The sequence below is a fragment of the Macadamia integrifolia genome, chromosome 10 (assembly GCF_013358625.1).
Source record: "Macadamia integrifolia cultivar HAES 741 chromosome 10, SCU_Mint_v3, whole genome shotgun sequence".
In the NCBI taxonomy this organism is placed as follows: domain Eukaryota; kingdom Viridiplantae; phylum Streptophyta; class Magnoliopsida; order Proteales; family Proteaceae; genus Macadamia; species Macadamia integrifolia.
In genome coordinates this window covers 24757393-24820687 of record NC_056566.1, presented here as the reverse complement: position 1 = coordinate 24820687, position 63295 = coordinate 24757393, and the positions used below count along the sequence as shown (strand labels likewise).

At 39.0% G+C, this 63295-nt stretch overlaps 4 protein-coding genes and 1 long non-coding RNA gene across 6 annotated transcripts; 1 reads left to right on the top strand and 4 right to left on the bottom strand.

Annotated features, from left to right (window-relative positions):
- Window positions 1–3253: 3253 nt before the first annotated feature.
- Window positions 3254–8503, bottom strand: LOC122091336. Its single transcript, XR_006143918.1, has 2 exons — window positions 8329–8503; window positions 3254–3730 (listed from the first exon to the last, which is right to left on the bottom strand). It is a non-coding gene; the product is annotated as an uncharacterized LOC122091336 (long non-coding RNA).
- A 7683-nt stretch (window positions 8504–16186) lies between these two features.
- On the top strand, window positions 16187–33573 carry LOC122091584 (histone-lysine N-methyltransferase ATXR3-like). 2 transcript variants are annotated; one of them, XM_042661595.1, is made up of 20 exons: window positions 16187–16346; window positions 16692–19074; window positions 19238–19294; window positions 20295–21464; window positions 22001–22374; window positions 22461–23030; window positions 23131–23231; window positions 23550–24603; window positions 24749–24820; window positions 25812–25922; window positions 26061–26161; window positions 29480–29579; window positions 29661–29756; window positions 30080–30247; window positions 30332–30457; window positions 30638–30691; window positions 30852–31099; window positions 31204–31312; window positions 31423–31728; window positions 33127–33573. In XM_042661595.1, exons 2-20 carry the CDS (start codon window positions 16803–16805, stop codon window positions 33301–33303), a joined length of 7266 nt encoding a protein of 2421 aa, XP_042517529.1. In that variant the 5' UTR covers window positions 16187–16346; window positions 16692–16802; the 3' UTR covers window positions 33304–33573. The 2 variants fall into 2 exon arrangements, with proteins under 2 accessions (XP_042517529.1, XP_042517528.1); XM_042661594.1 differs by having other exon boundaries at window positions 16187–16452.
- A 558-nt stretch (window positions 33574–34131) lies between these two features.
- Window positions 34132–38042, bottom strand: LOC122091585 (organic cation/carnitine transporter 4). The gene is made up of 2 exons (XM_042661596.1): window positions 37286–38042; window positions 34132–35612 (listed from the first exon to the last, which is right to left on the bottom strand). Exons 1-2 carry the CDS (start codon window positions 37704–37706, stop codon window positions 34363–34365), a joined length of 1671 nt encoding a protein of 556 aa, XP_042517530.1. The 5' UTR covers window positions 37707–38042; the 3' UTR covers window positions 34132–34362.
- Window positions 38043–48312: 10270 nt separating this feature from the next.
- Window positions 48313–52366, bottom strand: LOC122091859 (chitin-inducible gibberellin-responsive protein 1-like). The gene is made up of 2 exons (XM_042662047.1): window positions 52228–52366; window positions 48313–50441 (listed from the first exon to the last, which is right to left on the bottom strand). Exon 2 carries the CDS (start codon window positions 50287–50289, stop codon window positions 48529–48531), a length of 1761 nt encoding a protein of 586 aa, XP_042517981.1. The 5' UTR covers window positions 50290–50441; window positions 52228–52366; the 3' UTR covers window positions 48313–48528.
- A 4398-nt stretch (window positions 52367–56764) lies between these two features.
- On the bottom strand, window positions 56765–57163 carry LOC122092316 (gibberellin receptor GID1A-like). The gene has a single exon (XM_042662636.1). It carries the CDS (start codon window positions 57161–57163, stop codon window positions 56765–56767), a length of 399 nt encoding a protein of 132 aa, XP_042518570.1.
- Window positions 57164–63295: the final 6132 nt, after the last annotated feature.

The window sequence follows — 63295 nt, the reverse complement described above, 5'->3', positions numbered from 1 at the left end:
CCTTGGAAGTTATCCCCTATCTAGTCATAACCATCAGTGTGGTTATTCTCGTTCACTTCCTCAGGGTTAGGGCCTCTATCTCTAGGTTCAGTGTCAGTTGTGTTATGGCCTTACCTTCCATCAGAGTTTAGGGCACTTGTCTCGAGGACAACCAACTTATCGATGAGGGTTTGGAGATGGGCAGCTTGTATTTCTTATATAGCTTAGCTAACTTGGAGGGTAGGTTGGATGGCTTTCATGAATTCGGCCAATTGCTCAAGTTGGGTGGGGGTGTCAGGAAGGTCAGACATATTCTGGTATACTCTATCACTATGAGTGGACATAAGGAGATGGGCAGCCAAGGTACCGTTGCCACCAAAGACTCAAGGTCTACTCAGATTCTTGAATTGAGATAGGTAGTTAGCCCTCTCAATCTTGAGATCAGAAATCTCCCTCTCAAGTATGTGCTTTTGAAGGGAATAGCGTCCAATGTTATTTGGTCTCGCCAATCTAAGAAAGAAAAGGGTGTCGTCTAACCTATGGTAATGCTCTCTTAACTTAGACTGGACTATGGATAGATTGTGACGGAGACTATACCTCAAAAGGTAAGAAATGTAAACAATGGACAACAGTACCTAATTACCCTAAACTTAAACAAAACCATGCTCTGATACCAAGATGATGTAGGGAGTTCCTAGGTGACTAGGTTTCCTACAAGATTAACTGACAAGGTAGGGTAAACTCAAGGTACTTGGGTTGGACTTGGGTTGGACTGGGTAAAGGAAGCTCAGCAAACAAGATTAACATATAAAATAAAGTGAGACTAATGAATAGAGTAACAAAGAGCAACCCAAATTTTTGAAGTTGATGTCTAGTAGTAGTCCGATTATTGAAAAGAAGATCAGCAGCAGCCTAGGTGGGTGTCTTTCCAAGGAGTATGGCCTTCAGTTGTTGCGAGCAGCAGTTACAATGGTATAGCAGCAATTGAGGTAAAATAGAAGCAGTCCATTGGAGCTTATACGACTGAGATAATTCTCAGTATGTTGTGACTAATGGCTACAGCAATATATAGCAGTACCGAGTGTGACAGAGAGTGATAGAGAGGGACGAGATGAGGGAATAGCGAGAAAGAGAAGAGGGAACCGAGAGAGAAAGAGATCGAGAAAAGGGGGGGAAATAGTTAGAGGCGAGAGAGAAGGGCAACATGTTTGCTTTTTTTTTTTTCTTTCAAAATTCATTGACCTCCATCGTGGCCAATGGCCTTACATAAGTAGTGAATTAGTTACTAAAAAAAAAAATGAAGGTAAATCCTAGGGAATAATCTCAGAATAAATAAGTTTCTAAAAAAAAACAATAAGAACTAAAGTAGTTTCCTATGTAATTCAAAGTCTAACTAAACTAGATATTAGGAAATAAAAATTACTAAGGGCCCGTTTGATAACAGTTCATTTCAGTTGTTTATGTGGTTTTTTGTTTCAAAAAATGGAGAAACGGGAACAAAAGTGTTTGGTAAACCCATTTCGTTTCACCTATTTCTTGGAATAGAAATTGAAATTTATTTTGATTTATGGTTCAAGAACCGGTTTTGACAAAATGACTTTAACATGTTTCGCCATTTCTGGAAACAATGTTCACTCAAAAAACCACCCACACCCCATAAAAAATCGAGCTTCCTATTTAGAAAGAGGAACTCATCAAAAGAGGCGATCGTTGTACACCTCCTCCCACCTCCGACTACATCCACAAACCGATGACTCCGTCCGTATTTGCAAAGATTCGTCGTGATTGTGCTCTCGTGAAGGCAGAGGATGATCCGTCTTCACAAGTTGCAGAGAATCTTTGTACGTTCGCGCTCCCGTGAACATGTACCGCTGCAAGGGGAAAGGCAGATCCAAATCTTTAAAATAGGACTTCGGAAGCAACATATACCTCCGACTGTTCAAGATCGTTGCATAGTGCAACTGGATTTTCTTGGGAAGCATTTCAGTCGTAGGGTGCCCTAGGTATGTTATGGTTTTGTTAAATCCTCCCTACCCTGATAACCGTAAACGATAGCAGTTTTGGCTCTCTATTGTGGTTCCGAAGTCCCTGCCTGAATTAGGGTTTACAAATATAACCTTCCGATAGAGGTAGATGGTAGTTCATCTCTCTCTCTCTAACACAGTTCCTTACCCATTTACAGTTTGAGGAATCAATTTCGCAGATCTCTTCCACCTTCGATTGTTCAACCTAACTTCGTTGTGCAACTGTATTTAGTGGGAAGCATTTCAAGATCGTTGAATACCCTACGTTTCTTAAGGTATGTTAAATCCTCTAGTACTAGAGTGATCTGCTATCACTGGTTTTTGGAGACTCATTAGGCCTTTGTTTGCTTTAAAGATTCAAGCATGTCTCTATTTTCATAAGCTCCTTGCCTATTCTTGTCATTCTTCTAACCATTTTCTCTGAGAACATGCAGTAAAAATTTGAGAGTATATAGATAATATTCAGTTGATATGTATGAAGAAATTTTAGAGATTTAATGTTTATATTCATATAATGGGTATGAAGGATTTCAGAGTTTAGGTTGTAATATTCAGTCAATTATTGGTTATAATCTTTATATTCAGTCACCCAGCTGCTGTCTATTTCTCTTTTTTTGTTTTTTTTTTCTTCATCCCACAATTTCAAAGAATATTTGCACTGTATAATACTGAAATTGATGTTAGACATTTGCCATATTTCGAATATTTGCGCTATATAATATCTTATTGGATTACGAGTTTCTTTCAAAATTAACATATTTGGGTTAACCATGATTAAAATAAACAACAATTCATGCGAGAAATGTTTCCAGAAATAACATTTATCAAACACCATTTCTTATAGGAAACGTTTCCAGAAACAAGGTTTATCAAACACCTTCAAATCCGTTTCTGTTCCCAGAAATGAGAATTTTTGTTTCTGCCGTTTTTGTTTCAAGAAATGGCAACGGCAGAACCGTTATCAACCGGTGCCTAAGTTTACACATTAGCAGTGGGGTCCACAAGATCTGGACAAAATTTGGAAAGAGAGAGGGACTCGATCCAGCACTGGAAAGGCTGGATCGAGCCTCTCTTTCTTCCTCCTTTTTCTTCTTTTTCCTTCTTCTATTCCTCCAACCACAAAAAAGGTTGGGTCTTCTTCTTCCTTCGGCTGTATACCTTGATGTCCCCATCAAGAAAAGAACAAAAAAATTAATGAAATGCAATGCTGGACTGAGTAAGTGTTAGCACACATGGATTGAATAGATTCATAAAACAGAATAATGTAATATGGATTGAAGAAATCTTTGTTTATGTAATTTTTTCCCCAATAATAATGTACTTGAGATAAATTATATGAATGGGCCAGAGGTAGTAAACACTTAACTTGTTAATGTACTTTATCATTTATATTATGTTTTCTACAACAACCTTACCTCTGGACTAACATCCTAAACAGCCCTCTCAATAGTGGCATATATGTCTCTTCTTAAAGGAGGGTGTAGGATTTGATGGCTACACCTTGACAAGCATCACAAAGGCCTGTTCAGAACCAGGAGACTTGTATTTGGGCTTGCAGCTTCATGGTTGCATGATGGACACAAGTTTTTGTTTTTGAAACACCAGTCATCAATGCACTAATAACCATGTACTCTAAGTGTAAACAAGGAATGGTGTCTGCCACTCAGATTTTTGGGACCGCTCTTGCACCCAACGTTATCTCTTGGACCTCCATACTAGCTGGCTTCCTGCAAAATAGGCAGAATGAAGAAGCAGTTGGGTTTTATAAAAGAATGCTGAAAGTAGGCATGAATGCTCTTATAGATATGTATCAGTGCAGAATGCTCTTTTATATCAAAACACAAGAAGAAATCAACCATGTCTGTATTTTGCATCATTTGCAAGCAAATTTTGAACATTATGAACATTGATGTGAGGGTTATTGGGTAAGATTTTGATATATTTTTTAGTTTACAAATGCAACTCAGTTCTTTGATTAGCTTTGACTAGATTATCGGTTCCCTACCCTACACCCCAACTGTTTGTTTATTTGTTTCAAACAGCCGGATTTGCCATGTCCATAACCCAAACACAGATTTGGTTCCTAGGAACTCATAACACTGTTTGGGATGCCTCAAATTTCTCAACAGCCACCATTAACACCTTCAGGCAACAAACAAGAGAAAGGGTTGGAAGAACATGATAAAGAGTTTTGAGGATCATTACTGATGCTCCTCCAACAGCAAAGTTGCCTTGTCATCAAATGCCTAGAAATATGCCACCAGTTGCAGATAAAATCTCTTTCTAAGTTTTTGATTACTATGATTTTTGCTGGCTTTATATGATTCACTTCTGTTTCTCAAATAAATTTATTTCTGCCTTTTTCCTTTGCAGGTAGCAGTTTTCCCTTATAATCAAGTAACACAACTGGTACTGAGAGAATTAAGCAACTTCACACCAACACATATACAAGAAGATGGTTTCATAGCAACACACCCAACCCCACCCCCACCCCCCCCCCCCCCCAAAAAAAAAAAAGAAAAATATATAGGATGTGAGTATTGAGACTGAATCCTTATCTGTTTGAATAAGAATCCCAAGGGAAAGCTGGGTTCAAGGCTGCTGGTTTCAAGTTCACTACTGTTGCACCCAGAACAAGACTTACATTCTACAGTTCCTAATACCACAAAAGTAGAGTCAACTTTGGAACCTGAGGTTATGCCCAGCCCTTAGATGGAAGTATCAAGGAGAAGAAAAATACAAGAATGGTAACCAGAAACTGAAACTCGTTTAAACTCATTTAAGTTCCAATTATGGCTGAATTACCTCAAGCCAATACTGAAACATTTATTGAAAAAAACTGAATGAGCATTAAAAGGTCAAAACAAAACGAGCATTTTAAACACTCAGCAAGAATAGATTACTTCCTTTATGTTATTTGGATTAAAAAAAAAAAAAAAATCAATTACAACTAAGGTTAGAATCTTGATGTTATTTGGTATGGAAGGGAGGATCATACCTATGGCACTTCTGTTTTGGGTTTTCTTGGTTGCAACATTCAATGGTGATTTCCCTTACATTTAACCAGTTACTGGAGTTCATTTGTTCGTATGCACCATTATTATCCCCATTATTTTGGGATAAGGTTTGGTTAAGATGAGCAGGGTATTTCTCAATGTTCCGGACAAAAAAAAAAAGAAAGGAAAAGACATAATGGAAGCACATAAACGTGATAATGGTGCATGAGTTCATCTGCAGAGTGCACCCAACCTTGTCTGTAACCCTCAATATGATGTCTTGAACCTAGCAGAAAATCAGATTACAAACAATATTTATTGAATGCTGAAACACAGATTACAAAATGGAGAGTGCAGAAAATCAGATTACAAACTTGAACATATCTGCACTCTCCATCTTGAAGTTGCCAAAGATGCTGAAATTCCAAGATGGAGAGTGCAGAAAATCAGATTACAAACATTATTTATTTAAGAAAAATTCTAAGAATATCTCAGAAGTTTGGGCTGCAGCTAATCTTTTACTGAAGGAGTTATTTCACAGTCATGTCTTTTCTAGTTATTTCAGCCATGCTATTTCTTACCCAGCAACACTCTTCGCAGGCACTTTTACCCAGTAGCAGGCAGTCATGAAATCCAACAGAACACTTGAGTGGAAAGGCATCACAAACATGCCGAAGTAAATACACAAAAGTGTAACAGAAACTGAACTTAATGATCTCAAGTTTCACAAGAGTCATAAAGAGATTCTTAAAAAAAAAAAAAAAAAAAAAAAAAAAAAAAAAAAATCCACCAAACCTACATTCATTAAAAAAAAAAAACAAAATCCAAAGACCAATAAAGAGATTCATCTTCATGTCCCTTCATCCATATCCACACAAGAACAGAACAGAACAACACCACCAAAAAAATAAAATAAAAGATATAATAAGTTAAAACACGTTCAGTATTTTGTTCAAAGTCTTGGTGGATTCAAACCACCATAACCTGGGCATTAACCCAGGTGCTCTACCATTTGAGCTAAAGACTCCGTACCTGCACAAAAAATCATGCTAAACTCTCAAGCTGATATGGGAATATCAGTGACCTAGATAAAATTGGCAACCTTAAAGGGTAGTCATGGTACATATGTGCAATCCAAACTACCAAGAAGCATAACAGAGAATTATACTTTGTCCTACAAAAAATTGGTAATCTTTTACATGTCAAAGAAACAAAATGCAGACTTGATGTTGTTTAAAGACTCCTGATATCAGATACAAAACACTATTGATACCAATAATTGTTACCAAATACAAAGTCTTTTCTACAAAGATGACAAACAAGAACAAAATAAAAACAATACCATATAATCTCCTCTACATACTTGATAAAATTTTAAAATATGAGCATGAAAGGGGTAACAGATACTGAAAGAGTAACAGATAATGAAAGGGGTAACAGATAGAGGGGAGTGAGAATGTGTAATAGAGATAGAGAGAAAGAGAGTGTCGTGCAAGTGCTTCCAGCAGGACAGCTTTAATATAACCAAACCAGAATCACCCAACAGTTTTCAAAACCCTAACAATCTTCAAAATCAAACCATAATCACCAGTAATCACCCAAAGTAGCAAAAATATTATAGATACAAATAAAAACCCAAACCCTAACCCTAATAAGCCACAATAGTTTAGGGTTTACCTGCCAACGATTTGATTCAAAACTGAACAAAGAATGGCTTAGATTAAAAAATAACAAAGAATGGTTTAAATTAAAGCCCTAACTAGGTTCATGACCCAACAGACAGAGCTTCGGCGTGCGAGGAGTACTAAAACCTAGGAAAAATCAAAAGCCCTTGCGACTCTCTTCGTGAGCAAGGAGAGAGAAAGAGTGTTCTTGAATCAACGGTATCTCTGTTACTTCACCTCCACGAGAGAGAGAGAGAACCAGTATTTTTCCTTCGTGAGTAGAGAGGCCTTCGTGAGAGCGATTTTAAGGATTTTTCCTTCCTTCGTGAGCAGAGAGAGGTGTGAGAGACAATGAGATCCGGGAGAATGAGAGAGAATCGTGCAACCAGCAGGAGTTCTTGGGGTTGTTTAGCCTCTGTACTGTAACGATTCTGTTTTTTAAACTTGATTCTGGGTCTGACACATTTTTTTGTATTTCTGTTTTTTTGAAGTGATTCTGTGCCTTAAATGTTGTATGGTAATGTTGGAAAAAAAATCGTTTCTGTAACTAGGAAGAATAGAAATATGTATGGTTCACACTTGATAGATTCGTTTCTGTTGTGAAACAAATATTTACGTAAAATGCCACCTACACCATAGAAAATAATGAATTCAATGGAATAAAAATAGGTACACCTGACCTGGTTCTCAATTCATAGTGAATGAATTTACTGGTTCTCAATTCACAGTGAATGATTTTAGAATTCAAGCGAATCGAATGCTTAAAACTTCCCTAGTTATAACCAGAGACTTTGTGCGCCTATATTTACCAATAACATAACCTAACGAAGTGGAATTCAAAAGCTTATGTAATCAAAGTTCATGAATACAATTAAACCCCTTTGCCCCAATTGTTGAACAAGGAATTCAATTCAATGGAGTTCTAAAGTCCAGTACCGTAACGAAAAGCCACAACTACTGGAAACAGGTGGTGATTAATGAAACTCACAAATGGGCATAAAGGCCAAATACATAAGACCTATAGATTAGTATTACATGTTGGGCCAGCAAGATGGTCCAATGGCTGCTGGATACCCAGAAATTTCAGAAACTAGCACCAATCTGTTGACCCCAATAATTCCAAGCTAAAGCATTAATATCTTATAGCTTCCCTGAGACATATATTCACCATTAGAGACGTATAGCAATCAAATTCAACATCCTGAATTCATCAAGAGGGTTAAATAGGACTAGAAAGAGACAACTCGTCAATTGGGGTTTATCCATCACCAAAGCCCTGAGTTTCAGATCTTCCACCAAACCTACTCCATGATTCTTCCTCAGTAGCTCATCAAGAGAACAAAATCATGCATATCAATAAGAAACAGATCTCAAACAAGAAATTACACCCAGAAGTGAACACAAAGATAAGGAAAGAACTAAAACCCATAAGTCAGAGAGTTGAATCACCAACCCTCAATGAAACGAGATAGCATCAATCAAGCTTCTGAAAAATTAGGGTTCGGGAACATCCTGGAATTGGCGAAATAGACATAACCGTACTTCTTTGCCCTCCAGAAAGTGATGTGGTAGTATAGCTTTGAGCATTCTACCCACCCCGCCCTTATCCCTAATTTTTTCACTTTCAAGTGAAATCTAAGTCCATTAATGGGGTCTCTACCTTACCTTTGTGAGCAGTGGTGGTCGGAGAAAGCTTACACAGGGCAAGGCATGGAGTTCCAAGGATGAGCAGCGATGGCCAGAGATAATGAACTTCCCACAGTGAACAGAGGTTGGAGGATTTGCAGGGCTGAACGTTACAGTGGTCGAAGGTCTCAAATGGTTGTGTGATTCCCTTTTTAGCTTTGATTGTTATGTTTTGATGACTAACTCCATAAATACCCCTATCCACTTGAGTGATATATTCATTTATGTGCCTTTTGCTCAAAATTGATTCTGAGGTTGGAAAGCAACAAAACCTTGCGCCAAAAACAAGGGTTCTAAGGTATGAAAAGTGCCCGGTTCATTTCAGAAGAAACAGAAAAATGAACCGGCATACCATACAGCTTTCACCCTATTTCTATTCTAAAAAAATAAAAAAACATAAAAATGAGTATTTAAGAACGTTAAAGTATAGAGCCTTAGAGGGTGTTTGGTTCGGTAAATCAAATGGTGTATATATCGGAGATGAATGTTAATCTTTTGATAGACATTCTTCTAAATTTTGTTTCTTTCTAAAAAATCGTTTTGGTTGCCTTAAGCCTATTACATGTTTTCCGCGGGTTAAGATATTGACTTCTGTGGAGAACGTCTTTCCGCTTTTCCCTTTTATACTAGGTGGTAAAAAGGTTGCTCAAATCTGAGTTTAAGTGGTGAGGTAAACTTAGATTTGGAACACATCCTTTGTAATATGATCATTCATGGAAAGTATGATGCTCACTTATGAGGGTCATCCTAGTGGAACCAAACAACCCCAAAAATTAAGAATTATTATTCTAAAGAATGTTATCCTAAAGATTTACTGAACCAAACACCCCCTTAGATTCAAATAGAGAGACCTGATCCTGGTTTGGTTCACTTGAATTAGTCGGTTCATCCAACCCCAAACCAGATTTGCATTGGTTTCAACCTTAAAGCAATCTTGGCCATCCACTTTTATCCATCAACGTGTCTTCTTCTACAGGGGAAAAACAAAGAAAAACACAGATGAAGCAAAACAGAGGGTTTTTATCCTTTCATGACAACCCCATTTTGATTTGTACAAGTATTTAAAATAGATCTCTTAATTACTCCGGCTGGGCATGTGGGGTAATTTAGAGGAAAATTTGTCTTACTTTATGCGGATTATTTGATGACAAGAATATACAGGGAGGCATTAACTAGAAGTTTTGTTTATGGCCTGAAGATGTCCAAGGAGGAAGGGTGGAACGTGACACAAGTTTGGAGTGATTCGGAGTAATTACACAACTTGATTCAGGATAATAGCATTTGTTCGTGGCCTTGGAGCACAATCCCAATGTTTTGGATGTTTATAAATCATTTTCCCAACTAAATTTTTGTTTTAAGTCCTCAAACGAATGTGTGATATTAGTTAAGCACATTGCTATTTTGGCTATGCCTAGAAAATGTAGAATTCTAAATAGTGGACCTATTATTGATGTTCTCTACTATATTAATTAATGAAGTTTTTCTTTTCATGTTCTACCAGAAAAAAAAAAAAAAAAGTACATACCAATGCGTGGTGGTATATGATTGTATTAGGCTTAATCCTGCCCTATCTATCCATCACTTGAAATTACTATATTATCCTCTCATGTGGCACAATTAAGTCTCTCTATAAGGAACGTCTTCCTGCTTGGTCAGGGTGCAAACTGCAGTGAACTTTTTTACAAAATAATATTTTGATTCATCGATCTAAAAAATGTTCAAAGAAATAGATATAATAATGGGTTTGAGCAAATATGGTCTCAAATTATCTTAAATACTATGTTAGGGCAATCACATTTAACCGTCTAACAAAGTGTCAAAACCTAATCTAGATCCTCTTGTCATACACAAGATAAATATTGGAGTTTTCAACACTCTTTTTTTCTTTTTTCTTTTCTTTTATCTCTTTTTTTTTTTTTTTTTTTGGGGTGGGGGCGTGGGGTTGGAGTGAGGGTTTCCGGCAATTCTCATGCCTTAGGTTTTTGTTTTTGTTTTTTGGGTGCGACATGCCTTACACTCTTGTGTGTGAAAAAAGTAACAATTATGTAACTAAATAAATTAAACATAATTTACAATATTCTTACAAATGAAGTTTCTTAATAGAAGCTTCAAGGGACACATCAATGATGTAAAATAGTAGATCATTAGTTAGAATAATGTGGCCAAGCATTACAAATATGTTGTGTCAATGAGAAAGAAAGATGCTTTGTGATCTATAAAGGCTAGAGGAAGGTCAAAGCTTAATTGAATATCAGAAAAAAATGATTTTCTTCTTGACACCGCTTTAGGTGTTAAATAAATTGTAATTCCACTTTTTTGATATTTTATAATGAGGATAATTTTTGTCATTTATGTGTACTAGAAATGCAAGATAATGATAGATTTTGATGATGATATAATGATAAATTAATTTCAAATTATTTTGAAAAACCTTTTTTACCCGACCTCAAATAACTTTTGGAAATAAGACAAAGAATAATAATAAAAAAAATATTTTAAATAAAACTATAGATGTGTCATTTAGACAATCCAAAAAAAAAAAAAAAAATGGATAGTTTGCTTTGTTATTAAATTAGAATCATCTAAATATAAATATTGATTTTTCAATATAAATTATATAAATATTTTATTTCCCTCAAACAATCTCTAAGCACTTTTGCTCCAAGATCATATTCTTTTCCCCTCAGCTAAAAATCTCATTCAAATCCAATAATGTGATCTTTTATTATGCAGCATTCCATCTTCCTATTATTGTTATCATAATAAATAATTCAAAGCATATATATATATATATGTAAAAGAAACAAATTTTGTAGTAATAAAGATTGTTTATGCAATAACAAAGTTATTCCCTAATCCCTTGTAAACATGAGTTAACCTACAAATTTTAATTTAACGAGACTAGATAAGTTTTTAATTGTTTGGAGAACAATTCTCCACATGTCTCAATTAAATAAGTCTTCCTATGGCCCCATATATATTGTGTTCTTCTGTGTAACATCACCATTTATTCACATCATTCTTTTCAACATAACCACATTATGATATATGGCAATATAAATATTTTGTCACTTATGAACATGAGGGCAAAAAGTACTTAATGTTAGGAATTAACAATGTAGAATAATGATAGCAAAAGATTTACATAGTTCATCCTAGATGGATTGCGTAATCAGAGCTTCTACTATTCTGATGAGGAAATTACAAAACCCTTATAGATAACTCCTTATGAGATATCTCCCTATATATAGGTTTAAGATCATTACATTTTTTTTTTAGTAGAAAATCATTACAATATGAAGAAACTTAAATTCCCTAAAACTACAAAATTCCCCCTAATAATGTAACCATAGTGTGTGTGTTCTTTTTTTTTTTTTTTTTTTTTGAGAGGGGCGTGGGGTGGGTGTTCTAAAATGTAATTTCACATTAACATATATTTCGCTCCTCATTGTAATTTTTCTCCATCAATAAAAAGATATATTTGGAAATTTCCTTCATGCCCGGCCAACCCTAACTCAAATATGTTTGGCTATCTAACCGTTGAGCTTTGATCTCTCTCTTGCAAATTGAAATCATCCACCACTATCACAACCTAAGGGGTCCAATTGGGAAATGGTCTAAGTGGGAGTAATTTCCACAATGTCAAAGTCCAGCTACTACAAATAGGGATTTAGTTCATGATATCAGTGCCAATATCGATCAAAAATGAATTTGGCTCATCTACGACACAATGTGGTGTGCAACTCACATTCAATGGTTGTGAGCACCTGTGCACGTACTCCAAGATACTCCCAACCATCAAATATATGTCGCACATCGTGCCTCGTCACAAGGAGCCCAACACCCAGTGGCAATAGTATCTCGAGCAGTCCTCACATCTAACCTGATTTTCAAAGTAACTTAAAAGTAACTTCTCACTGTTTTGATCTACAACCACCATTGTCTGTGAAAAGTATATCCCTTACAGACTAAAAGAAAGGACAAGTGTAACAAATTAACCCCAATGTGAAATGGCATCAAAGATAAAGGAGAAGGTCTAGTTATTTTATATTTGGCAAAAGGTTTTATGCACAACTATATATGTACACAATCGTGCATAATTAGGCAAAAGAAGAAAACGAACCCTTTTGTAGAGGCATGAAGAGTAGAAGTAATAATGAGTATCTATATATCCCATAACACCCCCACCCCCCAAAAAAAAAAAAAAAAAAAGTATCTATCAATACTATAATGGGATATTTTGTTCTTACCCACTGTGTTAAAAATACAAGACAGAAAAGTACAACATATGTAAGCAATATTGCTGACATGGCATATGAAATTTGGCACTTGGCCAATTAAAAGGCTTCTACATGGCCGTTGTGGGAACACTTCCCACATGTCTTCCATCTTTGCCATGCAGCCCATCTTAGTATTGTGGCTCACCATATACATTGCTTTTCTCTCTCTTATGTTTTTTTTTTTTTTTTTTTTTCCCTCTTATGATCATTGCATTGTATCTAAATGGAGAATTGATAATGTTGGTGCACATGCTATTTCTAAACGAGCATTACTCTATCTCCGCTTTGGTATGTGGAAGAAGATGAACTCATAGTTATGCGGGGTTTTAATTTCTTCCAAATAAAAGATCATCGATATTGAGATAGGTCAATAGGATATTACTTTTGTTAAATTAGTCCCAAACTATCCTAAAACGACATGGATAAATCAATTAATTTTAAATTTACCTCATATTTAGATGATGATTTAGACAAAACTTCTAACATAACTATAGCAAGCATGTGGCAAATTATTCCCACGACAGTCAAGTAGGAATATTGGGTCCATTAATAGAAGCCCCGTGTATCAAATAATCAAATAAGTATGACTAACTTCTAACATTTCTTAAAATAGTGATGGCAATTGAGAATGCCAAATAGTTGCTTGTCTTGCTCCAGATATGTCAATTCTAGTATAACCAATTTCAAGTTAGGATTAGTTCTCGGTCCCTGTTTTTTAATATAGAAGGAGATAAAATATATGTCACTTACCATGCACCATTATATTGCCATCCCTAGATAACATGCTTCTCTTGTTAATGATAACACGACTTTGACCATTCTCGTGATCAAAGAAATAGTATTATTACAATTTTTGGGAGAAAGTTTTCCTTCATTACCCATGGTAAAATATGCACCAACGAATTTAAGGTCATGATTACTTCTCCTTAAATGTTGAACGTCCAAAATATAATTTATTTTTTCATGACACCCATCCAAATACAATGATAGCCGTTGCTAAAAGAATTCTTCCTTCACCATGACTTAAAAGAAAATTGGGTCTCATTACTATGGAGCCTGCTAGGCTCTTATGAGGTCTGGGGTTCGAGCTTCTTATCGTCACCTTGTCCCCCTCAATCCTCAGAAACTGCTGATTAATGAGCAATTAATCGTAGTACAATAGGGGGATTTTTTTTTTATTAGAAACCGATTATTAATCAGTCTAAGTCTTGATCTTGGCTTTGAGAATTGCTTAGATAAGTGATCCATATTGGTCCTAACTCCTTACCCAAACCAGTCCGATTGGTTTGTTTAATACCCTTTGTTGTAAATAACTTGATCGTTAAGTTGGCAATGTCTATATTTTTTCCCAAGGTTTTGTGGATTCAGATTATCTACAAATACTGGGATGCCCAACGCAATATCTAACAGTTGGGAGAACCCAAACATACATTCTAACACATGAACGTGCACCACCATGTTTTCCCTCCATCAGATGCATGCTAAGCATCCCAACGGCTGGAGAGGATCCAGTCCAAGTCCTATAGGTTGTATAGCATTGATGGACCAAATCAATAACTCTCATGTTGCCAACCGTTATGTTAAATAAATTAAGATCTGAGAGAGAGAGAGAGAGAGAGAGAGAGAGAGAGAGAGAGAGAGAGAGAGAGAGAGAGAGAGGAAACCACGGTTTCCTCCGTCCAATTCTTATTCGAGTTTCAGCCTTCCAACACTAAAAGATATGATATAAGATTCTTTTAACTCCAATACCACACGAAATACCCTTCTGAACTGAAGAAAGAAAATATGAAATATACTTAACATGGCAGAATTCTCCCATTTTTTTTTTTTTGTTAGAAACAGAATTCTCCCATGTATATGGTAGTGGATTGGAAAAATATCATCTCACATTACTTGGGCAATACTTGGGCGGCCTGATAATTGGAGAAGAGTTGGATCTGATTATGAGAGTATGCTGCAAAGGGACGAGTATACCAACGAAAAGCGGAGAAATGGTTTCGTATGTAAAAGGCCAAAAAAAAAAAAAACATTTCATACGAGGAGCAGAGAGATTGAGAGACTGTGTTAGTGTATACAGTGTCTTCCATGATTGCACTTCATTGGTGTGTTCTTTTATGCCATTTGTTCATTAACTCTAAAGGGAAGAACTATCTCAATGGTATAAGAGAAATCCCCAAAACTACACTAATCATGGAATATTGAAAAACAATTTCATCTAGTGAGCCCACATGGTCAAGTCGGAGAGAAATTTTTAATGTCAAACCAGATAGTCAGGATGTGAGAGGGTATATGAAAACATTCCCACACTATCGACATGATGATTTTTTTTTTCCTATGGGAAAGGTTTTACGAGATGTCAAGGGAAGGTAAGCTTGCACCCCTTCTCGCTCTCTCTCTCTCTCTCTTCTCATGAAATGCCCTTGATAAGGGTGTCAATTTAGAACCAAAATTGAAAATTGAAATTGATCAAAAGTAGGGCAATGAGATAATTTCAAATGGATAGGAGAGAGATTAGATAGAAAGGGTGCTGGCAAAAGCTTTGATATCCTTTTTCTATGACAATATTTGTTGAAACAGAAACGTATGTTATGAAAAGTGTTAAAAACTACACATTTTTAAAATAGGCATGCCAAAAAAGTTTTATATTAAAATGGCAAAACTTGAAGGTTACAAATTTTTTTCCCATTGGTGGTGGCCGCAAAAAGATTTTCTTTATATACATATATAGGCAAAATACTCTCTCTGAGAACATGACACTATGCGAGTTCTCCCATCTCTCTCTCTCTCTCTCTTTCTCTCTCTCTCTCTCTCTCTCTCTCTCTCTCATTCCTTTATGAAATGATATTTTCATCCCCCATTGGTAGGGTAGCCATAAGAGAGGCACTAGCACAAACTACATTGATCCATTTATGAAATGGCATTTCTATCCCCCATAAGGGGAGCCGTAGAGGATAGACACATGAGGCTAGCAAGCACTACATAACCTATCAACTTCTTTCTCCTATGTATATTGGTGAACATGAACTATGTCTAGGAGTGTAGAGTATGTTAGCACTTCCTTGAGTCTCTCTCTCTTCTCCTTCTATGAAATGATACATGCACCCCTTCTTTGTGGGAGGAGATAGATTGACTCATGAAGGTGTTAGCTTATGCCACACTCTTGGACAAAGAATTCAATCCCTTATAATTATATTAAATGTATAGCCTCTTGCACTTACTAAAAAAAAAAAAATAAATAAGACAAATTAAAATCCACATTAGGCTATATTTTAGAAGGGAGAGGCTTGGGTATGCTGTTGGTTTTCTTGTAGGTAGTGGCTCAACTGTTGAAGGGATTGGAATGCAAGGGGCATGAGAGTCATTTCTGAAGGGAGGGGGAGAATGACAGGCTGGTTTCCGCTCTAGAATGCCTTCGTGCCCTATTTCACTATGGATATACGGTCCTGTATAAGTATTTTCGTCGTATTTTCACACTCTACGGTATTTATAAAAGGGTAATCCAGTAAAGGACAGCGGGAGGGAAGAAAGATAAAAAAGGAAACCGAAGAGGGAAAAAGATTAACGAAAAACAAACAACGAAATCTTTCGTTTCGGAGAGAGAGAAGTTATAGAGAAAGGAGACGGAGAAGAAGAGAGAAGATTACAGAGACAGAAAGAGCGAGAGCCGAAAGGGAAAACAAGGTAGCAGAGAGGACGAGCTTCTTCAGCTCTTCCAAGGTATATTTCGATCCGCTCACACGGGAGTCTTCGCCCGTTCCTCGTTCTCGTAGAAGCTCCCGAAATCCCTTATCGGATCCGTTGTTTGAGTTCTTCGAGTTTCGTTGTAAGTTTTCTCGCTGTTATTGGGTTTTGATTTCTATCACTTCCTATTTTATTGTATTCGAACTTAGGGGGTGAATTTCGTTGTTCATATATATATATATATATATATATATTTCTCTCTGTTTCTTGATTCGCGGTTCCTAGCTTACGTTATTTTCTTTTCATTCTTTCCGAAACCCTACATTGCATTGATGGTATTGCTGTTCTGATTTGTTTCATTCCATGTGTTGGTGGAATTAGGTTTTCAAGTTCGTTGCGTGGACTAATACGGACGAAGAAATCGCAATATGAGCATCGATAGCCCTAGGGAAGGGGAGAATTAGGGTTCTTTTCTGTAGTCCTTGGACTTCCATGGGCGATGGCGGAGTCGCCTGCGTGCCTTCGCAGCATGTTATGGAAAGATTTCCACTTTCGGATACGTTCTGCGGGGGCAATGGTGGTTTCAATTCTAGGTCTCTCCAATATGCAGAATCACAGCTTCAGCGAAAGCATGAGAAGAAGATGGAAGTAGAGAACGAGGAATTTAGTTCAGAGAAAGGGCGGAAGTTTGAGAGAGGGAAGAAAGGGGATGTTGAGAAGGGGGAGATTGCTTCCGAAAAGCTGCCCAAGGAAGAAGTGGAGGAGGGAGAATTGGGTTCTTTGTTGGGGGCGAAAGGCCAAGTGGAGAATGGCGAATTTGTTCCCGAGAAGTCGCAGAGAAGAGAAATTGAAAATGGGGAGTTTGTCCCTGATAAGTGCAGGAAAGGTGGTGAAGTTGAGAAGGGAGAGTTCGTTCCGGAGAAGTGGCGGAAAGCAGAAGTTGAAAATGGGGAACTTTTGACGGGAAGAGCGCGGAGAGAAGTAGAGAAGGGAGAGTTCATAATAGAAAAGGGAAGGAGAGGGGAAGTGGAGAAGTCGGACTTGGGGAGAGGACGGAGAGGGGAGCTTGAGAAAGGAGAGTTTGTCCCTGATAAATGGCGGAAAAGTGAAGTGGTGAAAGAAGACTACGCTTCAGCAAAAGGACGGAAATGGGAAATGGAGAAAGACGACAATGCTATGGACAGGGGATGGAAGTACGAGCGAGACCGAACACCACCTTCTATGAAGTTCTCTGATGAGGATGCTTCCCAAAGAAGAGAATTGAGTAGGAGTGGAAGTGAACGTAGAAAGAGGTCTTCCAGTTCGAGGTGGTATCATGATCATGGTCATGACATGGACTCAAAGACCAATTTGAGAATTGTCGACGAGGAATTAGGCTCATATAAGCACGAATACAGTGATGGCAAGAATCATGGAAGAGAGCGCGCATCTGGTACATGGCGGAAACGTTATTGTACAGAATCAGAGGGTAGCAGCCGCAAATACCATGGAGAAGATTATCCAGGTTTTAAAAGCCGGAGAGTGTCTGATGATAGTAACCGGGCTGGCCATGAGAAACACTATTCACGAGGTTTGCAGGAGAGCTCTTACAGAAATTCTTCTTCATCATCATCATCAAGACTGCCAATCTCCAGCAGGTTCTCTTCTAGGCATTATGATTCTTCTTCGTCATCTAGAGTAGTGCATGACAGGCATGGTCGAAGTCCAGCCCGCCCTGAGCGGTCCCCACGTGATCGGGGCTGGCACCATGACCACCGGGACCGAAGTCCAGGCCACTCCGAGTGGTCTCCACATGATCGGCGCCGTGTCCATGATCACAAGAACAGAAGTCCTGTTCATGTGGAGCGGTCCCCACGTGACCGATCACGACACCATGACCAGAGGGATGACTGCAGGGAAGATCTCAGGGATCGGACTCCAGGTTACCAGGAGAGGTTACCCCGTGACCGGGGGAGGCCCCTAGATTACCAGGAATCCAGTCGAAAGAGCGGAGGAAGTGAAAGGCAGCACAGTTGGTATGCAAACCAGGGGAATGAAGAGAAGCTTGGCCACAGGGAATCAGCTGAAAGGGATTCTCACAAGCATTTATCAACCTCTCAAACCCCCAATAGCAGCACTGTACGTAGCAGTGGTAGTGGTTCTGCTGATAAAAATATCACTGTTCAGGGTCACAAGGACGAAGAGTCACAGAATGTAAGCTTGGATTCCAAAGAAACTCCTCTTCAGGTTAATGAAGCTCCTGAAGAGCTGTTGTCCATGGAAGAGGACATGGATATCAGTGACACACCACCTCATGTTCCGGTTATGTCAGATTCAAATGTGGGAAAATGGTTTTATCTTGATCATTCTGGTATCGAGAAAGGCCCTTCTAAATTATGTGACCTTAAGAGGCTTGTGGAGGAAGGGTTTATGCTGTCAGATCATTTGATAAAGCATTCAGAGAGTGAGCGATGGGTAACTGTTGAAAATGCTGTTTCTCCACTGGTGCCTGTGAACTTCCCATCAGTTGTTTCTGATGCCATAACTCAGTTGGTGAGTCCTCCTGAGGCTCCTGGGAATCTATTGGCAGATGTTGCTAATGCCGGGCAACCTGTTGATCAGAAGGGGGAGGAACTGCCTGCTTCTTCACTGCAGCCACTTTCCCAACTACATGGCATTTCAAGTCCTTTGGAGCCTCTAGAGTATCTCTACATTGATGAAAGGGTCAGAGCCTTGCTAAGTGGCTACACTGTTATAACCGGGAAGGAACTCGAGACTCTTGGAGGTATGTTTTCCCTCTATTCTCTACTTCATATCTCTTTGGTTTTTCTTCTTTCTCTAAATTCTGATATTTTCTTTTCGAGTGAACTTGTTTCTCTATGTACATCCTTTTTTAAGATCGGGTGTTTGAATATTTTTCTGTTTTCTGGAAATCTATGTTTATGCAGAAGCTTTACAGATGACATTTGAGCATGCAGACTGGGAAAATTGGGGTAGCTCCGAAGGTAACTCTCTATTTGCATTGAAACATTTCATTTATTTTGCTGCAACACTCATTTTATAATGAAGTTGCTGTATCATTCTCTGAATGGACATTCCATTTCATACTCACGCTCAAATAAAATTGCTGTTAGTGTTCAGTATTACTTGATATATTAGTGCGGTAATTTGTACTTTCTGAGGAATATGGTTATGTTATATGCAGGTTAGATTATGTTATATGCAGGTTATGTAGATTATATTTTTTTCTTCCATTAGTTGTTCTTGTTCCGTGGAACGCATGAAAGAGTCTGAGGGTTTGGTTGTTTTTGTTATTCGGTCTCGACTAACAGATCTCCGAGTCCATAAATTAACCAGATTTGTTGGTATAGCTCTTGAGTGTTATGTTATATATATATATATATATATATTTTTTTTTTTTCTGGGTTTTAATATTAAAATGAATTACCTTGGAAACACCATTTGTTGCGTGGTTCAGACTATATAAGGGTATGGTTAAGGAGATCCCTGTGGATCATGTCAAAGCTGATGGGGAAGAACGAAGTACAAGTTTCCTGTGGCTTCATTATAAAATATCATCTCAATAAAATGAAATTATTGCCAATCTGTGGGTTAGAGGTGTAATGCAAGTAATATGTGATAATATGATGTTAAAGTAACATTGGGATGTCTGTGGACAAGTGCTGCGGTGTCAGCTCATAAGTCATAACTCACCCAATGTGAGCTTTGTACTTGGGTTGGGCAAGCATTGGTGTGGTATTTTCTTCTCTAGATCTAATGCACTACCTATGTTTGCTAAGTTTTGCTTCCAATTCTCTTTGAGAACACTTTCTTCAATCCAGTTAAGTTTACAGTTATGCTTGGGGAAGTTTTATCTCTTTTACAAGAAACTAAATAAATAGAAACTGTACGTTTTAAGTCATGCAGTATCTAGCTTGAAAAGTCTGTGCATACTCCACTTTCCAACAATCTTAATCTCATGATGGTGAGTTAACTGCATCACAGGTTTCACGAGGTTTCAACCTTCCACAGGGTATTCCACGCAACGAAGAGATGAGAATTTTGATAGATCTCTTGATGCCATGTCAAAAGAAGCTATAGATACAAGGTCAGCTGATGCCTTTGCCAGTGCTGACTGTAATGACTGGTTTTCCAACCGATGGTCCTGCAAGGGTGGTGACTGGAAGAGGAATGATGAAGCTTCTCAGGATAGATCATCTAAGAAGAAACTTGTCCTGAATGATGGTTACGCATTGTGCCAGTTGCCAAAGTCTGGCTGTGAGGACCCTCGGTGGCACAGGAAAGATGAGTTGTACTATCCCTCCCAGAGCAGAAGGCTTGACCTACCTCCTTGGGCATTTTCCTGGCCAGAAGAGAAGAATCCAGGCCAAATCAAGCCACTTAATGCAAGGGGACTGAAGGGAACCATGCTATCTGTTGTCAGGATAAATGCTTGTGTTGTCAAAGACCATGGTTCATTTATCTCTGAGCCCCGCATGAGAATTAGAGGAAATGAGCGCCACTCATCAAGATCCCATCGGTCCGTCTCAGGAAGTACTGATGGCAAGAGCGTGTCAGCAGAGGGTGCTTCACAATCCAGAAAACATACTGAACAGAACTTACAGGGTTTGCTGAAAAGCGTAACACCCATCAACACCCCAAAAGATCATGTTTGCACAGTTGATGAATTGCAGTTGCATTTGGGTGATTGGTACTACTTTGATGGTGCTGGTCATGAACATGGGCCGCTATCATTTTCTAAGCTGCAAGCTTTGGTTGACAAAGGTACTCTTCCAAAGTCCACTAGTGTCTTCAGGAAGGACGATAACATTTGGGTTCCAGTTGTCTCTGCTGCAAATGCCTCTGATGCTGCACCAGCTACTGATTCTTCTGTAGCTCAGTCACAGGTTGCAGCACAGAGTGGGGACAACATAGCTTCTAGTTCATTTCACAGCTTACATCCTCAATTCATCGGGTATACACGTGGTAAACTGCATGAGTTGGTCATGAAATCTTATAAGAGCCGGGAATTTGCTGCTGCTGTAAATGAGGTCTTGGAGCCATGGATCAATGCTAAGCAACCAAAGAAGGAATTAGACAAACATCCTTTTACTTCAGCTGTCACGAAAAGTTATTTCTCTCAAAATTTTGCAACGTACAAGTTCCAAAAATCAGGTAGGAGGAAATCCTTGTGCGGTCATGCGAAGTTCATCCATTTCATTTTATTTTGTGAATAAGAATGCTAATTTTAGATTACGGATGAGAAGTTTCTTCTTCTGGGTTGTATCTTTGCTCACGTACCAGTGACAAGGGTCCTTCACTTGATAGCCGCACCTAGAATTTAATCAGTTGAATTTGATCATCTTTTTTTTTTTTTTGGGGGGGTGGGGGTGGGGGTGGGTGGGGGAAGGGGTTGGGGTTGGGTGGGTCATGGAATAGAGAATAGTACATAGCAAAACCCTACAGCTTGGGTGGTGTGTGATCATCACATGAGCAAAATTCCTGACCTTTAATCTTTCCCTTTAGAACACATTGTTTTGCCCTGGTTGGGGCTGTAGGACCCAAGTCAGGAGTCTTGTCATTCAGCTTCTGGCCTTTTTCTTTTTTACCTGGGTTGGGTCTCTTGATGTCATCTATTCTTTATGCGGTTCACCACCCTGCTTCATTTGTTTTACCTGTTAATTTTCTCTCTGATGATTTTTCCATAACAGAGGATGAAACATCTTTCCGTGCTGGTAAAAGAGCTCGAATGGTGGTCAATGAAAGTGGAGAAGATGATGAAGTGGAGGATCTCCTTATTGAACATGAAGATGGCTCCTTTGAGGAATTATGCGGTGACACTGTTTTTGATGAAGGAAATGGCGCTAGTGCTGAAATAGACAGGGATACCTGGGGGCTACTCAATGGCAGTATACTGGCACGAGTTTTTCATTTTCTGAGAACTGACTTGAAGTCCCTAGCATTCTCTGCGGCTACTTGTAAGCGCTGGAATGCTGCTGTCAGGTCTTACAGGGATATCTCCAGACAGATCAACTTTTCATCTGCTGGTCCAATGTGCACCGACTCCATGTTCCAGGGCATCATGGTATGCTTTCTTCCTCTTTGCTAGTACTGGTCATCAAGTTATTCATGGTTTTCTCTGTGTTAATGCACGTCTTTATTTGCCTGCAGGATGGTTATAAGAAAGAGAAGATAACATCAATCATCCTTGTTGGGTGCACCAATATTAGTGCTGGTGTCCTTGATCAAATTCTCCATTTGTTCCCTTGTATATCTTCTGTAGATATCAGGGGCTGCAGCCAATTCAGTGAATTGACAGAGAAATTTCCAAATTTGAACTGGATAAAAAGCCGTGTTTCCAGTGACGCTAGGAATCTTGAAGAGACTTGTTCAAAGATGAGGAGCCTCAGTCAGATAACAGAAAAAAGTTTTTCAGTTTCTAAAGCTTTCAAGGGCTCAAATAGTCATTTGGATGAGTCGAATGAGCCTGGAGATTCTCTAGATCATGATGTCACTATGTGTAGGAGAGACTCAGTCAGTCAATCATTCCGGCAAAGCTATTACAGTCGTACGAAGTTACGTGATGTGAAAATGCCCAGATCCCTCCTGTCAAGGGATGCTCAACTAAGGTGGTTGCTTCGCAAGAAATCTGAAAATGTGTATAAGAAAATGGAAGAATTCCTCGCTTTGAGTCTTAGGGACATCATGAAGGAGAACACTTTTGATTTCTTTGTGCCTAAGGTATGGTTACTTGCTTGGTACTTGACGTTGTAGAAATAAAAAGGCTATTCAACTATTTGAACTTCCTTAGTTCTGAGTGTCATCAATTTCGTTTGATCAGGTTGCAGAGATCGAAGATAGGATGAAGAATGGTTATTACATTGGTCATGGTTTGAACTCTGTTAAGGAGGATATCAGTCGAATGTGTCGCGATGCAATAAAGTAAGCTTACTTGCTAAATTTGTTGCTTCTTTAATTTAAAACCATTAAGAACGTCTTTCGTTCAAACTTACTACTGTGAAATTGCACAAAAAGTTACAGAAAAAAAAAAGAATTCCTTCAGTATTTCTCTATGTAAAGTAGGATATTTTTGCAATTTCCTCTACTTCTAGAAACATAAGCAGGTAAAGATGATTTTGTTGCCTCTCGTAAAACTATTGTTAACATTGTGCTTTGATCCTATTAGTTATTGTTGTCTTATTTTATAATTTATAGTTGCAGTTTCACCTTTTGTGTGTGTAATATTTTGTATCAATGCAGAGCCAGAAATCGTGGTGATGCTGGAGATATGAATCACATCATTATGTTATTCATCCGACTTGCCAGAAGTTTGGATGAGAATTCTAAGTCCTGTCATGAAAGAAATGAAATGATGAAGTTATTTAAGGATAATGCACGTGCTGGGTTTTGCTCAGTGGCCTCCAAGTATGGGAAGAAACTAAATAAAGTAGTGAACGAGAGGAAAATCATGCGTAATGGCACATCGTATGTCAATGGTGGTATAAATTATAGAGAATGTGCATCTGATCGGGAAATAAGAAGACGCTTATCCAAATTGAATAAGAGGGATTTAGATTCAGGAAGTGAGACTTCTGGTGACCCTGATCAGTGTTCTGAAGTTTCTAGTGGTGATGGGAACTGTTCTTCCTCAGATACAGAAAGTGACCTAGGGTTCCAGTCTGAAGGAGGAACTGGTGATTTAACTGGAGATAGATACTTTGGGGCAGATGAGTCTTTAGATTCTATTGCTGATGACCGTGAATGGGGTGCTCGGATGACGAAAGCAAGCCTCGTTCCTCCTGTTACTAGGAAGTATGAAGTCATTGATCGATATGTTATTGTGGCAGATGAGGAGGAAGTGCAACGAAAGATGCGGGTTTGTCTACCTGAGGACTATTCTGAGAAGCTCAAGGCACAAAAGAATATCACTGAGGAGTCAGATATGGAAATCCCTGAAGTAAAGGACTATAAACCCAGGAAACAACTTGGAAATGAGGTCCTAGAACAGGAAGTCTATGGTATAGATCCTTATACTCATAATCTTCTCCTGGACTCCATGCCAGACGATTTGGATTGGACACTTCCAGATAAGCATATGTTTGTTGAAGACGTGCTTCTGCGAGTTCTGAATAAGCAAGTCAGGTCCTTCACTGGTACTGGAAACACTCCCATGATGTATCCTTTGCAGCGTGTTGTTGAAGAGATCCTAAAGACTGCTCAGGAACGTGGTGACAAACGCATTATGAAAATATGCCAATGCATCTTGAAGTCCATGGAAGATCGTCGTGAAGACAATTATGTAGCTTATAGAAAGGTATAACTTTACTCTTGACTATTCTGCACGAGGTAAAACCGATTATTTGCTTATGTTAACCTCACTTTCGTATGAATTGGCTTGACTTTTACTGATTCTGGGTGTGTGCTGGTTTACTAATTGCCTGTTTGGATACGATTGCCAGGGGCTTGGAGTAGTTTGCAATAGCGAAGAAGGTTTTGGTGAAGATGATTTTGTTGTGGAGTTTCTGGGAGAGGTAAAGATGTCATAGCTGCTGGTTTCAGTTATGTTAACAGCTAACATTTTAAAAATTTTTCTCTCTCCCCCCCCCCCCCCCTCTATATATATATATATACGCCTTACCTGCTTGTTTAAGTAAACTATTCCAACCTCCATGTATAATCTTGAATGCGTTATAAAACATTAGGTGTCTTGCCCCAGTTTTGGTTTTCATTGTTTTAATAGACATGCTTTATGCTATTTTATGATCGTGATGTTTTCAACCACTGAATTGAATATTTGCATTGGCTGCATGTTTTATTTCTTGATCTTATCTCTTGGAAGTAGATTTTTGGGTCTGGTATACAAATGCTGGCTGTATGTGTCCACATACCTTCATCTATTTTCTGTTTCTGAAATGGGTCTTGTTTTCATTTCCCTTTTTATTCCCCACCTCCCAATGTAATATTTTTGATTCTTGGAAAGTGTGGGTGCCATTCAATGTTTGTGGATGATATACCTGGGCAGTATCATCTGTTAGAGTTTATGTATTAGGGGTATTTTGGGAACTAGCTTATTTACTTGTCTTATATTATATTTTTCCTTTCTCCCCCCCTCCCCCCTCTCTTTTAACCTCCCTAAGGAGGTGTATGTAATTCATCCTATTATTTTAGTGATTCAATATAGGTGGGAAGAGCTCTTCCTCTACCCATATGATTGCACGCATCTCTCTCTCTCTCTCTCACATCTTCTTCTTCTTTCTTCCTCTTACTTCTTCTCTCTTTCCTTGATCCTTGCTTATTTCTAACTTCATCATGGTCATTATGATTCATGTCCTTTCTAGACGAATTTCATATTCCATTTATTCTTGATGGCTTCTAAATTGTGTTGTTTGTTCTCTAGTTTTTTGAAGCAACCACTGTATTGATCTTCAGTATCTCATTACTTTTTTTCCTACCATATTATCTTTATGAGTTGGGAGTAAGGAAGAAATAATACTTGGAAACTCAACTTTTGTTATGTTTTAGGTTTATCCGGCTTGGAAATGGTTTGAGAAGCAAGATGGCATTCGATTACTGCAAAAAAACAATAATGATCCAGCTCCAGAGTTCTACAACATATATCTAGAGAGGCCAAAGGTTGTTTTTTAGTATAAATTTGAATTTCCCCTTGAGCTGATTTTGGACATGAGTTTTTTTTTTTTTTTTTGTTTGAGTCTTCAGATCATATATGTTCTTTTCTTCTTTGATGCCTCACTAAATGGATTCATTTGGCAGGGAGACCGTGATGGGTATGATTTAGTTGTTGTTGATGCCATGCACAAGGCAAACTATGCAAGTCGTATTTGTCACTCGTGCAGACCTAATTGCGAAGCAAAGTAAGTTCTACTTCTATCAATTTGTGCTATTCCGTTGTTTCTCAGCTGTGTGACAGGGTTTCTATAACCATTTGTTACTTATGTTAATGAGAGATGAGAAGTGGTTAAGAGTATTTTATCCATGTCAAACGAGGCTCTACCACCCTAGAAGAGGAAATAGCTTTGAAAGTTTTGGAACCATAGAGTACCTATATGTAAAGTGAGATAAGAGGCACTTAATCTAACTTCAATAAAATTCCTTTTAATCAAGGGTACCACAGAACTAAAACATGAATGCTTTAGCAGCTCGACAGTATAAGGAGTTTCTAGTCACCGAAGGAATATGGGTTTAGAAAACTCTCTAAATCCTGAATTGCAGGGCAGGAACCAGAACGAGGCAGGACAGATCTGGTTTGGCCAAAACTCTGGTCGGTTACTGATAGGTAGAGCAAGACTGTAAAATATGATGCAAATCTGATAGTCAGATAAAAAGATATGGTGTTGTCCTACTTCAACTAGGAAATTGAATAACCAAATAAAGAGCAGCATCTATGCAAGGGCTTTAAGGATTCAAAGCAGAATGTAATTAATGAATAGTCTTGAGGATCAATGAATATTGAGCATACAGAATTAGAAGAATCAGATCCATTGTTCAGAAAATTCAGAATTTGAAAAACACGAACCGTTCGATTTAATACACAGCTGGTGTATTGATGGCCTTCCACATGGTTGGCTGATTAGCCAAATAGGTAGAGAAGCGAAAAAGAACTGAAAAGATCAGCCTTCAACTACAAAAAGAAAAAAAGAAAAAAAGAAAAAAAGAAAAAAATCATCTTTAAAATAAGATAAATCTGTCTTGGTCTCGAAAGGGTAGGAAATAAACAAAAACATACTAGGCAACTCCCCAATTGCAAGCTGTATTTGGAGAGTCGTAAACGGACTCAATTACTTCAGATGATAAAGAAGAAAGGCTGAAAACAGGACTAGAATTTGTAAGTCCTAATCCAGCCTGAAAGTAGAAATAATTAATTTAAATAATAATAATAATAATAATAAAGCCTCCACGACTTCCATTGTCCAGGATTCTGGATTCGTGGACTGAATCTGGAACCACAGGCTTAGGAAAACTGGAGAAAACTATAGTGGCAAGCCTTGCCTTGCTTCAGGAGCTCTTCTTCTTCCTGATGCTGCAACGCTGCAACTGGTGCTTAGATACTGCATCATAGTATCTCTTGCTCTGCAAGGAACGGAGGAAAATTGATGAACATGCCAAGTAAGAAGTGAACCCAATCAATAGGATATCTATTTCTCTTCTCTTTCCTATGTTTTTGGGGGAGAGGTTGCAGCTAGTTCAAATAAAATATAAATGCTCCAGCAGCAGGATAAACATCAACAACAAACAACAAACTCAGCCTTATCCCTTCTAAATGGTAGCCCTCCAAACAGTTCTATTCAAGGTCATACTAGGGTCAAGACCTAAACTATGCATGTCTTTCCTCACTAATTCTCCTAGGGTTATTTTAGATTTGCCTTGGGCTCTTTTAATACCTTCAATCTGAATCAGACCACTCTTCCGTACTGGTGCATCCCAAGGCCTCTGTAAAACATCACCATGCCACCTCAGATGATTTTCTCGGAGCTTATCATGTATCGGGGCAACTCCCAAGTCAACTCTAATATGATCATTCCATACTTACTCCTTCCTAGTTTTGCCACACATCCATCTCAACATTCTCATCTCTGCTACACTTGATTTATCTATATGACGCTTCTTAACTACCCAAGATTCTATACATTATAGCCGGTCTTACAACAGTAAGCTTTAAAGGAATACGTTGAACACACAACACTCTGGACACCTCTCCATTTTATCCACCCCACTTTAATTCTCTATGAAACATCTTCCTTTATATCACCTTCTTTAGTTATAGTTGAACCCAGATATCGAAAATAATCACTTTGTGGTATCTCTTTCTTCTCAAATTTCACCTCTTCGTTATTCATCTTAGTGTCACTAAAGTCACATATCATATACTCCATCTTGGTCTACTTATCTTAAAACCTCTTAATTCCAAGGTTGATCTCTATAACTCCAACTAAGTTTTAATCTTTATTTTTTTGTCTCATCCACCAACACAATATCATCAGCAAAAAGCATACACCATGAAAACTTCTTTTGAATGTTTCTGGTTAAATCATCCACGATAAGTGCGAACAAGTAAGGACTTAAAGTTGATTCTTGATATTACCCAATTGTGGTTGAGAATTCACTACCTTGATTTCCCACGATTGACATTGGTCACCGCACTCATACATATCTTTAATTGTTTCCACAAACTTATTCGACACCATAGTTCTAAAATACGGAATAGAATGATCAGTATCGACATTGACCAATCCCCAATCCTGATCCTTCTGATCCCGATCCACATGTATGGTCCAAGGGTAAAATTATAGCAAAAAAACTGATTTAAAAAAAATAGGGGTAGATCTCTCCTATACGGTCCAATCCAGAGTCCAGACCGATCCGGAACGATATCAGCCTCGACTGATCCCGTGACTGTTCTTGTGTTTTAGAACCTTGCTTGACACCTTTCTTTTCTTTAGTACATGCCAGATTAACTCTATGGGAACTCTGTCATAGGCTTTTTCTAGGTCAATAAAGACCATGTGGAGATCCTTCTAGGAAACTCTAAATCTTTCCATGAGCTTCCTTAGCAGCAGGATGATATCTATTAATGCTTTTTAGAAGCTTTTGAACTCAGTTTAACTACCTGATTACCTTTAATGGATCTACTTATACCAGCCGAGGAATGAAATTAGTTGCCTGGGTTACATGAATGTTGCGGTGTAGTTCTATGGAATTGAGTTCTTGAGCAGTGCACAAAATGAAATTGCTTGTATTGTAACTTAATTAAATGATTCTTTTCAAATATCTTTTTGTCTGTATGTTCATATTTATATTTCTTAGCACATTTAAGCATAATATATGCAGTGATCTGAATATTTTAGTATTGACCCCAGCTCCAAGGCTGTACCAAACTCTCTAGCCACAGTGCTAAATAATAGTGAAAGATTTGCTGCGGTATTCATGTTGTGTTTACTCTGCTGCAGGTCACAATGATGTATCTATAGGGATTTTCTGCTCAAGCAAATTTGTGTTTGTCTTTCTATTTTTTTTTTGGATAAATCACTTGCAGATGTGCTTTTAGAATGCTCTCTTATTTTTATTCTGAGGATACATCTTGTCACTTGGATTCTGAATCTTTTTCATTCTATTAAAAACCTTGATTTCTAATTTGCTAATGTTGTACTTACCCATCTACTTTGTGGGAACAGAGTTACTGCAGTAGATGGTCGGTACCTAATTGGAGTTTACACTGTTCGACCAATTAATTATGGTGAGGAGATCACATTTGATTATAACTCTGTAACAGAGGTGTGTATCTTCTGTCTTTTGGTGTCCTATGTATTTAAAAGAGTAGTACGTAGTAATTCATTTCACTTGTTTCTGCTTCAGAGTAAGGAAGAGTATGAAGCTTCTGTTTGTCTGTGCGGCAGCCAAGTCTGCAGGGGAAGCTATTTGAATTTGACTGGTGAAGGGGCTTTTCAAAAGGTGCAAACTATAAGGGAAACTTTTTCATTATTAAATTCGTAGTAGAGGAACCAATCAAGTGTCCTCAGTTGTTAAGGGTGCGAAAGATACAAGAACAGCGACAGAAAAAGAAATTTGAAGGGGACCATTGGTGGACCCTACCATAATCAGGCTTATTTATGGTTACTGCTTTTTTTCTCTGGCCAATGTTTTACTGTTAACTTTTATTTTACTTTTTGTAGTCATATTTATTTGTACTAAAACATTTTCTATGTTTGCAGTTCCTTTTTCAATTATGTTTTTTTTTTTTTTTTCCTTTTTAACCGGAGTTCCATGTTTGTCAGATACTGAAAGAGTCCCATGGAATGCTAGATCGTCATCGGTTGATGTTAGAGGCATGTGAATTGAATTTTGTTTCTGAAGATGATTATTTGGACTTGGGAAGAGCTGGTTTAGGCGCTTGTTTGCTTTATGGGTTGCCTGATTGGCTGATTGCATATTCAGCTCGTCTGGTAGGTGTCTTTGCTGCCTTCCTTGCTCTATGTTTGAATAAACTTTCTCTGTTTGGTGTCTGAAATACTTTTATGTGGGTGAAGGTGAGATTTATAAATTTTGAGAGAACGAAACTTCCTGAGGAGATTTTGACGCATAATTTGGAGGAGAAGAGGAAATTCTTTCTAGATATTTGCTTAGATACTGAGAAGAGTGATGCCGAGGTCCAGGTAACTGTTGTTTACTCTGACTCTGTGTGTGTGTGTGTGTGTGCGTGCGCGTGTGTGTGTGCATGCACGTGCAGGTGCATTGCACACATGTTAGATGCACATAATGTATGATGACGGTCTTGTATGCATAGAATTAGGTTTATGGTTAGCTTATGAATGTTCAATTTATTACTACCGCAGGCTGAGGGTGTGTACAATCAAAGACTTCAAAATTTGGCTGTTACTCTTGACAAGGTGCTTGACTTTCTCCCCCCCCCCCCCCCCCCCCCCGAGTATAGTCTTCCTGCTCACGTTATAGTGCTATGAACTTAGACTTCCCTGGTTTCTTGGTTTCATTGCTTCAATCTATTATGTGGATGAATTTGGTTTGTTCTGCATGAAATTGATGTTTCAGGTCAGGTATGTAATGAGAAGCATATTTGGTGACTCAAAGAAAGCCCCACCACCACTAGAGAAGCTAAGTCCCGAGGAAGTAGTTTCTGTCCTCTGGAAAGGGGAGGGATCACTCGTTGAAGAATTACTTCAGTGCATGGCTCCTCATGTAGAAGAGAATTTGCTAAATGATCTCAAGTCCAAGATTGATGTGCATGACCCATCTGGTTCCGATGATCTCCGGAGTGAACTGAAAAAATCTTTATTATGGTAAACTGAGTGAAGTAGTGAACTGTTGTGTTTTGCTGCTTCTGTTATATTACAATCTTCCCTAGTTGTCATTCTCACTATTTTCTTGTTTGCACTCTTATAAGGTTGAGGGATGAGGTCCGGAATCTTCCTTGTACATATAAGTGCCGGCATGATGCTGCTGCTGACTTGATCCACATTTACGCTCATACAAAATGTTTTTTTAGAGTTCGGGTGAGTAGGAATTCTTCAGCCAAAAGTTTTCAGTATATATAATAAATAAATATGATGAGCTAGGTTATAGTTTGCCCTTCCTCTAATCAAGGAGAATTTTCCATATGCAGGAGTATAAGACTTTAACATCTCCCCCTGTTTACATTAGCCCTCTTGACTTGGGCCCCAAGTACACTGACAAATTGGGATCAGGTTTCCAGGAGTATCGCAAGACGTATGGTGAGAATTATTGTTTAGGGCAGTTGATTTATTGGCATATTCAGAATAATGCTGATCCAGATTGTCAGCTTGGGAGAGCAAGAAGGGGTTGTTTGTTTTTGCCTGACATTGCCTCCTTATATGCCAAGGCCCAGAGGCCATCAATGCGACAACGTGTTTATGGCCAGAAAACCCTCAGATTTATGGTTTCAATAATGGTGAGAGCATATGCTGAATCTTTCCTGTTCCTTTGGTTCTTGCTCACTAATTTTTCTTTTTCTTTTCCGGGAGGGTGGGGTGTTATGGCCTTTTTTTTGGGGGGGGGGGGGAATGATGAATAATAGTGAAATGTGATATATCTGCAATGGGCTGGGGCTGCTAATGATTGGTTTGGGTTGCAAACCACCCAACAAAGAACTGAGGGTGAGACTGGATCTATTTCGCCTTGGTTGGACTAGCCTGGGTAGATGATGTCCTAGCCACTAACTATATATATGATAACATTTTAAAATCCAAATGGTTACATCATGTTCAAATTAAAAATATATGTAGGACAAGAGGTTTCTGTGTGAACAATGCAGCAGAGTGTCTGCATACACTGCCACTAGTGGCCAAGATTGGATCAATGATGGATTAAGGTGTTCTGCCTCTTAACTTCTCCATTTATGGTGCTACTAACGATTCACATGCGGCAACATAGGCATGTGGTCCATGTGTTTTTTCGTTTGTATTTTTCTTTTGAAAATCATGCCTACTTGTGTTTTGGCTGTTATTTTTACACTTCTTTGCATGTATGACACTTTGCATTGGACAGAACTGTGCTTCCATATAGATAAACGTGATATGATTCTGTTGCCTTAATTGAAATGGAAGTACCTTTATGTTATACAAAACACACAGCAACCAGGGTTGTCAAAGTTATGGGAATGGTGTGGAACCAGCATGCGGCTAAACATGTAAAGATTTGTTATTGGGATAAGCATATAATGTGGCTAACCATTCATATGTGGCAACATGGACCTGTGGTCCGTGTGCTTTTTGTTTGCTTAGTTAGTGTCTTTCTTTCCAAAATCATGTCTACCCGTGTTTTGGCTGTTATTTTTGTTCTCTTCTTTGCGTATATGATACTTTGTACCGGACAAAATTGAGCCTCCATGAAAGAAATCTGTTGTCAGACACAAAGCGAAAAGGGTTGTCAAGGCATGGGACTGGTGTGGAACCATGCTAAACTCGTAAAGATTTATTAGTGGGATAGCTTATAATGTGGCCTCGTAATTGTTGGAGAAATTAGGGGCCCTTTGATTGGCCACACTTTATATTTAGTGTTCCAGCTCAGCTGTATAGCACATACTTATTTTCCCCTATATTCTAGATGGTACCTGTTCTGGGTTATGACAGTATCTACAATTAGATCCTCTCATAGGTCCTATGCATTGGTTACAGGGCCTAATAAAGTGTCAGGTTGGGTTGGGTTGGGTTGGGTTGTTGGATAGATTAGTTCTGTTTGACTGCCAATTTAAACCTACAACTGGGTTCCTGGGGGATGAGGGGTTGTAAGTTAACATTTCGTCTCTAGGTTGAGATGCTTATAAGATTTCTTGTGTTCCCTTTATCAGGAGAAACAGCCCCAGAGACCATGGCCCAAGGACAAAATATGGTCGTTCGAGGGTGCCCCACGAGTTTTTGGTAGTCCGATGCTTGATGCGGTTCTTAAGAAGTCCCCACTGGACAAGGAGATGCTACATTGGCTGAAAAGCAGACCTGCTGTATTCCAGGCTATGTGGGACCAGTGAATGTGGGAGAGGCCTGGAACTATTGACCCCTCCATTTGTTTTGGAATGATTATTCTGTTTTATTTCACAGCTACTCCATTTAACATGGGAGTTGGTAATCATTTCAAAACAAGAGATTCCCTTGTGCTTCTCTTCTTCCTCAATTCCTTTGTACAGTTTCAGTTTCTTCTTTGTAATTCGTGTTCATTGTTCAGAAGTAGAACATTGGTTCTTTCTTTTTATAATTAATCTTAAATGAAAAAATGGGAGAAAGGTTTCGTTTCATGTTCACCTTCTGTAGCCATCTCTTACCACCATTCTTTTATCCGTTTGTGGATAATCCATTTTATTTATTTGAACACTCTTCAAAATATCCATGGGAAGCATTTTTTTTCCCTCTTCGAAGTAAAGCATTCTTCCATTATTAAAGTTACTGTTATTATGAGTTCTAGGCAGTGAGAACAATTGCCTCTTTTTCAATATTTCTTCATTCAATTGAACGAGGCAGTTAAGGCTGTGACTGCTTAAGATATTCGGTGGAGGTCAGCATTCTAGGGCCAATCGATAATAAAGGAGTATTAGCATAACAAATGGCCAGAGGTATTGAAAAATTACGAAGAAGGATTTATATTGAGAATTACTTTACTATAGAAATTGGAAATGAATGTCCAATCTCTCCTCTATGTAGACTCCATTGGTAAGAAGCATCTTATTGCAGCAGATAGAACTTGGATCTCCTCCATAGGCAAGTCACTCCAGTCTGGTTTTCTTTTGTAATGGCCACCCACCTTACCTCTCCCAAATTAAAAGTGCAGTAGGAAGAGATCATCCATCAGTTCACAGTTAGACTACTCCAAATTCTGTGACAATTTTTAAGCTTGCATTGTTCTTACAAAGGTTGAGTTTCAATTCATGTTTGTCAAAGATGAAAATCTCAAATCAGAAACAAGGCACTGTTGAAGATAATTGACTACCTTACACATGGACATGGTATTGACGTTTGTTCCTTTTGCATGGCTCTCAAAAAGGGATCAACAAAAAGGGTGTAAGAAACATCTAACCTATGATCAGAAAACAACTTCATGCCCTTCTGCATACATTATTGGCTCCATCCTCTAATCCAGCCATGGTGTCATACAGTGGCTGGTTCATAGTCTCTGGCAGGTAGAAAGCAAACAAACCACCAAGAATTCCACACACCCCAAATACTGCAAATGGTAATCCCCCACCCAAAACCACCACCAATGGTGCAAATATTGCTCCCATTTGCGCAGCTTGAGATGCACACCCAAGTGCTGCATTCCTAACAACAGTTGGAAACAGTTCAGCTGTGTACATAAACAACAAATTATAAGTTCCAGCCATTCCAAATATACCAAGAACTCCACAAACCATCCGCACTACCCTCCACACACCATGGTTACCAACTACACTCCCCACCAAACAAAACAATCCACTAAACCACAATGTCCCTATTGCCAATGGTTTCCTTCCAAACCTGTCCAGTAGAATTGCTGTTAATATGAATGCTGGCATCTCTGCAACAGCATTAAGGAACACACTGAGATAAAGATTGGTTTTAAGATTGACGACATTCAAGCTCAATCCATAGTAGACAACAGAGCACAACAAGTTGATGGCAACTGTTAGAAATAAGCGCATACGAGTAACAGGCGATCGAATGACATCAAAGAGGGAACCTGTAGCAGCCTCAGTTGTTGATTCCTTGTCATGCAAAACATTTGAGGTTTTTTCATTGATATCCTCATCTAGAACAAGCAGAACTCCAGTTGTTGATTCTTTGTTATGCAAACCATTTGAGGTTTTGTCATTGATATCCTCATCTAGAGCTAGCATAACTCCATCAGGAAGATGCTTTCCATTGCGTTGTGCAATGCTACGCATGACATTCATGGCTTTGTTGATCTTTCCACGAATGAGGTACCACCGAGGGGATTCAGAAATGAAGGGGATGACTGCTACAAGAAAGAGGATGGAAGGAATAGAGGAAGCAACATAGAGGACACGCCACGACCGAAACATATATGCAATGCCTGAAAGAATTGCAATGCCTGATGAGAAGAAGTAAAATGTCGACATTCCAACTGCACCACGCTTAGAGGGGCCAACAGGTTCGGTGGCAAGTACAAAGGCACAAAGCCCCACCCCACCAGTGCTGAAACCAGTTAGGAAACGTAGAGCAATGTAGGCCTGGTAGGTGGGAGAAAATGCCGTTAAACTGCCAGTAATAGCATTCATGATGCAAACAACTGTTAGAGAACCTTTCCTTCCGAGGAATGAATCTGAAAGATGACCAAATACTCCTGCACCTGAAAGGAATGTTTTCAAATGTATCAATCATATTATTAGGCAATTCTGTATCCTGACCTTCAAGCAAGTTTACTCTTCACCACGCATATAGTTTAAAAGATTAATGAAGTACCCTTGTTTACTTGCACAATGTTATCTAAACAAAGTTTAGATTCATACCAGAACCAACAAAAAGAACAAATCTAACAATATAGACCAAGAATGAAACTGTGGAAAACTAAATAGTCTGTAGATCGCAAATAGTACGGGGAGAACCTAATGCGATGATTCCGTCTTGCTGTAAAAATATTATAGCCCTCTAAAACATTAGCTTCTTCAGGAACAGTCGTGCCAAGCATGATGAAGTAGGCAGAAGGGGTAGGCCGCCACTTAATAATATGGAGGAATGAAAATTCATCACCTCGAACCACACTAACTTCATGAGGCAAAGTTTATAGGATCTTTTCCGAAAAGGAAACAGAGAAGCTGTCAGGGACACATTGCAAGGAGGCTCCAAAGGGAGGGTTCAAGGCGAAATAGTGTCGCTTTCCCTCTGAACTTGAAACCCTAAGTCAGAGAGATCCCTAAAAGGAGGGGACTTCTTTTTTCCCTTACCTTCAATCTTATTAATTAAAGGAAGATACTCCTTTCATGGTAAAAACAAAAAAAATATCAAATTAATTGCAATAAAGTGCTGAAAAGTAAGTAGATTTTGGATAGCATTGTAATCAATTAGAAGCCAACCGTAGCAGAGCAGTCAAAAGTCCAGCAGCCTTAACCTCCATCCAAAAAAAAAAAAGGAAGGTGTGGGGAAGGGGGGGGGGGAATGATCTGCCCTCAAGATCTTATTATATGATTCTTATAAGTATTTACTGTTCACAGTTGGATTTTCCGTTTTAAAGAAGGCCAAATTTAATGAACTAGCTAAGCTACAAGACAAAGGATTCTTTTTCGGTACCATAATTTGCAGTTAAGTCAAAGATTTTTTTTCATGGTTATATCCATCATTCATTCATCTGTTATTATCATTTTATTATATATAATTATCATAATCAAAGAGAAGACAAAAACCACAGATCTGTTCATTATCTCTTGCTTTGTCAGTCAACTCACCCCACTATTTCTTACCCCTTTTTCTATCACCACATGTTCCACCCAACATCCATCTCCAGAGACGTGTATGGTTGCATCATTCCCCTTAATTTCCTACTCTTTTGGGCATTTTCTCTACCACTAAAGTCGCCATTCACCATCAAATTTCTAAAGGGTTTTCTTCCTAGAAAGCAAGATGCTCGCAGGTCCCACCACAAAGTCCAATCTAAGCTTATCATCTTGATTAAGATGGGTCTTCAATGTCTTAATAAAATTGGAATCAGTTTCTCTCAAATCTCTGATTAACTTGGTAAAACATGTAGGACCAGACACAGGATTTCCAAGTTCAGACACCCATGAAAGACCCATTATGATGTTCTTCTACACTAAATAAAGGTTTCTGAGTGTCTAGAATATACTGAAACAGGTTAAACGTTTTCAGGACTCACAAGAACACAAAAGGAGAAGAAACATAAATAAGAATATCAATAATTAGACCCTTCCCTCAAGAATCTGAGAATCGGTGAAAAGAAATTTGTAATCAATTTCCAAAAAATTTAAGAAGAAATTGAAATAAATCGTTGGATGAAGGTATACTAACCTACCATACATCCGGCGAAGAAAGTAGATTGAACCAAACCCACCAAGTACTTATTATCGCAGATGAGACCCCATTCAGAAACCGTAGAGCTCCCAGAACCACCGACCCATTCCCACGATGTGGGTTCCAATCCACACATGCTCATCTGTGTCGAGTGAGAACAACTCGCCCCTGCTTGACCAGGAGCACATCTCCAAGCAAGTTCACGGTCTGCAAAAATCATGACCATGGTATGGAAAGCTTCCAAAGCCCAAGCCAAACTTGTGAGAACGAAGTGCCTGAGTTGCCATGATCCAAACTCACCCGTGTATCTATGAAGCATATCGTCAATACTCAACCTCTCATTGGTGGGTTTCTTCGACGGTGATAGCAGTGCCGCCGTGAGGCCATGGTCACCGGTATCAGACATCGCCGCCGGCATTTGCCTTGGATGATGGAAGAGGTGAAGAGTTCTCTGAGATGAATATCTGAAGCCTTTGGTTTCGTTATTAATATGGAAGGCATTTGGGTTGGGTAAGAAATAGGGAATATACAGGATACCCTCGCTGGGTTCTCCTATATATTTCTATGGACATAGAAATTTACAATTTTGCAATCATGTGGCGCAATCTAAGCCCTTGATTGATCTCTGAAGTTCAAGATTGGTCTTGACTTCGATTTGAATTTGAGGATGGGTCACCCAGATTAGTTGCAGAGGATCAATATTATAAGAAAAAATCAGTTAGAGAGAGAGAGTCCAGGTGATCAATTTTAGTCAAAGTTGGAGTCTAATGCCTTGATCTTTATTAGGGATTAGCAAAGATCTCTGCAAATATTCTCTCTTATCTGGATTTCTCTGGGCCCATAATCTTAGGCATATGATTCCTATAGGTGAGGGAAAAGAGGGATGGATATTTCATGGTAAAAACATTTTCTATAGTGAGTGTGATGGTGAGATGAGTATCAGATGATAGAGAGGACCTCAAGATATGTGTTCGGATACTTTCAACTATCCGATGCTCATTGCATTGCCTCGCTCATTGCACCGTCTCACTCATTGTAGAGAATAATCACTCGAAAAAATGAGGAAGGAAAAAACAATTAAGGAACAATGAAAATGATTCTTCTTGGTTAGTACCACTTTGGCAGTTTTTTTTTTTTTTTTTTTTCTTATTATAGCAGTGTCATGATCGTGACAATATGAAGATGATGACATTCTTAAATAGATTCTTTCCGGATGGGAGGAATGAGAAGAAAGAAAGATTGGAAATAAGTTATAATAAGTAGGATTGATGAAGAAATATGAGAGGGAAAGGGCAAACAAATGAAGGATTGTCAATTTCATAGATGTTTATGTTGGTAGTGTGTCTATCAAATTGATTATGAAAGTTTTTAACATTTTTCAATTTGCATAATATTAATGGGATGTGTGTTATCATTAGGTTTTAATTTATAAGTTGTTTAGAACTACGGATAGAGAGAGGCATTGTGTTCATATGGTCGTCATATTCTGTGTTATTAGGGGCAAAGATTCTGAGAAATAAGTATGAGTATACAAATTGGCATATAATGATTTTGATCGCATGAAAGCTTCAATGTATAGTTGCCAGTTATATAAGGAATAAGGTTTTCATTAGCAGATTACAATTTGTCCTCGGACCTAAGAGGTTCTTTAGGCCTTTATCATTATAATTAGACAATTATGGGTTTGGTGTATTTCTCCTTAACAATAGATAGGTACACTGGATTCATATTGTTTATCTATCAATGAAGTTGAAGCCTTATAAATAAAGTTGGCGCTTGACAAAGAATCCACTTCCCATACATGGTGAAGATCAAGAGAGAGAATGTCGTTTCATGAATCATAATTGGATGAGATTTCATTATCGTTGCCATGATTTGTTAATTGTTTACAAAATAATTTAAAAATAATATTGTGTAATAATAATTATTTTCTAAATGTTTTTGAAAGATGTTTTGTTATCCAATCGATGAATTATAATTTCAAGAGACTGATAATAATTGATTCCATGTTCGTATGTCTATTATGAGATATTGTGGAGTGGAGGACTCTGATGGTAAGCTATCTACTTCTTTTGGGGCAGACATGTCATATACATCTATAATGTCCATATGTGCAAATATTTTCTAGTAGGAGCTAGAGATATTATAGATGACGGCAACAACAACAATAACAACAATAACAACATACTAAGCAGTATCTCAACTTAATGAGGTTGGTTACATGGATTCAAATAAAAAAGCAAGGAAGACTGAATTCTAAGGCATCGTTTGGCAATGTTCTGTTTCTGCGTTTTCTTGTTCTTAGAAACAGAGAAACAACTTAAAAAGCGTTTGATAAAGTTGTTCCGTTTCACCAATTTCTAGAAACATAAATCAAAATTTATATTTATTTACAATTCTAGAAATGACTTTGATGAAATAAACTTGTTTCGTTGTTTCTAGAAACAAATTTGAGAGAAAAAAAAAAAGGTTGTTGTGCCCAATAAATCTCTCAACTATTTAAACCTAAAAAGTGGCAACCGAACCTTCTCTCCCTTCTTGGCATCCAATGATACTATTGGGTTTTTTGTGGCATTATGTCTGCAAAAAACGTTTCGAGAAACAGGTTTATCAAACATAAAAAAATCTATTTTTGTTTATAGAAACGTGAAAATCCGTTTCTACTATTTCCAGACAGAAACAACAGAAACATTATCAAACAGTGTCTAAATAGAGAAGGGAATGGGGGGGAGGGAACGAGAAAAGACGGAAAGGTAAAAAGATGAGAAATGAAAAATTGAAAATGACAAATGAACGTTGAAGAATGCAATATAAAAAGTGAGAGATGAAAGATCAAAATAAGAGAAAAGAGACACAACTAGGGGTGTCAATTCTTAAACTGAACCGGTAAAATCGATCGGACCGAACCGATAACAACACTGACCGAACCGAAACCAAAGCGTTATTGGGTCGGTTCGGTTTGGAGTATTGCAATCCCAAAACCAAACCGAACCGCACCAGAAACCGAATGAACCCGAAACCAAACAGAAACTGGCTCAAAATCCGGATCGAAACTGAAACCAAACCGGTAAGAAACCGAAACACTCCAAAATTCATTAAAAAAAATCAAAATTTGCATAGTTTTGTAAACATTTGTATGGAAAGTCGAATCCAAACTGGACCAAAAACCAAAATCAACCCAGTTACAAATCGATTTAAAAAACCGAAGACAAACCGAAACCAAACTGCACCGAAACCGAAATCAAATCGAAACTGAAATTTTCTTATTGGTTCGGTTTCGGTTTCAACTTTCCCACACAGAAACCGACTCAACCCGGACCGAAACCGAACCAGACCGACCGATTGACACCCCTAGACACAACCCAAAAGGTTAGGAGAATCTCAACTAAATGGGGTTAACTACATGAATCCTTGCTCTCTAATATGCTCTCTTCAAGGTCATGCTTGGTACAAGACCCAAACTATGTATGTTATTCCTCGATTACAACTTCTTCTATAATCATTTTAAAAGAATTCGCATTTATTGTTAAGTCTCCCACCCTAATGATTCCATATGATGTACTGAATATCTCAACTGGGCATGAAGCGTGATGACAGATTTTGTTTTTTTGTTTTTTTGGTCTTTTGGTAGAATGATAGATTTATTAATGAATAAAATTTTAAAGGGCATGATTTAACCAACAATGTAATATAGGAAATCACTCGCTATCTAGTTAGTGGTTATAATCAACTCATACTCGAGGAAAACTAGAGACAAGGGTTTCATCACACCAATCACAATGCTTACATGAGGAAAACTAGAGGCAAGGGGTTCCATCACACCAACGACAACGTCTACACAAGGAGAACAAGAGATAAGGGTTTCATCACACTAAATCATAATTCGTACACAAGGAAAACTAGAGGCAAGGTTTCCTCACACCAATTACAATGCATTCCATCAACAAGACCTCACATGGTAAGAAAGGAGTGTCAATGTAAGGCCCACATGGTATACATGTAAGAGGGCATGAGAAAACATATTCATACCAACGATGAATGCAAAATTTTTCCTTCACCTATCAGGGTTCACCCCCAATTCTACAACAATATTACTCCTCTTATAGTTAGATGTCAAAAATGCCCTTTACTGTTTGCCTATGCCCATCCAAGTGCATTGATTGCCATCACTGAAGGAATTTCATGATTTCGGGAAAACTCATATATATATATATATATATATATATGAAAACAATATTGTTGTAATCAAAGTCCTTGACCCTTCTATCTTTCTTTATCTCTTTTCTTATTGTTCCGCTTCTACAATCCATCATCTCTGATAATCATATGTGATAGTTCTAGCTTGGAGAGAAGACTACGTAAATGGTTGATTAATGATCTTTTTTTCTCCCTTTTCTTAGGATCGACTAATAGTCTTGTGCTTGAAGATATGATGATGATTATGCCGGAAACAAATTCATTGGCACCTACTTTTGAGAATAAGATAAGAACCCTTACTTTTGAAAATATATATAAAATAAAAAACAATGAAAAGAAGATTACAATTTTCTAATTTTACCACTTTAGTTAGAACAAGATGTATCCTTAAATTAAAACCACAAAGTGTATTATACAATAAGGTCGAGTATAAGATAATCTTCTCTTAATCCATAGTAATTATGGATTGGATGAGAAACAAAGAATAATGTGCCAAGAGTATTTGGAACTTTCTACCATAAAGACGCATGCATAGGAAATAATGACACTCAATTACAAGATTTCTATTCGCCAACCAAGGTGAAAGAGAAACTTTCTCCTGTCCAATATACACATGCGTGTGCCTATAATCGAGGTCATGAAAGTAGCTGGCGTGCAGCTTTCAGTTGGTAAAGTAACACAAAGTAGAGGCAAATGAGACGTACTGCCCTACATGCGCCGACCACCATCCCCTTGGCCCCCTCCCATGAAAAGAAAAAAGATTTTTTTTTTTTTTTTTAATGCTTTTGAGGTATAAAAATCCTCACAGGAAGGTAGTGAGTGATAGTAAGGATCCAATGGTTGGGATGTATGCTGAGCCTTTCTAGCCATTAGATCCTCATTGTCACTTATCACCCACTACAGAGGATTTCAGTTTGCTTTTGAGTTGCACGGCCTTTAGTTCAGACACAGAGGGTGGTGAAATGACACTTCCATCGTTGTGAAATCCAAAAAACCGTCCTCATTGATCCCATGTGAATCCCCTTATTGGCCCCATGATGGCATAAGGGCCACATGACCAAGGAGCATCTTTTTCTCATATATAAAATGGAGATTTTTTTGGGAAAAGATTGCTTCATTGCTCTTGTATAGATTCTTTTATACGCTTTTCACATAATAAATAATTTGAACTTACATTGATATTTCTCTCTTCTCTATCCTGATCATGTGACATCCATGTGGATGATACCATTTTCTAAGCCCTCATTGATTATATTGAATAAATTCTTTCTTACACTGTCCATGGAGGGAACCTTCCCCACTCCCTTTTTGGATAAATAAAAATCATAGATAAATGTGAAAAGGGAGATTGAAAATCTCAATAACATGGGATCAAGGAAAGCATTTCTACTAAAACTAATGAGTCACTTGTGCTGTGTGCATGGTTTTAGGGAAGGCATCGGTGTCTGTTGCTATTGATTCGATACTAATTCGGATTGGATTGGAGATTATCGGTCGGTTTTGCCTTTCATTTTTTTTTTTTTAAGAAAGTATATTTTTTTATTGTTTTACCCTTAAAACGATATAGGTAATTGATCTGAATCGATCAAGAATCAAGGATTAGTTTAAGTTAATATCAATATAATACATACGACCATGGCTCTGTGAGAATTTAAGTAAAATAAAGAAACATAGAAAGCAAATGAAATGAGTGGGAGATGCATTTTTTACACTAGGTCGTCTTTAACTTAGAAAAATGTAAGTCTATCCTACTACCCATCTCTGACTATGGACCCCAATTGAATCCTTAATTTATTATAATCCAAGACATGAGAGATTCGTATTAGCTAAGTATCTTTGTATCTTAATGGGTGCAGATGGCATGCACCCAAAACAGCTGAGCTCACCACTGACCAGCATTTTGACTTAGTTTTATATGGAACTCCTTCCCTCTGGACGATTAGATATACATGGAACTCAAAATACATTATCCATCACATGACAACAACCATTAGTACTATCTCTATCTATTATCTCTTGATACAAAAAATATCTTCAAGGAACCTGATCAGACAACATAAACTCGGTCATTAAAAAATAAGATATAAAAATATTAGGTGAAGAGAATCTTTTGAGTCAGAACATGAAGATATTAGGCGGAGATAATCCCTCGACTATCTTAAGATATTAAGAACTTGAATAAACATTGATATGAGACCATAACTTTATAACTCTTAATATGTCATAAAAAAGAAAACAGAAAGATACTTCAACAAATTATTGAAGCAAAGAAAAAAAGCAGCCATGGCCTATACATTATGTCTTTGTGTTATCTATCTTTATCTTGGCTTTCTGCATTTGAGCGCAATACTCATATGTATAGAAATTCCTCCTTCACCTAGGTCCTTAAAAATATTTTTTTATGATGTCTTTAGCAATTTACAGGATAAAATTGAATGAAAGTGATTTTAGAAGAGAATCTGATATTATGGGCAAACTAAGTGGGAGAAAGTGATCTAATAGGTGGATTGAGCCCTTCCTACTCTGCCACATGACAATATCTAGGGGACTGACTATATCTCCCATGTGGTAAGGCACAAATTTTCAGTAACAAGTAGGCATGCCATGTTACAAGAATTAGAGTGTAGGCTTTGTTTAGTTGCAAGGGAATGCAAATTTTTTGTGTAAAATAGAATTTTTTTCCCAAGAAAAATAAATTTGGATATTTGATTGTAAGGAAAATATATTTTACATGTGAAAAAAATTTCGCTTATATATTAAAGCTTCCTTTTTATTTCCCCACCAAAATAGGAAGAAAAAATAAAACCCTACTCCCACTCATAGAAGAAGGAGAGTAGGGTTTGGGAATATAATGAAGTTGATGATGCTTCAGAAGGGTTTAGCATAACAGCTGGATGGTTGCAAAGGTCATAAAAGTTGGCATAAGATGCAACCATTTCTTGTGTCCAAAGTTGTAAGCTTTTGCAGCTTTTCCCATACTTTCATTTTATATATTTTGCGGCCATTTCTTCCTCATAGAGGAATGTATTCATTCTACTGTTCTTGTTGTGCCAGAAACATAAAAGGGGTGTAACCGGTTACAATTTAGTAAGTTTGGTTGGATTACTAGTTTTTTAAAATTTTACATTTAATTTACATCAATTTTACATCCAACCAAACAACCATAGTAAATTAATTTCACTTAACTTCTATTGCAACCAAACAACTCATAAGGGAAAAAAAAATTCCTTCACTTCCCTTCCCATTTCCCTTGCAACCAAGTGCAGCCGTAGGAATTACATTTCCTGACAAAATGGACGATATTTTAATTTGGGGAAAGTTTTCCTTCACCCTTCTCAATGGATGAAATGACCTATGATTGAACTCTTAGGTAATCTTTTAACTATCTCACCTATTGATGAAACTGAAACTACTCTTTTTTTTTAAGAATTTGATGGTATCGATGCCCATGATGAAGAAATTTTTTTCTTCACTTATAGTAAAAGAAAAGTTGGTCCTTCTGATTTTTCAGTCAATGTGGTATCTATCACTATTTTGGCTCACATCCAAGCCTACGTTCACCTTTTGCTCAATATGCCTCTCCTTTGTCTGAATTTTTGAACAAGGAAGTAGTGTGGTTCTCCATATAAATTGAGCGGGGAAGTGTTTTCTGTGAGATAGTGCGGTTCCTATACATGCGTAAGGGCCAATAAGAGTGTGAACGAAGAAACATCCACATAGTAGTCATTTTTCATTCAGTAAGGGGTGGACTGCTCATTCCGCTTCCCATGTGTTTGGGCGCAAGGACCACACTCCTCTCCACATGACAACGGCTAGGGTACTGACTATATCTTCCATGTGATAGGGACCAAATTTCAGTAAAAAGTAGGTATGCCATGTAGCAAGAATTGGAGTGTATGAATTGCATTACCCATCTAAATGGACCAACATTTTCATTTGGCCAAAGTATTCCTTCACACTTCTTGATTGATGAACTGACTCAATGTTGGATTAGTCTCCTTTACACTTCCATCCTCTATTGTCGAAGTTGATATTATCCTCCCTTTTAACAATTTGACAGTACCAAGACCTACAATTAAGAAATTCCTCCTTTATCATAGGTGAATGAAAACTTGATCCATTTTGTTTTTCAATTTTGTAAGCAAAAACAAAACTTTCAAAAAATTTAGAATACACCACAGGCTTTTTAGATGAATTAGGGACCACATAACATGACATTTGTGTTTAAGGCTTAGGGCTTATAAATGGATAAGCTATCCCTAGAGATTTATAAAAAATCAGGATGATCACTATTAGTTTGATAGCTAACTGTCAAACGATTATAAGAGGCTGGATTTGTTTTAGTGTATTATGCTATGGTATGTTTAGGCTTCATGCCTATTGCTTAGCTGCTGCTTTCCTTTCACAAAATTTAGTTCCTAAAGAAAGATTAACTAACATGATCAGATTTTGATATATGATCTGAATTTCGAATTTTAGAATTCTAATTAATTTTTTTTTTAAAGAGATTGTCTAGGGAGTTTGGTCTGGCGAGCTCGAGCCCGCCCAAGCCCGCCCTGAGCCCCATAGGGCCTGGGCTAAGCTTTTCAGCCCATGTGCTGGGATAGGGTTGAGATTTCTACATAGAGTCTGGGTTGGGCTGAAGCCTTGGCTGACCCCGGTCCCATCTGATTCTATGTATATAAATGAGAACGGCTGTACTTCAAAACATACAATTTTAGGGGTAAAATAAGAAAGAGAGAAGCAAAAGGAAAAGTGTTATTTACAATTTGTTAAATAGGAGGCAGGTATTTATTCATCTCCCAGTGTCAGCTGCCTGGTTGGGGAACTAAAAAACTTTTGTTCAATAAGAATATGTAATATATATTTGGTGAAGTGTTTCCTGTGTGAAAATATTTTTTTTGCACCTATGAGATGGCCAATGAGAACGCACAAGGAAACACCCAAGAAATGTCATTTCTATTCCATGAGGGAATCATTTTGCAGCCGTGTCGGAGCATAGGGGTCACACTCCCTAAAAGAAACCTTTTTCCCCATATATTTTTGGATATAATATATTCAGCAAAAAAAAAAAAAAAAAAGGAAGAAGAAGAAGAAGAAGAAGGTAGGTTGAGCCCGTGAGGGTTGGACGTGGGTGGTGCCAGGGTTTATTATCTCTCTGGTATTGCCTCACAGAAGCAGGGTATGTGCACAAAAATAGTCCAATATAGGTAGTATGAGATTAATACTTACACTCACAAAAGAAGAAAGCTTAGTCAAAATGATCTTAATCACAGGTCTAAGTTGCAACTTAGATAAGGTCTCCCTCCCCTAAATTGCTGCTTTTTGAGTTCAAAACTCAATCACTGGATTGCACTTCAATTACATTGTTCTTTGTTCAGCTCATACAGAAACCCAGGAAAAAAAATGGTCAGCGTAAAAGAGCATAAGGCCAACCCAGCAGAGAACATTTCAGACTATTGGAATTCCTCAGCCACTTCAGAGAATTTCTCTAATCTTCCAGGTTCATAAATCGGCTTACAAGGTGAGGGGATTCAAGACCATATCAACCCACATCGATTTTCTATGGGAATCAATGTGGGATCAGCCCCCATACACTGATATGGGATTGTAACAAAAGACTTCAGCTCCACACACACAAGTGTCGTCCACCAAGAATCCCTTACCTTTATTAGGATCTTCGAATTCTTTCAGGGTAATGAATCTGTCGAACCCAAATTGAGTCCTTGTTCCATAGGCATCTAAGTCATATATGGTAACAAATTAGATAGATGACTACATGCAACTAAGAGTTGCAGACGAAGTTCTGTTGAGAGTTAGATTAGATAGCTCTAAGTTCTGTAATTGAAGAAAGGCACCTTGGCATGTCAAGTACTTGTCTCTAAGTTGGTCATGCACCAACAGCTTGAACAAGGCACGAACCCTACCCAAACATGCACCTAGTGATTAGACCAAGAATCCAGCCAGAACTCCCATTTCTGAACATAGAAATTGTTTCCACAGAACTCTATCTGGAACTACCTAGCTCAACTTTAACGATGGAGGGCAGAAAAGACCTAACTTGCATCAAATCGGAGGCGGGTGATGCCATGGCATGAAAGCCAATTGTCATCACATAAAATAAATTTGGATTGGAATCGGCCAAGACCAATCCCAATTTGAATCGATTCATATGTCATTTCTAGGGTTAGGGCAGAAAAATCTCACTGATTCCAGCTGGTTCTTGATCGATTACAGATTGAAATCGACTGAAACAAATCCAGATCCCAATTCTGTGTATTGAATTCCTCCTCCAAAGTCAACGCTGATGAGAACTGAATATCCCCAAAGGACAAATTGCGGCCGTATCCATTTGACAAAAATTGCAGGTCAAGCCTAAAAGTCGCAGCAAAGCACTTTAAAACATGTCGCCGTTGCCGTTGCCGTTGCATATCAATTCAAACTCGACATAATTAGGGCCCAAGTTTTAACCATATCTGCTCATGAATCCTAACCTGATGATGATAATATCCTCGGCACCTCAAAACGTGCATATTGACCTCTTTTCAAGTCCCCAGTTCATACACTAAACATCAACAGCGATGCGGACTCTGCCAAAGCTTCTTTCAAACCCAGTGTCCTGTTTCTCCAGGTATTTAAGAAAGGCCTTTTAAGCTTGTTTTGGAGCTCACTAGTCCTTTGTGTCCTGTTCAATGTCAATCCAAAACAAGATCATCTAACCCAGAACTTATGCACAATACTGAAGATATTATTAATGGAGAGATGTACAATAAGTCAAAAATTACATATAAAAATGGATGTAAGTGCTCAATCTAAGTTAAAACATATAAAAAGTAAAAGAAGAAACATATATTCCACAAAGAAGGAAGAAAACAAGTGCCTGCATCTCAGATTCCTACAAATGTAAGCTTTTAACCGAAAACTAAACAGAAAGACCAAGGGTGAAAGGTGTATGATCATTATACAAATACAGATATCTGTGGGTGAAAGATGTCACTGATCATTATACAAATAAATCTACGGGGCTCATCTATTATTTTCCTCTAATGCCAAGCTGAAGCTGAAATCAAGTGCCTATCCTTCCAACCCAATAGCATGGCCCCATCCTTCTCCTCCAGCATATAATGCTCCGAGTAGCACTTCAATAGACCCCGAATCACAGAGTTGACATAAGAGCTCAGCGGAAATGGACGAAAACCAGCCATTGTCAATCTAGATTTCCACTTCCCCAGCAGCTCATGCCGCTCCACTCTCTCCTTTCCCTCGCAGGCAATAACATTCACTATGTCCCTGGCCAAGCAGTGCTGCTCCACATTGATTCGCTCTTTGCTGTCCCTTGGGAGAGCAACATCAATTGACTCGAACATTGCTGAGTAAAAATCCAGGGCCTCCGTGAACCTTGCGAGGAAGGGCGTTGTGTTCGTGTTTGACTCCTGCTCAACAAGCGTGAAAACTTTGGGTGAAAGTGACCTCAACATCCTCAGAAGTTCATCTCTTGGATTGTTCACATCAACACTCTCATCTGGGGTGTGGTGGAGTTGCAGAGTAAAGTTCACAGCCAAAGCCTCACCAGGCCTCACCTCCAGCATATCCCATTTGAGATCTGGTGCAAACACTGGCACAGCATGGAACTCAACAGGGATATTAAACTTCTCAGATATTGCAGCTAGCCTCCTACCAACAGCCTCCAAACCACCACCACGGGCATACTGAGAGACCGGATCATCAATTCCAGTGATCCGAACATGTGGGGGACCACCTGGCCTTGCTGCCAGTGCTTGTATCAGGGTCATCCACTGGGTCCCCTGTGCGATCTGAAAATCTATTATGTGTACCCAGTCCTCGTTTCTGAATGCTTCAGCAATTGCTCCATTGGCAGCCATGTAACCAAACTTGAGGTATGGGCAGATTTCATACAGGATCTGCATGTAAGAGAGCAACTCCTGGCTTTCTGGTTCTCTACACCTTAGAGCATGGTAGATTTTAGTCCCTGAGGCCACCTTCCTTGCAATCAGCCCTTCCACCATATAAGCACCTAGACGCTGGATTGGTTCTCCACTGACAGAAACAGCAGTACTAGCCTCTTGAACCAATTTATTGAAATCATCTATCCTGTTTTCAGAAAGGGCCCTTGCACACTCAATCAGCAATTGTTTCAGATCACTCCATCTGATCTCCTGAGGGGGCACCTCAGTCGCTCTATGACACTTCTCCGCATGAACCACATTACTTGATTTTCGGTTCTTGGAAACAAAACACTGCTGAGCTTGAATGACATTCGACTCCTGATGGGGTTCCTGGCTCGAGGACCTTGACCTTTGGCTCGAGATCTGTGGCTGCTTATTTCCCTCAGCAGCAGCATTTGATGTTGTTGCTTCATCTTCATCACCATCAGGACCCATCAGAGCAGTCTCTAGTTCCATAAGTACGTGTTTCATGCTCTGACCACAACTTGCATTCCCTGACAGCGAACTCCCACCGGAACAGGGTTCAGGATTGTCTTGAAGACTGACAGGTGAGTGGCTAACCCAGTGAATAGAACTGTTGGATTCAAGTGAAGAATTACAAGAAGGACCGACTCCTGAGAGATTCTCTGTGGAGCTATACTGCTCCTGGCTGTTGCTCAGTGAAGTAAAGGTATCAGAGTCAAAGTGAGTGGGAAGAGGCGTATTAGGTGAGCTGTCTGATTTAAATTTCAGAGGTCCAACAGCCCACTCAGAGATTGGAGAGGAAGTGATGTGAGAAAAATCGTATGAAATTTCCGCACCCGTACTACCATATCTGAAATGTTGGTGCGAATCCATGCTATGGGGCTTGCATCTGTTGATAGCTTGTGGTAATAATTATCAGCGTATTGAAGGTTTATATTTGAATCTGATAAGCTTGTGTTGGTGAAGAATCAAAACCAACTTTATGATCTGATAAGACTGAGCTTCCTCTCAAATAGGATTTTGAACTGCAGCAACATGGGAAGAGAGTTTCATAAATTTTGGCAATCCTCAAAATTTTAGAACAGAACAGGAACACAGCTTGTACAAACTCTTTATTTCCTTATAACTCAACAAATCATCCATCATCTGGAGAGAAATAAAATTGCAACGAATCAAACAGTTTTGTAAGATAACTCTTGTTGAAAAGGGTACAAGCTCATTGAGGAAGAGTACAGCCCATGTATTATTATCAGTCTTGAAAATAAAAGAACTGCTACACCATTCAGGGAAGCATCACTGAGACGATGGATGCAAAATTCATAATAAAACCAAATCTGGTAATTTTGCCGTGCGGTAGCAACATTAGAATAAACTCATTTAAGGTGCTTCTGTGCAGTCACAATCACGAAGACAAAATGAGTAAGAAAAACCTTGGCTGAGGCTATTCTGACCCTTCATAACATGTATCAACAACAATATTGGATTAGGGTCGAATTCAAGCTAAACATAAAACATGTAAGGGGAAATTGTTATTTGCCACTCTTAAAAAAGGTAATTTGCTTCTTTACAATAAAAAACAGCACAATCAATAAGCTTTATTGAAGAGGTTACTTATTTGATCCTGCGCAAATAAATATTGCAAGAAATTTTACCATGCCATAACAATGAAAATTCATACTTGGCCTGATGAAGAAGTACAATATCATGGAATATTTCGAAACGCCGGGAGGACAAGTAAAAAAATTGAATTCCAAGGCCAAAAGCTATGGTGATTGGAAAAAACAATTACAACATAAAAGAAATGAAAAACTTTTGGAAGATCAAAGATGAATAGAAAAAATGCAATTTTAATCATGTCAGATGGCCTGCTTTAACAACTACAAAGGAAGAAAGGAATCCAAGCCAACATTGATATACACAGAAGCATTCACCTTATGCGGCATTGAAAACAAACATAATATCTGTCATATCACCATCATCTAATACCCCTCCTTCAGGAACATCATTTCCTCCCTTCAATTTAGTACTAGCTTTCTGATGAATTTCAAAGATTTCTTGATGATAAAGCTTAAATTGAAGCAGTACACAAAAAAGCTTCAACAAATTTCCAAATAGAGAAGGGTTTGGCTTTCAATAATTTCCAAGTATTAGTTTATGACAGTAAGAGCTTAATTTAAAGCATAATTATTTCTAAATAAATAAGGAATGGCAATAAGTCCGTAAGTTGGTAAAGATAACTAGGTTACTGCAACGAACAGAACCACTCAAATTTATTCCACCCCTACAACCCCCCACACCACCACCCCACCCAAAAAAAAAAAAAAAAGGGGAAAGCCTCTTTCGTTCATACTTAACAGAACTAACTACCAAATTCATAGGCGCATCAAACTACTAGAGAGTTAAACTGACAAAAATACCCACAAGTGTCTTACTGAAACCTCCAAAAGGATTAATCCAAAAACTGTTCTGCTTTCTCCTATGTTGAAAACCCTACCTTTGGTGGCATTACTGCTCCAAAACACCCACGCCCACCTCCCCATTCCACCCATAATCCTAATCTGAAACCATAGGAAGCGAAACCCTGAAACTCATAAATGAAACAGAGCCACCATACTAGGAGCATACAACTATATGGAGATTGGAGACAATAACAACAACATATCATCAACAAGCTTCAACCATGTCGCGAACACAACAAAATTCAACCCCGAAAACATAATCAAATCGAAGAAATCTCAAACAGAAGTGATAAAGAAAACACAGTTTAAGTTAATTCGAAGAAAAGATTCAGAAAAAGAATGGAATCCTCACCTCCGCTAGGTTCTATCTCCACTGGTTTCTCTTTCAGTTCTTCTTCGTTCGTCCAAGTAGTTTCTCTGTTTCAGCTCAAATCGAAGCAACGAAGCAGAGATTAGTAGATAACGCAGACAAGGTTTCCGAATAAACTAAAGCCAACCAACTACGATTTTTATAAATGAGAATAAAAAACGAAAGGTCAAGGAAGTGACCTGGAACGGAAGCCTGTCTGAAAACTAACGGTAACGGAAAACGTCAGCCTCGTGAAGGAAATGTTGACTCACTGTCCGTGTCCTTTGACGAGCAAACGTCACGGAGAAATTACGGCTGAAACGCCGACCATATGAGAACATTCCCATTCATCATGCGTACGTTAGCATTTCCGAGTAATTATATTCTAATTTGTACCAGAATGCGTTTGTATTCGACGCGTGGGGTTGGGAGAAGATGACGAGCTTCGTGACCTTAATGTGACGAAGCTTCGTAACGTGGAGGGCGGAGGGCCTGTGTCTTTGGTGGCTATGGAAAGACGTGGCACGCTGTGAGAGATTGAGTCATCTATGAGGTTTCCTGCTGTGAAGCAATAACTCTGGAAAGACGAGTAAATGCGGGAAAAAATTCTCTGTTTTTTTTTATTTCTGTTTTTCTTATTTTGTAGAACACGACACGTGGGTAATTTTAAGATCAACGCACCAAATATAATAATTCTCACCTAACATTGATCGTTGATCTTAAAGTTATCCAGGTGTCGTGTTCTGTAGATAGCAAAACAAAGAAATACAAGAATGAGAAAAACAAAGGATTTTCATCCAGTAAATGCTCGGAACGTGGAGGTCATGTAGATGGGAATCAGAATTTTTGTTATGCCACGTAAGTAATCTTATGCTCTGGTTACTCTCTCAGATTAGGTTCTCACGAACCTGTGCTTTTAGTGTGCGTTCAAGCCATGCATTGCGCATGTATACAATTAACTGCCATTAATATATCCCTGGTGAAGGGTTTTCGACTATTACTCCAATGAGAGGCGTTTCGTCGGTAGGGGTAGAGGAGAGAGAAAGAGAGAGAGAGAGAGGGAGTTTTCACACGTGTGGGAAAACTTTTGCAAGAAGATGAGTAGGGCATGTTGTTTTTACTCTTGGTAAAGAAGTAGGGCATGATGTTTTTCCTTTGGTAAACAAGTATGGCATGTTATTCAAGTGGTAAATATTTCCAATAATTACCTTCACATAAGATCTCATTTCTCCATCGATATTGCATAATCTTGTAAAAATAAAAAATGTTGGGGTTAGGTGTGTTATGTATTATGTAAGTCATAATTATTAAGAAAAAAGAACGATAACTATGTCAAGGCATGTAGGCGAACCACTAGCGAAATTATCTCCCCATCATCTGCGAAATCTAAAATCCTTTTTGTGTTGATGCACCTACGCGTGTTCTCACTGGCCCCATGTTGATGCAAGGGTCTTGCGACCAATCAACGTTTTCTTACTTCAATTATTATAAGGTCTGTATTTATAATTAGAATGGGTGTTGTATCTATTACATGCACAGGGTAAAATTGTAATTTTGTGGAGATTAAGGTTTTTTAAATATTGTCCATGAGTAGAAAACCTTAGATACAACTAAGGGGAAGATCATATTGTGAGGTGAAGAATGATGTAGAGAGTTTTTCTGACATAGTGAAAAATCTATAGTTCTCTTAAGTGGATGTAAACATTCGTGTTGAACCATGTTAAATTCCTTATGTTATGTATGAATCATGTTAAATTCTTTATGTTGTGTATAATCATTGTTTGGCTTTACCTCATGGTTATGCATTCTTCTCAACTAAAAACCCAAATTAAACATAAACTGCTCCTTTTCTGAAAGACAATAATTATTCCATACAAGTTTGGAAATAGATCCCCTAGAAATGCAATCCTTGTAATCCTTTTTCTTTCTTTGAAGGTGAATCGAAGTGATGCAATCTCCCTCACGGGATTGCCCGAATACAAGGATCGGGAGAGTACTTGACTTTATAGATAAAACCAATTCTGGACAGAATGATATTTTGCCAGTAATTTGGGGATATCTCTCTAGTATTATATCAGATTGGGGTGATTCAAATTGGGAATTAAATACAAGAGGTGGGGCTACAACTTTCGTGAAATATAAATTATTGCGATTCTGGGTGAAAAATGGCGTAAAAGGGCTGCCAAGTTACTACACTTACGTAGTCCGAATATGAAAATAATTGTTTCAAAAATTCAATTCTTCGAGTTTGGATCTTTGAAAGGGTGTGACTTCAATTCTTCAAAGTTGAAGGCTCAACTCTTTTAGGCTGACTGAAAATCCAATCTCTTCAAGAATGGGTGAAACACAACTTGGTTTCATAAGAAGAACTCTTCAAGGTTCTTAAGAAGCTTGGAGCAACTTTAAAATTTTGTTTGATTCAATTGTATTGTGTCTACAACTCAAAATGTGTCCTCTTCATATAAGATTACAACCCTTAACATAGGAGACTACAACCATCTTTTAGAATTTCAAGTTGTGACATGGATTAATCACAAAGTACATAAGAACTCAATAGAAATTTTAAGGATAGAAAATGTAGTTGAGGTCTTCCATTTGTTGAAATCTTCATGTTTTGATTCAAGAATTGATGTCTTCTAATACCTTGATGCAAGACTCAACTCTTTGATTCTTGTTTCAAGATGAGTAGTGTCTTCCAAGTGGCATTTCTTGTAGCTTTCCAATGGTAGCTCAAATGTCAAACTTGAACTCACAAATTGAGGAGTCAAAGGAGTTAAGGTAAAAATCCACTACGAATGTGAAGAGTTCCAACCCTAAGAGCTCCTACGATATCTCAACTGTCGATTACATTTGAGCTTCTATGGCTGAGATAAAACTTCAAATTACCTAGTAAAGACTAAGAAATGTTTAATTATGGGCTAAGGTAAATGCTAGGCCTTGGGCTAAACTTCATATGTTGGTCAGGCCTGCATCAGGAAGTAGGTCAAAAGAGACTTTTAAACTAAAGCAGTTTGTAATCTGGCCGTCAAAATGGCTTTCTATGTTTCTGGTTATCATAAATTGGTGGTAAAAAAAGAAGCGTAGGTGGTCTTCTATATCTCAAACCTCAACTAGATTTGAGTTCAATAGATTTTTCTACCCCTACCATTCCACTCTTTTCTTATAATATTTTAATGTGAGAGGGATCTATACATTTTCTTTTTCTAGTAAAGAGAGGGATCTATGCACTGGTATTATATATTGATGTTAGATAGTTAAAGAAGGAAATACCTCTTTCGATGGGTGTTGGAGTGTACCACAGGGGATCTATATATTATCAATAATGAAAGAGGTGAAAAAAATGTATGAGATTTTTTTTTTTTTTTTTGGTAAAAATATGAGATAACTTATATATAAGGTGTCACATATACATTATTTCCTATTTCAATATATTTGTTGCTCCTAGAAAAGAAAAGGGGGGGGGGGACATTTTCTTTAAAAAAAGTCTCATATGCTATAAGAAAATGTCTGAAGTGTTTCTAACTTTGATTATCCCTTAAGCTAGGTTTTTTTTTTTTTTTTTTAATTTAATTTAATTTTATTTTGTGTCCAAATTCTCTTAAACGAAAAGAAAGAAAAGACAGATTATAGTTGGGTAGCATGATGAATGGTTGACTCATGAGAAAGTTAACATTTACCAACTCAATTTCATTTGGGTTAGGTTTAGGTTGAACATCAACTTAAGACTCTTATATATTTGACTCTATTAGAAATTTTCATATATGCAATTATACAAATACAATCATAGAATAACTATAAAACTATATTTATCCTAAAAAGTGATATATAATATCTTTTTTTTAGCTTTAACAAAAAGTTTGTTAGCCAATTTTCCATGTAACACATTAGTCTAAACCTACTCTTTATAGCCTAATATAAATATATGTTTGAAATTGAATTCAATTTGGGTTTACCTGATTCTACTGTCAATGAAAAGGAAAAAATGTTTTATCTTTGAAAAGTTATTCATATTGATTTATATGCAAATGTGGATTTTTTTTTTCTTTCAAAGTCAATAATATTTGCCATATACACAACTAAAAATGCTATGAATTAAAAAAAAACCCTTGTCATATTACCTTTGTCAATTTGTGCCTAAAAATTCCATAATACAAGTATGTCATGTGTCTAACATTCTTCGAAATTTTCTTATTGACAGCCCTCAAGTTGTCAAATATTTTATAATTTTATTTTTCCCCCTTTTCTCATGATATATAATTTTTTTAGGAAAATTACATCCCCTCCTCTATAGTTTGTTGAAATTATGCATGGATCCAAGGGTTTGAGCGAATTACGTCCCCCTCCCCTGAAGCATAAAGATTCTTAGATTTGAGTCCAATCCGTTAGTGACCGTGAATTTGAATTTGTTATGTGGTTAGGTCACATTTTATACCTAAAATACCCCCAGAACAAAGTGAAGAGACCGAAATACCCTTCACTTAAACCATCTTTCAATCTGATCGTCACTCTTCATCCAAAAGCCCTAACTGCAAATCTTCCATCATTCACTCTCATCGTCTTCATCGAAGCCCTTTCCCTCTTTCAATCTCATCGTCTTCATCCAAGCCCTTCCCTCTTTTAATTGATCGTCTTCATACCCGTTTTCCAGTGCATGGTGGTACTTAACAGATACCACTACAGGGCCGCAGATGCCAATGAGCCACAGGCAAAGAGTGTCATAAATGGCACTGTTGCAGGAGGAGTGAGCAAAGCTCCCTCCATGATAGAAGATGATCATTGGGACAACCTCAGTGGCGTTAAGGGACCGTTCAAGCTCCACAATGCCCAGATGAGCTTCATCTACTAGTGCCGGATGGTAAACCCGGATGACGAGACCGACGGCCTTATTGATTATGACATCAAAAGAGAAAACTCCGTCAACTGGGTTGGCGTTTGCCATGACTTTACGGTCTAGGAACTCGGTGAGGTGGTGGTTGAAGGTGCCGTCCGGCCGACGAAGGAGATTGTAAGGCAGCTTGAAATTGGAGATGAGAATTCATGTATTGAGCGGCTCCATCGTCTACAAAAGACAAGAGTTTGAAAGAAGATTAAAAGATGATCAATCACAAGAACATGGACATTTAATCACAACAATTATACTCCAAATATGCAAATAATTTCTAGTAGCCATTCCAATCAAAACGAATTTTGAAAAGACAATTTAAAGTTTGCCCTCTGTTGCTGCCGAAAATCCATATGAACTGATCCTGCACAAGCACAGAAGGTAGAGGCCCAGAGGTTTATCCGGGATTAGTCCTCCGACGCCCAAGTTAGAGATCGGCCGCACAGTTTTTCACAAGGGTAATGGTGTGGGTCTTTTTTTGCTTACCTTTCTTCCTCCTCTCGGGCCCTCTCTTATAGTCCTTAGGGTTTAGGGTTTCTCTTTTTCTTGGAGGAGTCCTCCTCGGGTCTGTCTCATTTCCTTTTCGAGTCCTATCCGGATACATCTCATCTCCTTTGTGGGGAATATTCTCTTCACGCAGTTGTCGTCGTCAGAATCCTTACGGCCTCTATCAGGTAGGCAACACGTGTCCTTTCCTTAGATACCATGTGTTCTTACCCTATTGGGAAATCAATTTGGCCGTATCAGTAGCCCCTTACTCCCATCAGGAGGCTCTTTCTATGGGAGTAATCAAGTTTTTCATCATTTTCTCTCATTCATGCGTCCCTTAGGCCTTATTCTTTTGGCTCCGGCTTTAGTTTTGCTTGCGACCTGGACCTTCGGTCAGGTATGCTTGGGCCTGGCCTGAGCCCCCAACCAAGGTGAGGACCCTCGGTCAGATCCGCTCAGCCTTTACCTGAGCCCCCAATCGAGGTAATGGCCTTTGGTTAGGTCTGCTCGGCCTTTGCCTGAGCTCCCAACCGAGGTAAGGACCTTCAGTCAGGTCCGCTCAGCCATTGCCTAAGATCCGAACTAAGGTAAGGACCTTCGATCAGGTCCGCTCGGCCTTTGCCTGAGCCCCCAACCAAGCTAAGGACCTTCGGTCAGGTCCACTCGGCCTTTTCCTGAGCCCCCAACCAAGCTAAGGACCTTCGGTCAGGTCCACTCGGCCTTTGCCTGAGCTCCCAACCGAGGTAAGGACCTTCGATCAGATCCGCTCGACCTTTTCCTATGTCCCCAACCAAGGTGAGGATCTTTAGTCAAGTTCGCTCAGCCTTTGCCTGAGCTCCCAATCGAGGTAAGGACCTTAGGTCAGGTCCACTCAGCCTTAGCCTGAGCCCCCAACCGTGGTAAGGACCTTCGGTCAGGTCCACTCGGCCTATGCCTGAGCTCCCAACTGAGGTAAGGACCTTCAGTCAGGTCTGCTCGGCCTTTACCTGAGCCCCCAACCGAGGTAAGGACCTTCGGTCAGGTCTACTCGGCCTTTGCCTTAGCTCCCAATCAAGGTAAGGACCTTCAATCAGCTCCGCTCGACCTTTTCCTGAGCTCCCAATCGAGGTAAGGACCTTCAATCAGCTCTGCTCAGCCTTTGCCTGAGCTCCCAACCGAGGTAAGGACCTTCGATCAGGTCCGCTCGACCTTTGCCTGAGCCCCCAACCGAGGTAAGGGCCTTCGGTCAGGTCCGCTCGGCCTTTGCCTGAGCTCTCAACCGAGGTAAGGACCTTCAGTCAGGTTTGCTCAGCCTTTGCCTGAGCCCCCAACCGAGGTAAGGGCCTTTGATCAGGTCCGCTCGGCCTTGGCCTGAGCTCCCAACCGAGGTAAGGACCTTGGGTCAGGTCCACTCGGCCTTTGCCTGAGCCACCAACCGAGGTAAGGATCTTCGGTCAGGTCCACCCTGGCGTAAATCTCGAGGGGTGGTAATTGGTGACGTGACGGCGCCATTAATGCTCAGGAAGTCGTATTGTTTTTCTTCCATTTATAAGGTGAGGGGGTCCATTTGTGGGTCACTTTTGTTTTTCCCTCGGAGAGCCTTCCTTCGGTCTATGTGTTCCTTTCGGAGAGCTTCCCCTCGGTCTCAGCTTCCTTTTCCTTTAGCACTTCGTCTTTACCAAAAGTAAGTACGATGTCTTGTTCGTCTGGGTACAGTCCCTCGTCCTCCGAGAGGATAATGTCTAACCATAGGTATCGGAGTCCAGGGGGGTCCGAGGGATGTCCTCAGACTCTTTCCCTGATTCACCCTCTGCTCATGACTCATCGTCCGCGGCCTCACCGTCTGGGTCCGAGGGTGGCTCAAACGGTGAGGGATTCAAGGAGAGGGTGCTTGAATCCCGAGCCCAGACCCAGGACCCCCTTGAGGTGGAGGCTCTCCACATCGTTTCCACCATGGATGAGCTAGATCTGGGGGAGCTAAGGGCCTCCTTCAGTATCTCAGACGCTTTTGAGCTCGGACTACCGAAATCGATCGATCGAGCAAACTATAGGAACTTCAAAGAGCTGTGCTTATATAAAGAGGCGTTTAAGGCCGGCCTTCGGCTTCCCTTCCATCCTTTCTTTGCATGGGTGTTTCGACACTACGGGATTTATCCGACCCAGCTGACGCCGAACGGATGGCGGCAAATTCTCAACTTCGTCGTCCTTTTCTTTAGGCACCAGAGGCCTCTCTCCCTCCCTCTCTTCGTCAACTGCTTCCTCCTTCAGGCCAGTAAGGGGCTTTCGAGCTGGTACTACTTCAGCCCTCAGAAAGACCTTCAGCTGCTTAACGGTTACCCAATGTCGATCCACGGGTGGAAGGAGAAATTCTTCTTCCCGAGGTCGTCCTAGGGGGTGCCCTTTAGCACTGTCTAGGATATCCCCGATCTGAGGACGGTGAACTCTGCCCCTACCCTTTTTGGGTCAGACGCAAAGTCGATGGCAAGGGTGAGGCGTTAAGACACCTGCCCTCCAGTTGAGTCTGACAGCCTTAAGTTCGACGCCATTTTGTTCAGATTCGGGCTTAGCCCGAGTGAGTCTTAGGCCAGCCCAAGTTTACTTGCCTCGGGTATTTGTATTTCATACTAACTCCCTTTGTCTTCATACAGTGCAAATCTCTAGGGCTGAGGCTAGGGCTACAGCTGCGAAGAGGCAAGTCCAGATAAGGGAGGCCAGGGCGCGGGATGTGCAGCAGCAGCAAAGGTTGAAGAGGAAAGAGAAGAAGAAGGGGCGCCCCTCCTCCGAAGCTCCCCCACCGAAGAAAAGGTCCAGGGCCAAAGGACCCAGTACCGAAGCGGTCCCGGCCCTCGCTGCTCTGGGCCATAGCTTGTCTGTCCGAGACTTCCCCTATAGCAGACTTCAGAAGCCCAAGGGTTGGGAATGTGAGGGCCGAGGTTGGCTTCGTCCCTCGGTGGTCGGTCAAAGAAGACGACACTTTGTCCGTCGAGCGTGTCGCTCATGAGCTGGTACTGAAGGGCAGTCTCCCTCGAGATGCCGTCGAAGCACAATGACAAGGGATGACGGCCATGATAACTAGCGCCTACATCTTCATGGCAGAGGTAAGCTTCGGTCCTCCAAACCTTAATTTATTATCATTGCAACATTCTGACCATCGGTGTCTTATGCAGGCCTAAAACCAAGTGGGTTAGCTAGCGATCCGGGTCGAAGCTATGGCCCAAGACCTCGAGGCTTCTGTAGGTACCATAGACCTCCGCCCCCGCCTGGGGATTGCGATACCGCGCGTAGCGCGTGTACACACGCTCTAGGTTTCAACCCTAATGAGATGAGATAGTATCCCCTGGTCATCAAATGCCAAGGGGGGGATACACGTTATGGGTAAAAGGGAGTCGCCACCTAGAAAAGGGTCTAGGACCATAAATGTCTCCCCCAATCAAGGGAGAGAGACTAATGACTCTGATGGATAAGGCTGGTTTGCACCAAAATTCTGGGCTAGTGTCAAGTGACAGACTGGGAAGGTGTTAGGCACCCAGTCTGCCTGACCCGAAGGCCGGTCTCTTTTTGTTTGACCAAAGTTTGTTTGTACCCTACTAACTAGTCCTAAATCTAGGTCACAGAAAACCCTAATCTAGGTATCTAAGCATGACATGTAAAAAACCTAAACCAAGTGTCTAAATTATGCTAGCTAGGTTATGATGCAAATGATGAGTTGGTTACGCTAATTAAATAAGCTTAATTTACAAAGCTAAATTAACGAACCACAATTAAATAAACAACAGTTGAAATGACTAATTACATTAAATAAGTTACTATAATTAATCTATATTAGTACTACACTAATGCAAGTGAATGTTGGAGTACAAAAGATAGATAGTAGGAAAACCTAAATCCCCAACACGCACCTAGTGCTACGAGCCGGTTTGAGGGGCCAGCCACGCCCGTCCTAAACTAAACACGCCCTAAACTACGTCCCATACATTATTTAGAGGGAAATAAAATGAATTCATTTGATCTGAAGTTTCAAAATTAGTGGAATCCCAAACCTAAGTTCTAGGACTAGATACATTATAGGCCTAAAATCAAACCAAAATGGATAAAAGAAAAATAAAATATAAAACAAGAGGGGAAAGATTCCTCATAGAAATGAAATAATAGGTTGGGGGCATTACAAATATGGACTATCTAATAGCAAATTAAAGAAATAACAAAAAAAATAAGAAAATAAAATAAGAAGGAGAAGAAGAAAAAAGAAAAGAAGATAGAGGGGGGTTCGGTTGCTGCTGCAGGAGAAAAAGAAGAGAAGAGAAGAAGAAGAAGAAAAGAAGAAAGAGGAGGGTTCAGCTGCTGCTGCAGGAGAAAAAGAAGAGAAGAGCAGAAGAAGAAGAAGAAGAAAAGAAGAAAAGAAGAAAAGAAGAAAAGAAGAAAAGAGGGGGTTCGGCTGCTGCCAGTTACAACAGCAAGGAAGAGAAGAGAAGAAGAAGAAGAAAATAAGAAAAGAGGGGGGTTCGGCTGCTGCCAGTTACAGCAGCAGGAAAGGAAACGAGAAAGAAAAAGAAGAAGAAGAAGAAGAAGAGAGGAGGATTAGGTGCGGCTGCGGTTCGGTTGCTGCCGGTTAGGGGTTGCAGCAGCAGGGAAGGAAAAGAGAAAGAAAAAGAAGAAGAAGAAGAAGGAGGAGGAATTAGCACGGCTCGGTTGTTGCTGGTTAGGAGTTGCAGCAGCAGGGAGGAAAAAGAGAAGAAGAGAAGAAGAAGAAGAAGGAGGAGGAAGTGCGGCTCGGTTCGGTTGCAGCAGCAGGGAAGAAGAAGAGAAAGGTGCGGCTGCAGTTCGGTTGCAGCAGCAGGGAAGAAGAAGAGAGAAAGAAGAGGAAGAAGAAGGGAAAGGTGCGGCTGCAGTTCGGTTGTAGCAGCAGGGAAGAAGAAGAGAAAGGTGCGGCTGCAGTTCGGTTGCAGCAGCAGGGAAGATGAAGAGAAAAAGAAGAAGAAGAAAAAGAAGAATTAGGTTACATATAAGATTCTAATCTAAGGTTCTAGATTGAAAGAACAAAAAGCAATTTGAAAACTAAACCAAATCAAAGGTAAACATGCTTAAAAAATAATTAAACCTAAATACCCTTAATTGGACCGGAATAAATCAATTTACATAATAAACCGTATTGAACCAAATTGATACTAATTAAGCATACTTAATCTAAACAAATCATGAATTAATTTATTACATTAGATAAGCTAGTTCTAAACTACAATTAGGAGAAGAAAAATACCTTAAACCGGCTTTAATCAAGGAACAAGGGGAGATAACCCTTGTGCTTTGAGCCCCCAAATCGAACCGAACCGGGTAAAATCTCCTGGCTCAATGAAGGATTAATGTATTTAAACTTTTAAACTTGGAGAATGTCTGATTTTAGAGGGAAGAGGTTAGCCAAAAACCTTAATGGGGCCATCCTCTCTCCCAAATTCTCAATTTTTTTCCTCCTCTTTTGGAAGAGGGGAAGGGTTGTTTTTATAACCATGGGACTTGGGGCAATTCTCTCAAATTTTTGATGTGGGACTAAAACTACATATGATTGTTCAAAAGGCAAGGCCTTTTGGACAAAGTGGACCTCAGCCTGATGGAGGCCGAGGTGCAGCACGACCTGGTATAGGCCGAGGTGGAGCACGACCTGGTGTAAGCCGAGATGGAGCACGGCCTGGTGTAGGCCGAGGTGGAGCACGGCCTGGTGTAGGC

Bases quoted from the DNA above. Each gene is read 5' to 3' on its own strand.
- LOC122092316 (XM_042662636.1), bottom strand. From the start codon at position 57,163: ATGGCAAACGCCAACCCAGTTGACGGAGTTTTCTCTTTTGATGTCATA.
- LOC122091585 (XM_042661596.1), bottom strand. From the start codon at position 37,706: ATGCCGGCGGCGATGTCTGATACCGGTGACCATGGCCTCACGGCGGCA. The intron at 35,613-37,285 runs GTTAGTATACCT...CATTCCTTTCAG, and splicing joins CTTCGCCGGATGTATGGTAG to GTGCAGGAGTATTTGGTCAT.
- LOC122091584 (XM_042661595.1), top strand. From the start codon at position 16,803: ATGGGCGATGGCGGAGTCGCCTGCGTGCCTTCGCAGCATGTTATGGAA. The intron at 24,821-25,811 runs GTAAAGATGTCA...GTTATGTTTTAG, and splicing joins TTGTGGAGTTTCTGGGAGAG to GTTTATCCGGCTTGGAAATG. The intron at 31,729-33,126 runs GTGAGAGCATAT...TCCCTTTATCAG, and splicing joins GATTTATGGTTTCAATAATG to GAGAAACAGCCCCAGAGACC.
- LOC122091859 (XM_042662047.1), bottom strand. From the start codon at position 50,289: ATGGATTCGCACCAACATTTCAGATATGGTAGTACGGGTGCGGAAATT.